Source organism: Manis pentadactyla, chromosome 4, assembly GCF_030020395.1.
Source record: "Manis pentadactyla isolate mManPen7 chromosome 4, mManPen7.hap1, whole genome shotgun sequence".
In the NCBI taxonomy this organism is placed as follows: Eukaryota; Metazoa; Chordata; class Mammalia; order Pholidota; family Manidae; genus Manis; species Manis pentadactyla.
Genome location: NC_080022.1, coordinates 110,232,453 through 110,304,541, shown reverse-complemented (window position 1 = coordinate 110,304,541; position 72,089 = coordinate 110,232,453). Strand labels below are relative to the sequence as shown.

The window sequence follows — 72,089 nt, the reverse complement described above, 5'->3', positions numbered from 1 at the left end:
TCATCAGACTTCTCAACAGAAACTTTACAGGCCAGAGGGAGTGGCATGATATATTTAATTCAATGAAACAGAAGGGCCTTGAACCAAGAACACTCTAGCCAGCAAGGTTATCATTTAAATTTGTAAGAGGAATTAAACAATTTTCAGATAAGAAAATCTGAGAGAAATTACATCTGACAAACCATCTCTACAGTGTATTTTGGAAGGGCTGCTATAGAAGGAAGTATTCCTAAGGCTAAATAACTGTCAGCAGGGGAAATAAAATGACAGCAATGTAGAATGATTCATTACTAAGCAAGTGCAAAATTGAATCAACTACCCACAAAGTCAATCAAGGGATGGACAGAGTACAGAATATGTTACCTAATATATAAAGAATGGAGAAGGAAGTAAAAGGAGGAGGAAAAAAAGAACCTTTAGATTATGTTTGTAATAGCATACTAAGTGAGTTATGTTAGACTCTCAGATAGTAAGGAAGTTAACCTTGAATCTTTGGTAACCACAAATCTAAAGCTTGCAATGGCAATAAGTACATAGCTATCGATAATCACTGTAAATGTAAATGGTTTGAATGCGCCAATCAAAAGACATAGACTCACTGAATGGATAAAAATACAAGAACCATCTATATGCTCCGTACAAGACACTCTCTTCAAACCCAAAGATATACATACACTATAAGTGAAGGAATGGAAAAAGATATTACATGCAACTAATAGGGAGAAAAAAGCAGGAGTTGCAGTACTTGTATCAGACAAAATAGACTTCAAAACAAAGAAGTAAGAAGAGACAAAGAAGGACATTACATAATGATAAAGGGGTCAGTCCAGCAAGAGGATAAAACCGTTATAAATATTTATTCACCCAACATAGGAGCACTCAAACATGTGCAACAAATACTAACATAATTAGAAGGAGAAATAGAATGCAATGCATACATTTTAGGATACCTCAACACAGCATTCACTCCAAAGGACAGATCAACCAGGCAGAAAATAAGTAAGGAGACACAGGCACTGAACAATGCATTAGAAGAGATGGACCTAATGAACATCTACAGAACACTCCACCCAAAAGCAACAGCATATACATTCTTCTCAAGTGCACATGGAATAATTTCAAGAATAGATCATATATGGGCCACAAAAAGAGCCTCAGTAGATTCAAAAGATTGATATTGTACCAACCAGCATCTCCGATCACAAACATATGAAACCAGAAATAACTTACACAAAACGAAAAAGCCCACAAAAATATGGAGGTTAAATAACATGCTTCTAACATAATCAATGGATTGATGACCAAATCAAAACAGAGATCAAGCAATATATGGGGACAAGTGACAACAATAATTCAACAGTGCAAAATATGTGGGATGCAGTGAAGGCCATGCTAAGAGGGAAGTATATTGTAATACAGGCCTACCTCAGGAAAGAAGAACAATCCCATGTAAGCAGCCTAAACTCACAATTAATGAAACTGGAAGTGGAAGAACAAGTGAGACCCAAAGTCAGTAGAAGGATGGACATAATAAAGATTAGAGCAGAAATAAATAAAATCGGGAAGAATAAAACAATAGAAAGAATCAGTGAAAGCAGGAGCTTGTTCTTCAATAAAATAAACAAAATAGATAAGCCCCTAGCCAGACTTATAAAAAAAAAGAAGAGAATCTGCACACATAAACAGAATCTGAAATGAGAAAGGAAAAATCACTATGGACATCACAGAAATACAAAGAATTATGAAAGAATACTATGAAAAATTATATGGTAACAAACTGGATAACCTAGAAGAAATGGACAACTTTCTAGAAAAATACAACCTTCCAGGGATGACCCAGGAAGAAACAGAAAATCTGAATAGACCAATCACCAGAAAGAAAATTGAACTGGTAATCAAAAACCTACCCAAGAAAAAAATTCCTGGAACAGATGTTTTCACTGCTGAATTTTATCAAATATTTAGTGAAGACCTATGTGGGATTAATATATAAATCAAGTATAGAAATCAGAAGTATAATCGTATATGACTTGATTATTTTTCCTGTAATTCCTGATAATTGATCAAGAACAGAACAAACAAGACCAAAACAGTTTCTGTGACCTAACTGCCCTTGCTACTGTTTCAGTACCATGTAGGACATCACACCTCAGGAGTCTGGAGACTGCCGAGGTTTAAGTTTAAAATTACTTAATGGTTGTCCATTAAGTTCCTCACACAGAATTCTAATGTTGTTAACATGTATTTGCTCAATAAATATTCAGGGTGCCCTCTCAGCACCACTCTTGGGCTGTTAAGACTCTAGTCCCCTGGCTGTCCCTTTCAGACCTTTGATATCTCATTGTGTCTCCTTCCTTATCTGTGGGTCAGAATCAGGGAGGGACTGACAGACCTGATAACCATCCTCCTTAAAGTTTTCCAAAAGGTAGAAGAGGAGAGAATACTCCCAAACTCATTCTATGAAGACAGCATCACTCTAGTACCAAAACCAGGCAAAGACACCAAAAAAAAGAAAATTACAGACCAATATCCATGATGAACATAGATGCAAAAATACTCAACAAAATATTAGCAAACAGAATGCAAAAATACATAAAAAATATCCAACATGATCAACTGCGATTCATCCCAGGGATGCAAGGATGGTACAATATTTGAAAATCCATCAACATTATCCAACACATCGACAAAAAGAAGGACAAAAACCACATGACCATCTCCATACATGAGGAAAAGGCATTCAACAAAATTCAACATCCATTCATGATAAAAACCCTCAACATAATGGGTGTAGAGGGAAAAATACCTCAACATAATAAAGACCATATATGGCAAACCCACAGCCAACATTATACTGAACAACGAGAAGCTGAAAGCTTTTCCTTTAAGATTGGGAACAAGACAAGGATGCCCACTCTCCACACTTTTATTCAACATAGTTCTGGAGGTCCTAGCCATGGCAATCAGAAAACACAAAGAAATAAAAGGCATACAGATTGGCAAGAAAAAGTTAAACTGTCCCTGTTTGCAGATGACATGATATTGTACATGAAAAACCCTAAAGAATCCACTTCAAAACTACTAGATCTAATATCTGAATTCAGCAACCTGTGGGATACAAAATTAATACACAGAAGTATGTTGCATTCCTATACACTAATGATGAACTAACAGAAAGAGAAATCGGGAAAACAATTCCATTCACAATTGCATCAAAAGATTAAAACACCTAGGAATAAACCTAACAAAGGAAGTGAAAGACCTATACTCTGAAAACTACAAGACACTCATGAGAGAAATTAGAGAAGATACCAATAAATGGAAGTACATCTAATAATCATGGATAGGAAGAATTAATATGGTCAAAATGGCCATCCTGCCTAAAGCAATCTACAGATTCAATGCAATTCCTATAAAAATACCAAGAGTATTCTTCAATGAACTAGAGCAAATAGTTCAAAAATCATATAGAACCATGAAAGACCCTGAGTAGCCAAAGCAGTCCTGAGAAGGTAGACTAAAGCTTGGGGGATTACACTCCCCAACTTCAAGCTCTACTACAAAGCCACAGTAGTCAAGACAATTTGGTACTGGCACAAGAACAGATACATAGACCAATGGAACAGACTAAAGAGCCCAGATATAAACCCAATATACAATGAAGGAGCCATGGACATACAGTGGGGAAATGACAGCCTGTTCAACAACTGGTGTTGGGAAAACTGGACAGCTACATGCAAGAGAATGAAACTGGATTATTGCCTAAACCCATCCACAAAAGTAAAATCAAAATGAATCAAAGACCTGAATGTAAGTCATGAAACCATAAACCTCTTAGAAGAAAACACAGGCAAAAATCTCTTGAATATAAACATGAGTGACTTTTTCCTGAATGCATCTCCTTGGGTAAGGGAAACAAAATAAAAAATGAACAAATGGGACTACATCATACTAAAAAGCTTCTGTACAGCATAGGACACCGTCAGCAGAACAAAAAGACATCCTACAGTATGAGAGAATATATTTGTAAATGACATATGCAACAAGGGGTTAACATCCAAAATATATAAAGAACTACATGCCTCAACACCCAAAAAGCAAATAACCTGATTAAAAGTGGTCAGAGAATATGAACAGATACTTCTCCAAAGAAGAAATTCAGATGGTCAACAGGCATGTGAAAAGATGCTCCACATAGGTAATTATCAGGGAAATGCAAATTAAAACCACAATGAGATATCACCTTACACCAGTTAGGATGGCCAACATCGAAAAGACTAGAAACCACAAATGTTGGTGAGGATGTGGAGAAAAGGTAGTCCTCCTTCCTACACTGCTGGTGGGAATGTAAATTAGATCAACCACTGTGGAAAGAAGTATGGATGTTCCTCAAAAAACTAAAAAAAGAAATACCATTTGACCCAGGAATTCCACTCCTAGGAATTTACCCTAAGAATGCAGGACCCCAGTTTCAAAAAGACATATGCACCCCTATGTTTATCACAGCACTATTTAAAATAGCCAAGAAATGGAAGCAACCTAAGTGTCTATCAGTAGATGAATGGATAAAGAAGATGTGGTACACATACACAATGGAATACTATTCAGCCATAAGAAGAAAACAGATCCTACCATTTACATCAACATGGATGGAGCTAAAGGGTATTATGCTCAGTGAAATAAGCCAGGTGGAGAAAAACAAGTATCAAATGATTTCACTCATCTGTGGAGTAAAAGAACAAAGCAAAAACTGAAGGAACAAAACAGCAGTAGACTCACAGAACCCAAGAATGGACTAACAGTTACTGAAGGAAAAGGGTCTGGTGGAGGTGGGTGGGAAGGGAGGGAGACAGGGAATAAATGGTATTATAATTAGCCCACATAATGTAGTGGGGGGCACGGGGAAGGCAGCATAGCACAGAGAAGACAAGTAGTGATGCTATAGCATCTTACTACACTGATGAACAGTGAGTGTAATGGGGTATGTGGTAGGGACTTGATAATGGAGGGAATCTAGTAACCACAATGCTGCTCATGTGATTGTGTATTAATTATACCAAAATAAACAAAATAAAGATATATAAAAGAAAGTGTATTCCACATTTGTTCCCTTCATATACTTTCTATATAGCAGTTTGCTGTCTTTTTAAAACTTAAACTAATACTTAATCTTTCTTGCTTGAAAGTCTTTAGTTATTCTCCATTAAATGTGTCTTAGCCTATTATAGTCTTAGAATGTGGGCCCCTGCCAATTCTTCATCCTCATCCTTTTCATTATTCCTCTTTGCCTCATATACTAAAAACCTTTCCTGACTTAGGTTCTCTTTCACATTTTTCCCCTTCTATCTGGAATGCTCTTTTATTCACAGAATGGTTCTTTTTCATCTTTAATTTCTTAGGCTGAAAGTTATCTACTAAAATAAATCTCTAAAAACACTACAAATCTATAATCCAAAATAGATTTCCTCTATTTAATCTTTCAGCACCTTACTCTCCGTTCACTGGATTTATCTTGTGTTAATTGTGTTTTTCATTGGTTATTTTCTTCTTTTTTTCTTTTTGTATATTCCTTTTGGTTTTTCTCCCATTTTCTTATTTGATTGGTTATTTAATTATACATATTCTCTACAGAATTTTAATCTCCAGAAGGAAGGGACATATATCTCTGTTCACTTCTGCATATGCAGGGCCTAGCTCAATATATGTAGAAAGAGTAACTAATAATAACTGAATTTGTAAATAATTCAATATTGTGGTGTTGAGAACAGAATACATATAGACAAAGCTTGAGGGTACACTGAAAAGAAAATATTTTAAAACATGCCATTTAAAAATATGCCAATTACCCATCCTTTAAAATTGTCTGAAACTGTACTTTGGACATTTGAAGTATTACACTGTAAACATTTTTTTTAAGTGATCTGAAATTAGCACCAATGATAGAATTTGATATGTAAAACCAAACCAAAAACAAGGCTATTTTTTGTAAGGCATAGAATTGTGTGATTGAAAGGCAATACATATCTTACTAATTCATCTGAGCCTCTTATTTAGCAGCTTTCAAGGCTCCTAATAGAACGTGAAGCCAGACACTCTCACACTCTTTGAAGATATATATGTGATAATGTAACATCATAAACTTACCTGGACTTCACTATTTTACTTTGGCTCTTTCTCCTCACTAAAGTAACCCTCCTATCACTGTAATTCATCCCTCATAATAGTCCCCCTAAATCTAATTCAGCAAGTCTTCAATGGGTATCTATTATAGACTGCGGATATTGTGGTGTTGAGAATAGAGCACATATTTCAAAGTAGCATTTATGCTTAAGGTATTATCTGTTTCAGAGATGTTACAATAAAATGGCAAACCATTTAGGTGCTAGTTTGTATGATACGGATTAACAGAATAAAGATGGGCTGCCAGAGCCAAGCAGGCTGCATCTTCAAAAGAGGTAACTAGAACTGACCAAATGAGAGAACACAGAAGGTGAATGATGCTGGGTGATGAAAGACTAATCAGAAGGCTCTCAGGGGAGATTGTCTTTTAACATACAGGTAAAGTGGGGCTGCTGACAGTACTATAGTGGAGACGGCCCACCAGCTCTCAAGAATTAAAAATTTTCTTGCCTCAGGTGGGAAAACACCCTTGTGAATGAAAAAACAATGGTAGTCATAGAATTTCTGTTTGACTAAGCAATGAATAAATTACTCAATAAGCAGCCTGTCTATAGAAAAAGCCTGGTTTCTTATCACATATCTTACATACAGAGATGCAAGCATTTGCATGGAAATGAACTGATTAGAGAAAGGGTAAAAGAGAAGTAACAGAAAAAGATGATGGAGCTGGTGAGAGACTGCAGAGAAAATATTCTATGATTTGTTTCATAATGTCCTATTTTACTGATGGCATATAGTGCCTTTGGTAATTTAACTCATGTTGCCACTTCACACCCATGTCATTTCAGATAAGGAGGAGAAAGTATGATTTTGAAAGGGTACTAACAACTGTTTGGTATCTATAAATCATTCATCACATGAAGTTTTAATAGAAAAGCTATATACATTACCATTTGAAAATAAGTAGATGTACTTAAGAATCTTAAAGCAGAGTCTACAATTGGGAATTTCTCTCATGTAGAATCTGAGTGGATTTGTGTGTATTTCATTCCTTATCATTTTTCATTTTTTGAAGTTTTCAATAAAAATTTTAAAGGACATGTATTTTTTTCTATCCAGTATACGTAATTGGAAGCAAAGCTATGTGCCTTTAGAGAATTACATTTTACATAGCAAAATTACTCTATGCCTTTCTCTTCTTTCCTTTTTATCCTTAAATACATATATATTTGTTACTGTATATCTAAGAAAATATTACCTAAGAGTTTTAATAAATGTTTTAAAAACAGACAAAATTTAAAGTGTTAGAATAAACAAACAAATCTGTTCTTACTGTAAGATACTTTGATTTTTAAAATTATGTTAATGTGCATTGTGAGTCCTTATGAATTAGTATATTATCAAGATATTTTTCAAACTTGTAGATTTCAGGATATTTTGGGGGAAAATTCTTTAAAAAGTAGTGCCCTGCAAAATATAAAACTGAATCTATTACATTAGAAAAATACGAATTAGAAACTAAAATATCTAGTTCTAATTATGGATGTGATCCCTGCTTTAACAGAGGGGTTTGATATAACCTTTAAATATTTTTAAAAGATTTAAGGTCCATAGCATATATAACAATGAGTAAGAACCAGTCTTTGGGGTCAAATGCATTTGAATTTCAAGTTGATCACTAATAAAGGTATGACTTTGTCCTCCAAGAATTTATTACCTTATCTCTAAAATGGGGCCAATAGCAAATCCTTCTAGGACATGTGAAGATTAAATGAGAAGCAGGTACTAGTACTGTAAACACTAGCTAGCAAAAACTTTATGCTGTTATTCTTATATTGAAATTTATTGTTCCACTTAAGAAAGTATGATTTGGTATATGTAAACTTAGGAAGTGTTAGCCACTGCCAACTAAAACTTGGTCCAAAAGAGTAGCACGGTCTGAAATTACTTGGGAAGTCTTCTGTTACATTGCTCATTGTAAAGAAGCATTTGCCAAAGTAAGGAGGAGGAGCCAAGATGGCGGCATGAGTAGGACAGCAGACATCTCCTCCCAAAACTATATATATTTTTGAAAATACAAAAAATACAACTATTCCTAAAAGACGGACCAGAAAATACAGTACAACAGCCAGACTACATCTACACCTGCGAGAACCCAGCGCCTCACAAAGGGGGTAAGATATAAACCACGGCCCAGCAGGACCCGAGTGCATCCCCAACCTCAGCTCTCTGGTGGGAGGAAAGGAGTTGGAGTGGGGAAGAGTGGGAGCCCAGGACTGCTAAATACCCAGCCCTAGTCATCCGCACCGGGAGTGCAGACATACTGCGTGGTGTGCTGGATACTAGGGAAACAGAACAGTAAAACCTGCAAGCAGGTTCCCACAGTTGGCATCACTGAGACAAAAGAAAAGCAAGTGCCTTTTGAAAGTATTAAAGGGAGAGGAGCCTCACAGCTGGATGGAAATGCCCCGGTACAGTCAGCCCAGCAACTGGGAATCCTGGGGAACTCTGGGTGCCCTAACCCTCTGGGCGGCAGCACAGCTCTGAGGCCCCTCACAGTGATAAACAGCCTCCCACCCATTCCCCCTCCAGTGTGGCCCCGCCATAGTGGAGTAGCAGCCTGAGACCGACCACACCCACAGCAGCCAGGCAGAGCCTCCTCCACAGCCGCACGGGCCAGACTCAGAGGCCCCATCAGCACACAGCTGCCCAGCACAAGGCACTAGGGGTCGCCATTCTCACAGGAAGGGAAGGCCATAGACAAGCAGGAAGGGACTTTGTTCTCCCAGCTGACACACACGCCAACTGCCAACGACTAACTCTATTGCCATGAAAAGGCAGAAGAATTTGATAAAGACAAGAATATTGCAGAGATCCCCTGAGAGGGAACCTGGGGAGATAGATTTAACCAATCTTCCTGAAAAAGAATTCAAAGTAAACATCATAACCACATTGATGTAGCTGCAGAGAAAAATGCAAGAGCTAATGGATAAAGTTGGGAGGGAGAATACAGAAATAAAACAATCTCTGGAAGGACTTAAAAGCAGAATGGATGAGGTGCAAGAGGCAGTTAATGGAACAGAAATCAGAGGAACAGGAATGCAGAGAAGGTGACACAGAGAGAGATAAAAGGATCACCAGGAATGAAAGAATATTAAGAGAACTGCATGACCAGCCCAAATGAACAATATTCGCATTATAGGGGTACCAGAAGAAGAAGGAGAGAAAAAGGGATAAAAAGTATCTTTGAAGAAATAATTGCTGAAAACTTCCCCAAACTAGGGGAGGAAATAGTCTCTAAGATGATGGAAGCCCACAGAACTCCCAACACAAGGGAGCCAAGGAGGACAACACCAAGACATATAATAATTAAAAATGACAAAGATCAAAGACAAGGACAGAGTATTAAAGGCAGCCAGAGAGAGAAAAAAGGTCACCTACAAAGGAAAACCCATTAAGCTATCAGTCCTGTCAACAGAAACCTTACAGGCCAGAAGAGAATGGGATGATATATTTAATGCAATGAAACAGAAGGGCCTTGAACCAAGAATACATTATCCAGCATGATTATCATTTAAATATGAAGGAGGGATTAAACAATTCCCAGACAAGCAAAAGTTGAGGGAATTTGCCTCCCACAAACCACCTCTACAGGGTATTCTAGAGGGACTGCTCTAGATGGAAGCACTCCTAAGGCTAAATAGATGTCACCAGAGAAAATAAAATCACAGCAAAGAAAACCGACCAACCAAATACTAACCAAAGGCAAAAAAAATAAAATCAGCTACCCACAAAAACAGTCAAAGGAAACACAAAAGAGCACAAAATAAAACACCTAACATATAAGGAATGGAGGAGGAGGAATAAGAAGGGAGAGAAATAAAAAATCATCAGACTGTGTTTATAATAGCTCAATAAGCGAGTTAAGTTAGTAAGATAGTAAAGAAGCTAACCTTGAACCTTTGGTAACCATGAATCTAATGCCTGCAATGGCAATAAGTACATATCTTTTAATAATCACTCTAAATGTAAATGGACTAAATGCACCAAACAAAAGACACAGAGTAATAGAATGGATAAAAAAGCAAGACCCATCTATATGCTGCTTACAACAGACTCACCTAAAACCTAAGGACATGCACAGATTAAAAGTCAAGGGATGGAAAAAGATATTTCATGCAAACAATAGGGAGAAAAAAGCAGGTGTTGCAGTCCTAGTATCAGACAAAATAGACTTCAAAACAAAGAAAGTAACAAGAGATAAAGGACATTACATAATGATAAAGGGGTCAGTGCAACAAGAGGATATAACCATTTTAAATAGATATGCACCCAATACAGAAGCACCAATATATGTGAAATAAATACTAACAATTAAAGGAGGAAATAGAATGTGATGTATTCATTTTAGGAGACTTCAACACACCATTCACTTCAAAGAACAGATCCACTAGACAGAAAATAAGTAAGGACACAGAGGCACTGAACAGCACACTAAAACAGATGGACCTAATAGACATCTATAGAATTCTACATCCAAAAGCAATAGGATACACAGTCTTCTCAAGTGCACATGGAACATTCTCCAGAATAGACCACATACTAGGCCACAAAAAGAGCCTTAGTAAGTTCAAGAAGACTGAAACTCTACCAACCAACTTCTCAGACCACAAAGGGATAAAACTAGAAATAAATTGTACAAAGAAAGCAAAAAGGCTCACAATCACATGGAGGCTTAATAGCATGCTCCTAAATAATCAATGGGCCAAGAACAAATCAAAATAGAGATCAAGCAATATATGGAAAGAAATGACAACAGCACAAAGCCCCAACTCCTGCGGGATGAAGCGAAAGCAGTTTTAAGAAGAAAGTATATAGCGATCCAGGCATATTTAAAGAAGGAAGAACAATCCTAAATTAATAGTCTAAAGTCACAATTATCAAAATTGGAAAAAGAAGAACAAAGAGGCCTAAAGTCAGCAGAAGGAGGAACATAATAAAGATCAGAGAAGAAATAAATAAAATTGAGAAGAATAAAACAATAGAAAAAAATCAATGGAACCAAGAGCTGGTTCTTTGAGAAAATAAACAAAATAGATAATCCCCTAGCCAGATTTATTAAAAGAAAAAGAGAATCAACAGAATCAGAAATGAGAAAGGAAAAATCACGACAGACCCCACAGAAATACAAAGAATTATTAGAGACTACTATGAAAATGTATATGCTAACAAGCTGGAAAACCTAAAAGAAATGGACAACTTTCTAGAAAAATACAACCTACCAAGACTGACCAAGGAAGAAACAGAAAATCGAAGCAGACCAATTACCAGCAATGAAATTGAAGTGGTAATTTAAAAACTGCCCAAGAGCAAAACCCCCAGTCCAGATGGATTTACCGCTGAATATTATCAGACATACAGAGAAGACATAATACCCATTCTCCTTAAAGGTTTCCAAAAAATAGAAGAGGAGGGAATACTCCCAAACTCATTCTATGAAGCCAGCATCACCCTAATACCAAAACCAGGCAAGGACACCACCACAAAAGAGAATTACAGACCAATATCCCTGATGAACATAGATGCAAAAATACTCAACAAAATATAAGCAAATCGAATTAAAAAATACATCAAGAGGATCATACACGATGACCAAGTGGGATTCATCCCAGGGATGCAAGGATGGTACAACATTCGAAAATCCATCAACATCATCCACCACATCAACAAAAAGAAAGACAAAAACCACATGATCATCTCCATAGATGCTGAAAAAGCATTCTAGAAAATTCAACATCCATTCATGATAAAAACTTTCAACAAAATGGGTATAGAGAACAAGTACCTCAACATAATAAAGGCCATATATGACAAACCCACAGCCAACATCATAGTGAACAGCGAGCTGAAAGCTTTTCTCTAAGATCGGGATGCCCACTCTCCCCACTGTTATTCTACATAGTACTGGAGGTGCTAGCCATGGCAATTAGACAAAACAAAGAAATACAAGGAATCCAGATTAGTAAAGAAGAAGTCAAACTGTCACTATTTGCAGATGACATGATATTGCACATAAAAATACCCTAAGGACTCCACATCAAAATTACTAGAACTAGTATTGGAATTCAGCAAAGTTGCAGGATACAAAACTAATACACAGAAATCTGTGGCTTTCCTATACACGAACAATGAACTAATAGAAGGAGAAGTCAGGAAAACAATCCCACTCACAATTGTATCAAGAAGAATAAAATACCTAGGAATAAACCTAACCAAGGAAGTGAAAAACCTACACCCTGAAAACTACAATATTCTCTTATGAGAAACTAAAGAGCACACTAACAAATGGAAACACATCCCATGCTCTTGGCTAGGAAGAATTAATATTGTCAAAATGGCCATCCTACCTAAAGCAATCTACAGATTCAATGCAATCCCTATCAAATTACCAACAGCATTCTTCAATGAACTGGAACAAATAGTTCTAAAATTCATATGGAACCACCTAAGACCCCGAATAGCCAAAGCAATCCTGAGAAGGAAGAGTAAAGTGGGGAGATCTCACTCCCCAACTTAAAGCTCTACTACAAAGCCATAGTAATCAAGACAGTTTGGTACTGGCACAAGATCAGACCCACAAACCAGTGGAACAGAATAGAGAGTCCAGACATTAACCCAAACATATATGGTCAATTAATATACAATAAAGGAGCCATGGACATACAATTGGGAAATGACAGCCTCTTCAACAGTTGGTGTTGGCAAAACTGGACAGCTACATGTAAGAGAATGAAACTGAATCATTGTCTAATCCCTTACACAAAAGTAAATTTGAAATGGATCAAAGACCTGAATGTAAGTCATGAAACCATAAAACTCTTAGAAAAAACATAGGCAAAAATCTCTTGGACATAAACATGAGCAATTTCTTCATGAACATATCTCCCCAGGCAAGGGAAACAAAAGCAAAAATGAATAAGTGGGACTATATTAAGCTGAAAAGCTTCTGTACAGCAAAGGACACCATCAATAGAACAAAAAGGTATCCTACAGTATGGGAGAATATATTCATAAATTACAGATCCGATAAAGGCTTGACATCCAAAATATATAAAGAGCTCACGCACCTCAACAAACAAAAAGCAAATAATCCAATTAAAAAATGGGCAGAGGAGCTGAACAGACACTTCTCCAAAGAAATTCAGATGACCAACAGACACATGAAAAGATGCTCCGTATCACTAGTCATCAGAGAAATGCAAATTAAAACCACAATGACATATCACCTCACACCAGTAAGGATCGCCACCATCCAAAAGACAAACAACAACAAATGTTGGCAAGATTGTGGAGAAAGGGGAACCCTCCTACACTGCTAGTGGGAATGTAAATTAGTTCAACCATTGTGGAAACCAGTATGGAGGTTCCTCAAAAAGCTCAAAATAGAAATACCATTTGACCCAGGAATTACACTTCTAGGAATTTAACCTAAGAATACAGCAGCCCAGTTTGAAAAAGAAGGATGCATCCCTATGTTTATCACAGCACTATTTACAATAGCCAAGAAATGGAAGCAATGTAAGTGTCCATCAGTAGATGAATGGATAAAGAAGATGTGGTACATATACACAATGGAATATTATACAGCCATATGAAGAAAACAATTCCTACCATTTGTGGCAGCATGGATGGAGCTGGGGGGTGTTGTGCTCGGTGGGCTGGGCCAGGCAGAGGGGGATGGGTGCCATGTGATTTCACTCACATGTGGAGTATAAGAACAAGAAAAAACTGAAGTAACGAAACAGCAGCCGAATCACAGAACCCAAGGATGGACTAACAGTTACCAAAGGGAAAGGGACTTGGGAGGATGGGTGGGAAGGGAGGGATAAAGGGGGAGAAGAAAGCGTGCATTATGATTAACATGTATAATGTTGGGGGGGCATGGGGAGGGCTGTGCAACACAGAGGAGATAAGTAGTGACTCTACAGCATCTTACTACGCTGATGGACACTGACTGTAATGGGGTTTGTGGGGGGGACTTGGTGAAGTGGGGACCCTAGTAAACATAATGTTCCTCATGTAATTGTAGATTAATGATACCAAAATGAAAATAATAAAAAATTTAAAAAAGAAGCTTTTGCTCCAAGAGATGGGGTTGGGTAAATTGCTGGAGTACCAAAAATATCTTGTTAATAAAACTGACTCATCCCTTGGGCAATACCAATCTACTGACCTTATGTTTAGTGGCCTTATAATACATTTCAATATTGAAAATTCATCAATAGAAACCTACCATGTTATTTATATGAAAATATCTCTGATATCATATCCTATCTGTAGTACTCTTCTATAATTAGTTACAAGGTTATCACACTCAGCTTGCCAGTAGGAGTACAAGAACTATTTTATTACAGTGTAAAAAAATCTCAAGTTAAATATACATATGAGAGAATAGGCACCCAAGTCCAGAGAAGACACATAGACTGGAAGGGCATCAAATAAAATATACCACAATAAAATAAAGTAAATTATGCACTATGCATACTTGTTCATCTTAATTGCTAGCTAGAGTCTTTCAAGTTAAAAGGACCAGAGGTACACTCATATCATCTCAGCAAATGGTGGACTATTTAAGGATACAAAGGAAAGACAAACTGGCATCTCCATAACTGCACAGTATGAAAAGCAGAACACTACTCATGATACAGTAGTAGTTCTCATAACCCGAGAGGAATTCAGGTATTTGTCTATCTGTAGAGACAATGGAGTTCATATTTCATATTCTAATATTCTGATATTTTTCTTTTGATACTTACAAACACAAATGATTATCTGTGACTCAATATACCCCAAAGAAAATATATTACTCGTTTGGCCATTCACATTCTTAGTACAGCATGCCCATTAAGCAAAACTGTAAGCAGTCAATTCCTTGATCACATAGTTAATAAGCACCTAATTTGCACCATTCACTCTTTCAGGAGCAGATTTTCAGTGGGTAAAAAATAGACATGACTGTTGCACCATGAAAAAGTCTAGTGGTTTAGACAGGCAGCTGAGCAGGCTGACAGCATTATGGGGCATAACTGCAACATGAACCATGGAAAAATCTAGGATTTGCTAGGCACTGAGTTAGCCTGAAATTTATCTTCAGTGTGGCCAGTAAAATCTAGGCCATATAACAGGGGTGGAGAGCAATCCCAAGAAACCCATTTTAGTGGCCAGAGCTGAAGTGTGGCACAGCCATCAGTGAGAAGGGAACGGGTCACCTGACCCTCCTCATTTCACAGGCATCTAATCCTACCTGGCCTTTATGAGTCTGAGACTTGGGTGGGCTGCCTTGAAGTACCTGTCTAGGGCTCTGCTGTCAGACTTGAGTGAGGGCTAAAAATTAACTTGCCATTTTTGCTTCTGTATTAGTGCTTGCCTCAGTAGTGGTAGACAGCCATATCCTGTTATTACAAAACTTTTATTGAAAGAATTATTTCAAACTGGTGCAAACTAGCGGACTCAGGAAGAAGCAACTGACCTAGAAACTAGTCTCAGGCAACCAAGTGAAACTAGGACAGTTAGCCAAAAGGAAGTTCAGAGAACATAAAAATACTGACCAAACTTTTGAAGCTACTGTTAGCAAATCTAAGGCTGGCAGCCCCTGTGTAGGTGGTCTTACTGCTAATAAATAACTTCTTTTTCTCCTGTACTCTGGTTGTGGTCTGGTGTGTCTGCGCTTTCCCAGTACAAGCAGTTGGTCCTGTGAAATTCAGGACAAAACTGAGTAGGATGGTGGTGATGCCTTGGTTGTGGCCACAGCCACTGCCAATACCTAACATGTGCAATTAGGTATTTGGAATGAGGTGAAGAAGAAATACCTACAAAAATAGGGTTTTTAAGTCTTTTTCTCTCTCCCTCCCACATGGGACTGTGTAGGGCATCACTGTGTGATAATAATTGGAATGTAATTTAGTACAGCCACTTCCCTAGTATTTGGCAGTTCCTCATATAAAATATACCTACTCTGTTACCTAGTAATATTCTACTTACTTCCTAAGAAAAGTGAATGCAGATATCCAAAGAGGCTTCTACAAAAACGTTCATAGCTGTGCTGTATTATACTTGGCAAAAACTGGATAAAGCCCAAATTCACTTCAACAGGAGAAGTGAGATGCAAACCCCTGTGTATTCATGTACTGGATCAATACTCCGCAGTAAAAGCAACCAAAGTAAGGATGAGGCAATCACATGGATACTCTCCCCAAACAGTATGTTTTGCAAAGATGTCTTTCAAAAATCTAATTTAGAACACTGAAAGCATATCTATGTTAATGAACCTGTCTGATACTCCTGTGTGGTTCCATTTGCATGAAGTATCAGAAGAGAAGAGTGGGTCTCTCTGAGATATTTTGATGGGCAACATCCTATATGGGTGGAAATATTGTATACATTCATCTGGCTGATAGTTACAAGGGCTTATACATTTATCACATTTCACTGTCTACTGTTTACATTTTTAGCTACAAAATAAAGTGAATTCTCTTTCAAAATAGAGAATCCTCAAAAAAAATTGTTTTAGCTCTTGGTTTTACTGAAGGAGGTATATGCACATCTCTATGCCCCAGTAAAATATTCTGGATTCTATAAAATCTGTGCAAAAGGTTCTGTTAAGTTAGACCTTTTCATATTTCCTAGACAATGCTAGAACTTTGGAACACCTTAAGTCCATTCACTCTCATCCTGATTTTTGAGTTATTGGCCTTAGAGAATATAAAATTATCGACCAAATATTTCAGCCTGTATTTTAAATCAGAGGCATTATCATTGCTCAGAAAATAACATTTACTTGATTTAACCACACATTTCATCTATCCACTGCTCCTCGTTCCTTATGTCATTTTCCACATTCCTTTGGGATCGTTTAAGCTCCGCCTGAAGAGTTATCTGGCTGGTCTCCTTTAGTTCGGCTCTGCTGCTTATCTCCGAAGGTCTTTACTCACTTTCCCTTGCAAGCTATTGGATCAGAGATTAGTGGTGCGTGGCGGGTGGGAAACTATATTAATGTAGCCCGTAAAAGTACCCTCTTTTTCATTGTTTTTGCTGAGAATTCAGCTCCCAGTCCTTGGACAACCTAATAGGAATTTTCCCCACCTGGGTGCTGCTCTGGGTTTTTCCACTTGCCTTTGGTGTTGGGCAGCTTTGAGCTTGTCCTCACCTGGCTTGAAGCTCCCAGATCTCCTTGCACGTGTGGTTTGACAGATCATCATCATGTTTTTCCCTTAATGGTCTCTAATATCTCTCAATATTGTTTCTTCCCCATTTTCCAGCTACTCCAACCTCTGAGGCTTTAATTACATGCATGTCAGGTCTCTGTGACATGACCCATATCTTCCTTACAACACTTTTTTGTTCATTTTTCTGCATTTCTGCTCTTTGTGCTTCAGTCCGGAGAATTTCTTTCTACCGGTTAATAGTTTATTTTGAAGTGGGTCCAAACTGTTATTAAACTGATCTACTGACTTTTAAAGTGCTATTATGTATTTTATTTTGGTGATTTTCACCTGAATTTTTAAATGGATTTTCTTTCTCTGGTGAACACTTAATCTTGCCACCTATTTTCCAAACAGCTAAAACATACTGCTGTAAATTCTTATCTGGGAACTTTAATATCTCAATCACCTGGGAATCAATTTCTATGGTTTGCTTATTTTTCTCTTACTGCTGGTGAATGCTTCAATGATGAACCAGGTGTGTGAAAAATGATGGCGAGTTGGGATGATGTTCTTCTCTGAAGAGTATTCACCCCGTCTGCCAGCAGGTAGCAGAGGGGCAGGCCACCTCAGTGGCATCCTTGACTAAGCTGATTTGCAGCTAGTTTGCTTTCACTGCTGTGCTGTTGACTGCCAGGGCTCCCACCTGAGCCCTTGGCATGTTTCCTTCGGCCCCTCCTCTTTGAGGAATCCTCAACTTCAATTTTTATCTTAGTCCCATGATACTGTTGAAAATCCCACTGTCTCAGCCACACCCTACTTGTCTTCATAGCCTCTTACCTGCACAGAGCGTGATTTGCAGATGTTAAGTGGAAATCCTTAACCAAGCATCCTGCTCCCACTTGTCAACCCACTCTAGGATCTTGGTCCCTCAAGTCTGTCTGCATACTTGCACAGCCCCACGTGTCTTTTCTTCTTCTCTGTGCAGGACTTTGAAGTTACTTAAAGTGGTGTTGTTTCTCTAACTCCTAGTAGCTCCCCTCGCACTAGCTCCTCAGTCTCTGGTTCCTTGTTATGAACTGGCAAATGCCCTGAGGGGACAACATAGAGAATTAGCTTCATTCCAGGGAGCATCCCTCCCTCCCTCCCTCTATTTCCCTCTCTCTCTCTCTCTCTCTCTCTCTCTCTTTCTCTCTGCTCTGTCTCTTTGTCTCTCTCTGGAGCTGGCCCTGTGGATCTAGAAACACTGATAATTCTCCAAAGAATCCAAACAGACTTCCTCTAGTTCAGATTTTATTTAGTTGTTTTCAGGACAAATGGTGCTTTCCTACAAATGCCCCATCATAACTGAAGAAGAAACCATCTACACATTCCAGATAAATTATGCTTTCCTCCCTTGTTTTCTTAAAACAACAAAATAAAAAAACCTGCTAAAAAAAGGGGTCACTGGAACATACTTGGACTTTTGTTATAGTAGTTGGTGTAAGTCCAAATGGATATTAAAAGCTCTTTCTAGAAGCATGTATCAAAGAAAGTCTACTGTGAGCTCAACAAATGTCATGCCTGTCCATTTTCCAATCATTTGAAGAATTCAGATCCAGTTTCCAGCTGCAGCACCTCCTCTCTCAGCTAGATCCCCATCGAAATCATCAGGTAACCAGTGTTCCTGACGCTGGTCACTAATATGCGGGAGAAGAGGCCAACCAGGCCACTTAACATGCCTAACTCATCCTGGAGAATCCCGAAAGTCAGCAGTGGTGCAATGAGAAGTGGAAACAGAAGACATAACAACAACAGCAATAACAGGTTTTTCAGAGCTTCACTGTGAGACCAGCATGGTCCCTCTGCACTTACTGCATAATAACTTAGTGCACCTAATACCCCTGAGCTGTTGCCACCACTTGCTGCAGATGAGAAAGCACCCTGAAGCGCTGAAAGGCTGAGCTGACTTTCCCACCTTTCCAAGGGTCCCGCCCACCCTGGTGAGGGTGAGAGCCCGCCCTCAGACCCAGGCAGTTTGCCTCCAGGGCCCTTGCTCTTGGCCATCGTGCTCTGTGGTAAACAGAGAAGACTTCCCCAGGATTGGCATCCCCTCCTTCTTGCTCAACCTCCAAGGTTTGGAAGAGAGAACAACGATGAAATATAAGGCTTACAAAACACTCAGAATTAATCAGTGAACTAATGAAGAGGAGGAGAAAGAGCAAACAAAGCCATTTAATTTTCCCCAGAAGCAGACTCCTTGGATCCAGGAATGATTCAGTCCACATCTCCCATTGAGAAGTGTTTATGGGCCTTGAGTCTTCTTCATGGTGTGAACAAGGGAGTTCCTGAGAAGGACTCCCAGAAAAAGACGACAGTGCCTTTTGTGTTCGAGGCGTAGAGGGGAGAGCTGAGCACTCCTGCCTTCTTGATTTAGGGCAAGAGGTAGCGCTCCTGGAGTGACTAGGGGAAGGAAGAATATCTCATAAAAGTGAGCCAAGTCGTGTTTTCATACGTTATTAATGAACATAGTCCTTTCATATTTAGCCGTATCCTTGTACCTGTATCATTATAGCCTGCTTCACATTTTTTACGTTGAAAATAATTGCCCCAAGCCAGGGTGTGTATAACTTTAAATAATGGGACAAAACAGGATGGTTACTATTACTAACAAGTTAATAAGCAGATCTCACCACTACATGTGATCTGCAATGTCCTGGAAAAGGACACTGCCTATCCAAAGACAGTAAGTACTACGGCAGGCAGAACTATGGTGACCCTGCATGGTTACTTTGAGGATAGTAGCCATCTGCTCAGCCCAGAAGGCAGGGAGACCAGAGCGGGGATGGGGGTGGGGTGGGGGTGAGTGTAAGTCCAGGGAGAGGAAATCCTGGAGCACAATACCTCTAGAAACCTAAATAAGTCAAAGGGAGAAATAAAGTTTAAAATCCGTTTATTGCTCACAAACTACAGTCAGGGGCCGTTTCTCTCTCTCCTGCTCCAGCAGAAGCCAAAAACCACCCTTCCCCTCACCTCTCTGGTACAGATAAGCCCTTCTTGCCCAGGCAATTAACCAGTGATATGGAGATAAACTTCTCTCCAACCCTGAGGAATGATGCAAATGCACTAAAGCCATACTTCTTTCCACCTCTGAACGCCTATTGATATGCAGATGTACTAAAGCCAGGTGAGATATTCTGGAAATGTTACAATTTTACCCACAGGCCACCCCTCCAGAATTCTCACCTTACAATTTACTCATTACCCCTTTTCCAACCAATCTAGTAGCATACAATAGAAACAGCAATAAAATCTAGATAATCCTCAAGCCAGAGGATTCAGCTTATGCAGAGTAAGTAAATGTACTTTACAGCACAGTCTCTCACTAAGTACAAAAATATGTTTCTACACATGTTTACTCATTCCTAACAACCATGCTAGATTGCTCACAAAACTTTTACCAAACATCAAAGTCAAGCCTCTCTTTAAGCATTATTTTTCTTGACTGCAGCAAGACAATCATGATAATTCTCAAGCCAGATGATTCAGCAATGTTCAAAGTACCATGCCGATAAAGTCCAAAGCTTGTCAGTTCCAGCCATCACGTGGCAACTGCAGCCAGGGGGCGCATCCAGGACACAAGGAGTGTAGAAGCAAATAACCATGATTGTGGGGACCCAATTTGCTGTTATTCCAGGAATACACAGGAGGCCAGCTTCCAGGCCTTTTCCCCAAGGTGCCACAAGAGGCAGCCATCACCAATCCATGTCTTGAAATGTCCAGGGCCACATCCATTTTATTCCTAATTGCTGCACCCATACTTGTGATGCTTGTCCAATGAAGTGGGTGCCTTGATCACTCTCAGTCATTGGCGACCAGCCATAGGCTTCAAAGAGATGCTCTAGGCCCCTCTTGGTGGTTTGCTGATCTGCACAACATGCAGGGCACTCATGGGATCAGCTGACTTCTTCAAAGGTCACTGGCAAGCCCCACTAATGGAATACAGCCCACATTCTCTTTTGCCACACATGCACCAAATGCTGCTGTAGCCATTGGGCCACATCAGAGGCAGGCTTTCCTTTTATCCAGCACACCTGGGCCAATCCATCTGCTTCATTATGCTCTGGGAATGCCAAAGGCAAATGGCCAGTCACATGGCATATGGTAGATGTTTGTGCCACACCCCTCCATGGTCTTTGGGTCCAGTCTCTCACCCACCATGCGATGGGATAGGTGGTTATTACCTTGGTTGGAGCTTCACCGGCGATTGGCTCCATAGCCAACAAGGCATGGTACACAGAAGCCAGTTGCTTTTCTATCAAGTTGACCCAGACCTCTGCTCCTTTCCATAGCAAGCCCCACTTCTCCCCATAATTTCTTGGGGTGGCCCTCCCAAAGGTCGCATCCATTATAACAGATTTCAGGTTCAGAGGAATCCTGCCGACTACAACAGAGATGAAATCCTGGGGCAAAATACCTCTAAAAACCAAAATCAGTCAAAGAGAGAAATAAAGTTTAAAATCTGTTTATTGCTCACAAACTACAGTCTGGGGCCGTTTCTCTCTTTCATGTCCCAGCAGAAGCCAAAAACCGGCCCTCCCCTCACCTCTCCTGTACAGATAAGCCTACTGTGCCCTAGGTAATTATCCATTGATATGGAGATGAACTTCTCTCCACCCCTGAGGAATGATGCAAATACACTAAAGCCATACTTCTTTCCACCTCTGAACGCCTATTGATATGCAGATGTACTAAAGCCAGATGAGATATTCTGGAAATGTTACAGTTTTACCCACAGTGGGGAAAGGGCGGAACACAGGCACTGGTCCAAAGAAGACCAACCAGAAACCACAGAACACTGATGGGGTAGTAAGGACATTCAAGTAGAAGTCTTACGTCATATGGACTGATCTAGGTTGATGAAGGAGAGCTGAGAACTTCTCCCCAGCTGTGGCAATGTTCCTCTCTCAAATATAAAATACTTGAACCAAGACCAAAGTCAACTTTCAGTGCCTTACTACTTAGAAAATTGGGGTTTTGGCGCAGTTGCACAGCACAAGCCACTAGAGGTCGCTGTTCTCCCAGGAGAGGAGGGCCACAAACCAACAAGAAAGGAAGTCCTTCGAGCCGTCACTCGTCCCAGTTCTGCAGACTATTCCTATCACCATGAAAAGGCAAAGCTACAGGCAGACAAAGATCACAGAGACAACACCAGAGAAGGAGACAGACCTAACCAGTTTTCCTGAAAAAGAATTCAAAATAAGAATCATAAACATGCTGACAGAGATGCAGAGAAATACGCAAGAGAAATGGGATGAAGTCCGGAAGGAGATCACAGATGCCAGAAAGGAGATTGCAGAAATGAAACAAACTCTGGAAGGGTTTATAAGCAGAATGGATAGAATGCAAGAGGCCATTGATGGAATTGAAATCAGAGAACAGGAACACATAGAAGCTGACATAGAGAGAGACAAAAGGATCTCCAGGAATGAAACAATATTAAGAGAACTGTGTGACCAATCCAAAAGGAACAATATCCGTATTATAGGGGTCCCAGAAGAAGAAGAGAGAGGAAAAGAGATGGAAAGTATCTTAGAAGAAATAATTGCTGAAAACTTCCCCACACTGGTGGAGGAAGTAATCGAACAGACCACAGAAATACACAGAACCCCCAACAGAAAGAATCCAAGAAGGACAACACCAAGACACATAATAATTAAAATGGCAAAGATCAAGGACAAGGAAAGAGTGTTAAAGGAAGCTAGAGAGAAAAAGGTCACCTATAAAGGGAAACCCATCAGGCTAACGTCAGATTTCTCAACAGAAACCCTACAGGCCAGAAGAGAATGGCATGATATATTTAATACAATGAAGCACAAGGGCCTTGAACCAAGGATACTGTATCCAGCACGACTGTCATTCAAATATGACGGTGGGATTAAACTTCCCAGACAAACAAAAGCTGAGGGAATTTGCTTTCCACAAACCACCTCTACAGAACATCTTACAGGGACTGCTCTAGATGGGAGCACTCCTAGAAAGAGCACAGCACAAAACACCCAACATATGAAGAATCGAGGAGGAGGAACAAGAAGGGAGAGAAGAAAAGAATCTCCAGTGTATATAACAGCTCAATAAGCGAGCTAAGTTAGGCAGTAAGATACTAAAGAGGCTAACCTTGAACCTTTGGTAACCACGAATTTAAAGCCTGCAATGGCAATAAGTACATATCTTTCAATAGTCACCCTAAATGTTAATGGGTTGAATGCACCAATCAAAAGACACAGAGTAACAGAATGGATAAAAAAGCAAGACCCATCTATATGCTGCTTACAAGAAACTCACTTCAAACCCAAAGACATGTACAGACTAGAAGTCAAGGGATGGAAAAACATATTTCAAGCAAACAACAGTGAGAAGAAAGCAGGGGTTGCAGTACTAATATCAGACAAAATAGACTTCAAAACAGAGAAAGTAACAAGAGATAAAGAAGGACACTACATAATGATAAAGGGCTCAGTCAAACAAGAGGATATAACCATTCTAAATATATATGCACCCAACACAGGAGCACCAGCATATGTGAAACAAATACTAACAGAACTAAAAGGGGATATAGACTGCAATGCATTCATTCTAGGAGACTTCAACACACCACTCACAGCAAAGGATAGATCCACTGGGCAGAAAATAAGTAAGGACATGGAAGCACTGAACAACACAGTAGAGCAGATGGACCTAATAGACATCTATAGAACTCTACATCCAAAAGCAGCAGGATATACATTCTTCTCAAGTTCACATGGAACATTCTCCAGAATAGACCACATTCTAGCCCACAAAAAGAGCCTCAGAAAATTCCAAAAGATTGAAATCCTACCAACCAACTTTTCAGTCCACAAAGGCATAAAACTAGAAATAAACTGTACAAAGAAAGCAAAGAGGCTCACAAACACATGGAGGCTTAACAACACGCTCCTAAATAATCAATGGATCAATGACCAAATCAAAATGGAGATCCAGCAATATATGGAAACAAATGACAACAACAACACTAAGCCCCAACTTCTGTGGGACACAGCAAAAGCAGTCTTAAGAGGAAAGTATATAGCAATCCAAGCATATTTAAAAAAGGAAGAGCAATCCCAAATGAATGGTCTAATGTCACAATTATCGAAATTGGAAAAAGAAGAACAGATGATGCCTAAGGTCAGCAGAAGGAGGGACATAATAAAGATCAGAGAAGAAATAAATAAAATTGAGAAGAATAAAACAATAGCAAAAATCACAAATAAATAGAAAATAAACAAAATAGATAAGCCTCTAGCCAGACTTATTAAGAAGAAAAGAGAGTCAACACAAATCAACAGTATCAGAAATGAGAAAGGAAAAATCACGACGGACCCCATGGAAATGCAAAGAATTATTGGAGAATACTATGAAAACCTATATGCTAACAAGCTGGGAAACCTAGGAGAAATGGACAACTTCCTAGAAAAATACAACCTTCCAAGATTGACCCAGGAAGAAACAGAAAATCTAAACAGACCAATTACCAGCAACGAAATTGAAGCGGTAATCAAAAAACTACCAAAGAACAAAACCCCCGGGCCAGATGGATTTACCTCGGAATTTTATCAGACATACAGGGAAGACATAATACCCATTCTCCTTAAAGTTTTCCAAAAAATAGAGGAGGAGGGGATACTCCCAAACTCATTCTATGAAGCTAACATCACCCAGTACCAAAACCAGGCAAAGACCCCACCAAAAAAGAAAACTACAGACCAATATCCCTGATGAACGTAGATGCAAAAATACTCAACAAAATATTAGAAAACCGAATTCAGAAATACATCAAAAGGATCATACACCATGACCAAGTGGGATTCATTACAGGGATGCAAGGATGGTACAACATTCGAAAGTCCATCAACATCATCCACCACATCAACAAAAAGAAAGACAAAAACCACATGATCATCTCCATAGATGCTGAAAAAGCATTTGACAAAGTTCAACATCCATTCATGTTAAAAACTCTCAGCAAAATGGGAATAGAGGGCAAGTACCTCAACATAATAAAGGCCATTTATGATAAACCCACAGCCAACATTATATTGAACAGCGAGAAGCTGAAAGCATTTCCTCGGAGATCGGGAACTAGACAGGGATGCCCACTCTCTCCACTGTTATTAAACATAGTACTGGAGGTCCTAGCCACGGCAATCAGACAAAATAAAGAAATACAAGGAATCCAGATTGGTAAAGAAGAAGTTAAACTGTCACTATTTGCAGATGACATGATACTGTACATAAAAAACCCTAAAGACTCCACCCCAAAACTACTAGAACTGATATCGGAATACAGCAAAGTTGCAGGATACAAAATCAACACACAGAAATCTGTGGCTTTCCTATATACCAACAATGAACCAACAGAAAGAGAAATCAGGAAAACAACTCCATTCACAATTGCATCAAAAAAAATAAAATACCTAGGAATAAACCTAACCAAAGAAGTGAAAGACTTATATTCTGAAAACTACAAGTCACTCTTAAAAGAAATTAAAGGGGACACTAACAGATGGAAACGCATCCCATGCTCATGGCTAGGAAGAATTAATATCGTCAAAATGGCCATCCTGCCCAAAGCAATATACAGATTTGATGCAATCCCTATGAAACTACCAGCAACATTCTTCAATGAACTGGAACAAATAATTCAAAAATTCATATGGAAACACCAAAGACCCCGAATAGCCAAAGCAATCCTGAGAAAGAAGAATAAAGTGGTGGGGATCTCACTCCCCAACTTCAAGCTCTACTATAAAGCCATAGTAATCAAGACAATTTGGTACTGGCACAAGAGCAGAGCCACATACCAATGGAACAGACTAGAGAATCCAGACATTAACCCAGACATATATGGTCAATTAATATTTGATAAAGGAGCCATGGACATACAATGGAGAAATGACAGTCTCTTCAACAGATGGTGCTGGCAAAACTGGACAGCTACATGTAGGAGAATGAAACTGGACCATTGTCTAACCCCATATACAAAAGTAAACTCAAAATGGATCAAAGACCTGGATGTAAGCCATGAAACCATTAATCTCTTGGAAGAAAACATAGGTGAAAACCTCTTAGACATAAACATGAGTGACCTCTTCTTGAACATATCTCCCCAGGCAAGGAAAACAACAGCAAAAATGAGTAAGTGGGACTATATTAAGCTGAAAAGCTTCTGTACAGCAAAAGACACCATCAATAGAACAAGAAGGATCCCTACAGTATGGGAGAATATATTTGAAAATGACACATCCGATAAAGGTTTGACATCCAGAATATATAAAGAGCTCACACGCCTCAACAAACAAAAAACAAATAACCCAATTAAAAAATGGGCAGAGGAACTGAACAGACAGTTCTCCAAAAAAGAAATACAGATGGCCAACAGACACATGAAAAGATGCTCCACATCGCTAATTATCAGAGAAATGCAAATTAAAACTACAATGAGGTATCACCTCACACCAGTAAGGATGGCTGCCATCCAAAAGACAAACAACAACAAATGTTGGCGAGGCTGTGGAGAAAGGGGAACCCTCTTACACTGCTGGTGGGAATGTAAGTTAGTTCAACCATTGTGGAAAGCAGTGTGGAGGTACATCAAAATGCTCAAAACAGACTTACCATTTGACCCAGGAATTCCACTCCTAGGAATTTACCCTAAGAACGCAGCAATCAAGTTTGAGAAAGACAGATGCACCCCTATGTTTATTGCAGCACTATTTACAATAGCCAAGAATTGGAAGCAACCTAAATGTCCATCAATAGATGAATGGATAAAGAAGATGTGGTACATATACACAATGGAATACTACTCAGCCATAAGAAAAGGGCAAATCCAATCATTTGCAGCAACATGGATGGAGCTGGAGGGTATTATGCTCAGTGAAACAAGCCAAGCGGAGAAAGAGACATACCAAATGATTTCACTTATCTGTGGAATATAAGAACAAAGGAAAAACTGAAGGAACAAAACAGCACCAGAATCACAGAACTCAAGAATGGACTAACAGGTACCAAAGGGAAAGGGACTGGGGAGGATGGGTGGGTAGGGAGGGATAAGGGGGATAGAAGTAGGAGGTGATTAAGATTAACATGCATGGGGGGGTAGGATAAAAGGGAGGGCTGTACAACACAGAGAAGGCAAGTAGTGATTCTACAACATTTTGCTATGCTGATGGACAGTGACTGTAAAGGGGTTTATAGGGGAGACCTGGTATAGGCGAGAGCCTAGTAAACATAATATTCATCATGTAAGTGTAGATTAGTGATACCAAAAACAAAGCAAAAAAAAAAAAAGCACAGTTCCTGTGTGGTAACCTCCAATGAGTTCTTCACTAGGATATAGAGGGCATATAAAAGTGCAGGCAAAGGGTCTGTTTGCGTCTATACAGAAGATCAAAGCCTAATTGGACTACCCCGAAAATGAACTAAGATACGATATGAAAGAGAACTTCCAACATCAGCACTCTCTGGAAGACTCATGCCAGAAGATGATCATCAAAAAACCCCAACAAAGATCCACGCACTGCTACAGCTGTAGATGCACTCATCCCACCAGTTCCTGGACTTGCCGTGGTAATGAGGAAGGAGATATCCAAGCTGGCCTGTGCATACAGTAAAACAACAAATTTGACTGGATCTATACTGCTGGAACTCAACCAGGAATTAGGAGAAGTGCAAATTGTAGCGCTCCAAAATCTTACAACTACAGACTATTTACTGTTAAAAGAACATAAGGGATGTGAACATTCCCCAGGAATGGGTTGTTTTAATTTGTCTGATTTCTCTCAGACTGTTCAAGTTCAGTTGGACAATATCCACCATATCATAGATAAGTTTTCACAAATGCCTAAGGTGCCTAACTGGTTTTCTTGGTTTCACTGGAGATGGCTGGTAATTACAGATATGCTTTGGTTATGTAACTATACTCCCATTATGTTAATGTGTGTGCGCAATTTAAGTAGTAGCTTAAAACCTATACATGCTGAAGTACACTACAAGAAGATATGTCAAAGAAATAATCAATCTTCCCATGTTTTCTTCCGCCTGCTACTTCTATAGCTTTTCTTCTTCCTTCCTAATTACAACCCTTAAATAGAATTCGTGCCTCATATCAAATTTACCGAGTATCATAATTCTTCCAAGTGGTAAAGATACCTCAAGACAAGTGCTGGGCATAGAAGCCACAGGGCATAAATATGCAAAGAAGTAAAAAGCTAACCTTTTCAAACAATAAGGCTTCCCTCTCACTTACCAACTTCACATTTCCCTGTATGGCCCCGGAAGATGACTGGTTAGCCAGAGACAGGTAAGATTCCTCAAGGGAGGAACAACCTAAGACAGGCACAGTCGCAGGGGGGCCATCAGGTGAGAAATTGGGGATCAACAGAGGTGAGCCTTAGAACCTCACCCCCCCCCGTTCTGAGAGAAATCTTCTGCATACATGGATGTTTTATTGCCCATGTCTAGCTTGGATTAACACATAGTCTACAGGCACACACCTGATCATCTACATTTGCTCTCTTACAACACTAAACTATGTTTTCTACCTTTATCTTGTATCTACCTACCACTTCAGCATTTTATTAAAAATAATAATAATAAAGGGAGAAATGTGGTATCCACATATAAATCAAGTATAAAAACCAAATGAGTATTCATATTTGAACTGACTGTTTATAGTTCATAATGCATGAGCAAAACCGAAAGTTTCTGTGATGACTGACCTTGTACTGTTCACTATGTCACTTATTCATTATGTAAGAATTTGTTCTACATGTAAGAACTTGTTTGTTATGCCTCAGAAGATTGGAGACTGACGAAAATTAGGCTTTGGGTGGATTAATGATTGTGCATTGAGCATTGACTCCCCTATACAGAATTTTATTGTCGTTAACAACCATTTGATCAATAAATATGAGAGATGCCCTCACAAAAAAAAAAAAGAAGAGAAAAAAAAAAAAAAAAGGACAGACTTCCAATGGTAAAATAAATAAGTAACCGGGATGTAATGTATAGCATAAGGAATATAGTCAAGATATTGTAACAGCTTGGTAGGGTGATAGCTGGAACCTAGAATTATGTATATAAATGTTTTATCACTGTGTTGTACACGTGAAACTAATGTAATGTAATACTGTGCGTCAACTACCCTTCAATAAAAAATAATTATTTTAAAAAAAAAATTGGGGTTTTGGAGTGTTTGATGGATCTCCTCAGTGTTGAGGTTTTCAGCACTGCAGTGCTCTGGATGGATGATTGAGGAGTTTCTGACAAAAAGCAGAGCAATACAGCAACTAGGAAATCCTTGGATACTGGCTTCCAGGCCCATCAAACACACCAAGGTTATTATAAAGACATTACAAGTGTCATATGAAAATAATAATATTAAGTACCTTATAGAGTTGTTGTGTAGATTAAATGAGATAATATAATAATACACCTAGCATAGCATGTCGCTTATGTTAAGTAAAGTCCTGACAGGCACCAACCAAGGTAAGCTTGTTTCCGTTAATTATGAAATAAAAACGAAAGTGTGTAGGCTTCTACTTCAAGCTTTTGTACTAACATTTGAATAAATTTTGTATTTGTGAATGTAACATCCATTCACAAGATAAGTTAGTATGAAAAATTAGAAAAATCTTAAAATGTAATTTGTAAAACATGCCCACAAGAGGGACTTGTTCACAGCAGCTTTGTCCTCAAACTGGAAACAATTCAACTATCTGAGGAGGTGATTGGATATAAAAGGATTTAATTGTAATATAGTCAAAGGACTACTATTACTCTTCAATAAGATGGAAAAAATTCCTGATACATGGCAGCAATGTGGGTGAATCTCGAAAACATCATGCTGAGTGATGAAAAGAGAACATACTGTGTGGTTCCATTCTTGTGAATTTCTAGAACAGGCAAAACTCCTCCATGGGTGACAGGAAACTAGGTCATTGAATGCCTGGGACTGGGAGTGTGGGGGGGAGGGTATTAACTGCAAAGGGGCACAAGAGGACACTTTGGAGTAACAGAAATGTCCTTTTCTTCTTGAACAGGATGGTAGTTACATGGATGCACCCATTTGTCAAGTATCTCCAAACTTGAAATGGATGCAGTATATTATTTTAAAAAACTACAGCTTTAGAAAATTTTGATTTTAAAAAGAAAATTCATTGCAAATTTAAATGTCTTATTTAATTAAATTATTATTGTAAGATAAATTCCAACTGAAATAAGCAGGCAATGAGAGGCAACAAAGTGCCAGGCAGTTTATTCGAACACAATCCCCGGGTGATGTTCCTCGGTCTGAAACACAGGATGGGGAAGTCACAGCCAGCAGGGCAGGCAGCAAGTTTTTAAATAAGGCAGGGGGAGGGAGAGCAAAGGTGTACAGTGGCATGAGGATTGGCTCACCTAGGGTACATGGGGGTCTCTCATTGGCCTTTAGCCAGGTACTGGAAAGTTACCACTAATCTTTTAGCTTGGGGGAAGGACTCTAGTTGGGAGTGTTATCTGACCAGGCTCTGGAATGTTGTCAGACGGGAACCTGTTGGTCTCTTCTCTCCTCGTTTGTTGAGGCCTGAGCTTGTCCATCAGGCTCACCCCTTCCCCTGGTGCCTCCAGCCTTACATTCCAGCCTTTTGGTCATAATGGATGATGACTTGATCTGGCTACTTCCGGCTGACAAGGGGCATTGTGGGAGGGGGGTTTAAGGCTGGTTGATGGCCAGAGGAGGCTCAGTCAGGAGGGGTGAGTACTTGTGCAGCAACAGTTGATTAACTTTTATGTGTGAAATTTCTGCCATGCACTGTTGAAGGAACTTGAAAACACATGGGGCAAATAAGAGTAAACCTCAAACTGTTATTAAGGGGCCTAGCAGAGGCATTAGCCAGGCCATTATGGGAGACTGAAGCCACCCATAAGGGCCGCCTTCAGGTACTTGTGTTTTGTGGAGGTCTTTTTGTAGTTCTTGAGTTTTTTTTACACTTTGTTCTATGACCCCAGACTCATTGATATAGTAGCAGCATTCTTCCTGCAAGAAAATACAGGTTCTGCCCTTTTCTTCAGTAAGCAGATCGAAGGCCCGCTGATTTTGAAGGGTGACCTGGGCAAGGGAAGTAAGTTGTCGCTGGAGGGAAATAAGGGAGCTCCAGGTTTCTCCCAAGGTTAGGCTCACTCTATCGTCTAATGCTACCAATTGACTTGCTAGACCCTGAGAGCTGACTAAGCTATGACCTAATGCTCCTGCCCCTGTGGCGGCCACAGCCACTGCAATAACTAGGCTCACTCCCACTAGCACAGGTAGAAAAACCGCCCTCTTCTGTCTAGTGTTTTGATATATAGACCATTCATCTAGTGCCTGTCTTACCTCAGGTTTGCTGTACAATGTTAGTTGGGGCACCAGCATCACCGAAAAGCAGAGTCCTACCATGGTGCTGTTGATGCATTGGGTAAGCGTATTATTGCACCAGAAGAACCTGCCCCCTTGAAGGGAGATTGGAGTGTCTACAGTTACCCATCATCAGCATTGGCTTCCCATTGACAATTCTGACATGGTGGAATGCTGGGTCAGGTAGCAGGTCAGTGGGGATGATGGTTTTTCACACCGTTTTCTGGTGGCCCCGGACCTATGTCGAGCCTCGGGCTTAAGGCTCGTTTTGCACATCGGTACCTTGCTTAAAGGGAGGACACAATCTTTTTGAGTTTACTGGTTGAGCCTGGAAAAAACTAATGGGAACTGCCGCCACTGGGGGGCATTGGAGGGAGGTGCAGAGGAAACAATCAGACACATTGCTGAGGGTATGTGAAGCATTAAGAAACCGCACTGTTTCTCTAATGACTCCTGACCAGGAAAGTGGTGCTCCTGCTGGTCATAGAGAGTGCGGGTAGGGGTCCGACTGAATCTTCTGTTTTAGTGCCTGTTCTGTTTTTAGAATATTACTTGATACCTGTGCCTGGGTGTTAAGAACTTCTGTGAGAGTGGGATTTACAGTGATCCATTCCCTCTTGATGCATATTGTGCCCTGTGGGGACAATTGGTAACTATTGTATAGCTTGCCCTGTACTCCTTTTTCCCAGTGTGGATCCCATGGGTCACTAATGGTAATGTATAACTTTACCATTAATTTTTTTTTTTGGTATTTACTAATGGTATTTACTAATGTATTTACTAATGGTAATGTATAATCTTGTGTTCTGAAGAACATGTTGTCAGAGACTCCTCTTGCTGTTTTTTCTACTGCGTGAACTCTACATGTCTAATTCAGGATGGCATCCCCCATACATGTTGGACTGGAAAATACATGTATGAGAGATTTGGTCATACAGAAAGCACAGTGTAGAGTTTGAGAAAGTGTTTAAGATGTCTGTGTGTACCAGTACTTGAATCAGTGCCTGACAACCTACACTGGGGCAACTTTGGGTGCCTACTTCTCGGTTGATTCCATAAAAAGTTAGTTGGAGCTTAAACTTCCATGCAGAATAACTCTGCCTGGAGACCACTGGGCTATTCATCTGGCTGGTTGTACTTGACATGACTAACCTGCAGCTTAAGAGGACCCACCTCACAAGACACCCACTCATCATGTCTGGGTACCCGTTTGAGCCTAGAAAGGTGACACCAGGAGGAATGCCCATGTAGTTGGACTGCTGAGGGCATAGTGAGGATAGCTGTATAAGGCCCTGTCCTGCAGGGTTGGAGAGATTTTGGCGGGAGTTCTCTTAGGCGTACCTCATCTCCTGGCTGAAGGATCGCTACATCTCCTGGGTTGTCAGATGACGTAGGTTGGGGTAGGAGCTGGTCTGCGTGTTCCTTAAGAAGATGTCTCAACAGTGTAAATTAAGGAAGGTAGGAGGCCAAAGGAGGAGAGGTAGTGGGCAGGCCTGTGTTTAGTAAGAAGGGCCTGCCATACATCAGTTCAAATGCACTTAGTCCAGCCAGTCCCTGGGGGGCAGCACGCTGCTGAGCGAGAGTGATGGGGAGATTAGACCATGAGAGCTATACCTCTAGAGACAGCTTAGTTAGTTGGCCTTTAAAGAGACCATTAGCCCTTTCGACCTTACCCGATGATTTGGGGTGGTAGGGTATATGGAGGTTTCAGGTGATATTGAGAGCCTCGGCTGTTAGCTGAGTGACCCAAGAGATGAAAGCAGGCCCGTTGTCCAACTGTAGCGAGGCAGGTAGGCCAAAGCAGGGGATGATATGCGCCACCAATGTCTGTGCTACTACCGAAGCTGTCTCTTGGTGGAAAAGACTTCAATCTACCCTGTAAAGGTGTCAACTAGAACTAGTAAATACCACAGCTTTTTATGCTTAGGCATGTGGGTGAAATCAACCTGCCAGTCCTGTCCGAGGATGGTTCCTCTCATCTGGTGGAGGGCCATCTGGATCTTCAGAGCACCTTGAGATGAGACATGATGACAAGTAGTGCAGGCTTGGTGCACCTGATCTATGGCCTTGCGGAGACCATAAGGGGCAAATATGGGGGAAACTGGTGTATGGCTTCAGGCCCAATGTGTAGAAACTGATGAATTTTGGATGTGACATCTCTGTCTTGGGCTTGGGGGAGGGCAATTCGTCTTCCAAGATATATCCATCCCTGATCTCCCAACATCCCCCCTTGATGTAGAAGCAGTCGCCATTCGCCATCGGGGTATTGGGGCAATAGAGAGGGGGAAAGAAACAGCACAGAGGGTTGCCCCAAGCTTGATGTTAATTTTTGGGCCTTGGCATCTGCCAATGCATTACCTCTGGTTACTGGATCGTTTCTAGTCTGATGTCCCTTACAGTGCACGATGGCCACTTCTTTGTGGTCTTGTAGGGCCTGTAGCAGGCGGCTGCTAGCCCTACCATTGCTGATCAGGGCTCCCTTAGTGATAAGGAAGCCCCTTTCTTTCCAAATCGCAGCATGAGTGTGTGTAATTAACAAGGCATATTTAGAGTCAGTATAAATTGTGGCCCACTTCCCGGCTGCCAGCTGTAACGCCCGGGTAAAAGCCACTAATTTGGCTTTCTGGAAGGTGGTCCCAGATGGGAGTAGGTTTGCTTCTGTCACCTGTGACAGAGTCACCACTACATAGGCTGCCCTTTGCACCCCATCACTCCCCTTCACCGAGCTTCCATCCATGAAAAAAGTCAAGTCAGGGTCTTTGAGGGGCATGTCCTGTAGGCCCTCTCTAGGTTTCCTAAGAGCCTCTACAACTTCTACACACGAATGAGTGGGCTGATCTGCCCGATCGCTGATGGGAAGCAAGGAGGCTAGGTTAAGAGGTGGAGAGGCTTGTAGGGTTACATAAGGATGTTCAATGAACAGAAGATGGAATTCATGTAGCCTTGAAGGACTCAAGGAGGCCAGGGATTTATGACACAGAAGATCCTGTAACTGGTGTGGGGAATACACAGTAATGGGCTGTTGGAGGGTTAATTTCAGGGCTTCTTGGGCCAGACTTCCCACAGCTGCCAGGTCTCAGAGGCAAGGTTGCCACCCCCTGGCGGTGGTATCTAACTGTTTGGAAAGGCACAGGGACGGTACCCCAGCCCCACTGGCCGTACCAGCACTCCGGTTGCCACTCCTGCCCTCTCTGCTCTATATAGGGTAAAGGGCTTAGTTAAGTCCCGGAGCATCAATGGAGGGTGGGGGTGAAAGCAACACATCCTGCAACTGATTGAAAGCAGAAGCCACCTCGGCGGGTGAAGTCAGCGGCCCAGTAGGAGTCTCTGTGGCAGCCGCATAAAGTGGTCTGGACAGAAGGGCAAAGTTAGGCACCCAGTGTCTGAAAAACCCCACCAATCCTAGAAAGGATAGTATCTCGGCTCCTGAAGTAGGTGGCAGGAGAGCTTTAATTGCAGCTGCTTGGTCTGCCATCAGGGCTTTAGTGGCCAGAGTTAGAGTTTGCCCAAGGTATGTAACCTGAGGTAGAGACAGCTGTGCTTTGGCAGGGGATGCCCTGTATCCCATGTCTGCCAGGAAATTAAGAAGGGATGTGGTGTCCAAGACCGAGGCCTCCTTTGAGGGGCTGCAAAGTAAAAGATCATCCATGTATTGGAGGAGAGTACTCTTGCCCATTGAATGTTGCAAGAGGTCCTCTGCCATGGCCTGTCCAAAAAGATGGGGGCTATCTCTAAAACCTTGAGGTAGAACTGTCCAGGTCAATTGTCTAGATCAACAGGTGTCAGGGTCTTCCCACATAAAGGCAAATAGCGGCTGCAAGTCTAAGTGGAGAGGTATAGTGAAAAAGGCATGTTTAAGGTTCAGTACAGTAAAATGAGAGGTACCGGAAGGGACCTGAGACAGAAGAGTATATGGGTTAGGCACTACTGGGTGTAAGGGAATAACAGCCTCGTTAATTATTTGGAGGTCTTGAACGAGGCGATACACTCCAGAAGACTTCTTTACTGGCAAGATGGGAGTATTGCATGGAGAGTTAGTCGGTACTAAAAGCCCCTGTGAGAGTAGACGATTAACAATAGGCTGTAGTCCCTTCGATAAGCCTGTGAAATAGGAAATTGAGGCTGAGGGGGAAGCGGGATGGGTCTTTAAGGCATATTAAAACTGGGGTGTGGTGGGTTGCCACCACAGGGGTGGCAATGTCCCACACGACCAGAGTGACAGCAGTCCAGGAAGTCAGGAGACTCAGGTTACCATCGTCTAACTCTACTTTGCCAACCAAAGCTATGAGGGAGTTTCTGGCATCCTGTAAGCATTTAAAAGGTGGGAGAGAAATAGAGGCTCCTAACTTATAGAGCAGATCCTGTCCTAACAGAGGGGTAGGACAGGAAGGCATGACTAGAAAGGAATGGGTAAATGGGATTCCTTGAACGGTGCAGGGCACCGCGCCTGTCTCTAAAGGCTTGGAGACGGTTCCCATGACCCCAACTATGGAGACCTAGGCAGGGTTCAAAGGCCCTTTAAAGGAGGAAAGAACAGACTATATAGCCCCCATATCCACCAAGAAGGAGATGGGCTTACCCGCTACCCACAGCTTGGCCCTGGGCTCAGCGAGGGTGATTGGGGTGCCCGAGTCCAGGCGTCATCAGTCTTTGAGGATGCCCAGCAGGTCTGAACGGTAGTCCTTCGAGGGTGTGCGCCCCCCGAGGGGCTCTGCTGCCGGAGGAGGACCACCCCTGAGTGGACAGTCTACTTTCCAATGACCTTGCTTACCACAGCTGGGGCATGGTCTGTTCGGTCTGCATGGTTGGTTGGGGCATTTCTGTGCCCAATGCCCTTTTTTGCTGTTACCAAAAACAAGGGCCTGGAGATTTGAGTCGGTCTTCAGGGACACCCCGACGATCTCCATGAGCCGGCGGCAGAGCAGCTGTTATGGTGTGAGTCTCATCTGCCATTTGGGCAGCTGACCTCCTCTTGCTCTCATCCTCTCGGGCATGAAAAACTTTAAATGCCATATCTACCAGGTCTCCTAGAAGGATCTGGGGACCATCCTCAGCCTTTTTAAGCTTGCGCCTGATGTCAGGTGCTGACTGAGTTATAAAATGCATGGCTAGGAGTTATAAAACACTGAGGCCAGGTCAATTTTAGTAAAAGCTCCTAGAGTTTCTTTTAGGTGCTTGAGGAATTCTGATGGGTTTTCATGAGGCTTCTGGGCAATCTCTCTAAGCTTATCATAATTGATAGCCTTTTGGGCGGTTGAGTTCTTACCTGCCAATAAGTAGCGAACCATGTGATCCCGGCATGCCTCACCCTCAGGAGTATTATAATCCCACATGGGTTCCTGTAGAGGAACAGCTTCCCTGCCCACAGTTTCCCGTTCATCTGTGGCATGGGCTTCATTGGCACAATGCTGTTCTGCTGCCATGACATGGTCATATTCCTCTGGGGTTAGAGTGGATTGGAGGACTACATGCACATCGTGCCAAGTGAGCTTGTAAGCTCGAGTGAAATATTTCAACTGCTTAGCGAACATTACAGGATTGGAGGAAAAGGACCCCAATCGCTGTTCTACTTGGGATAAGTCTGCCAGAGAAAAAGGAACATGAACCTGCACTTCCCCTTCAGCCCCCACTACCTCCCTGAGAGAAGCCATCATGTGTGCTTGAGACTACTGTGACTTAGTGCGGGTTACGGGAGGGCTAGACCATTTGGGCACCAGCCGTGGTGAGATGGTGGTGGGTTCGAAGGAGGAGACAGAGGGGGCGACCTTGATAGTGGGGGATACAACTTGGGAATCGATGCAGAGCTTGAAGGCAGGGGACTGGGGTATGGGGGAGTTTTATCTGTTTTATCCGAAGTGGAGTCGGCACCTGTGGAGCAAGATGTCGGCGCGACTGGAAGAGAAGGAGAACAAGATGGCGGAGAAACTGGAAGAGAAGGAGAACAAGATGGAGGATACATTGAGGAAGGGAACTGGCCCCCGCTGTGGGCCTGGAGGAGCGGGAAGGGGGATAGCCAAGATCCTCCGCCAAGTCCGTCAGAGAAGAGCCTCCCAGTAATAGGAGGGTTAGAGATCGGCAGTGTTTGATGGAGGCCTGGGCTAACAAAACTTGGGAAGGAGTACACTTAACACACAAATCTGGGTGGGTGCACAGAGTCCAAAAAGCCTGCACATATGGGATTTCACCCTACTTTCCTCTCTGATGGCAATAATTAGTTAAGTTGGTGAGGAGGCCAAAATTGAAAATTCCCTCAGGGGTCCAGCGAGATTGGTTGTCCAAGGGATACTGAGGCCAGGCCTGAGAGCAAAGGAAGACCAGCTTCCATTTGTGAACTTCCTGGGACAAATATAGAGTAGCCAAATTAGAAATGAGACACTGCAACAGGGTCTGGGCCTCTGCTTTTGAAGGCTGGTTCCCCATGTCTGCGTCACCCCCCAACTAATCCCGCTGAGAGGAGCGCCCAGCTTCCCAAGCGTGCCAAGTCAGGGGAGATGTCCTGGGAGCCTGGGTGAGGGACATCTCCCACACCACAGGGCCAGGGATGGGCCGAATGCCTGCAGAGGGTGGGCTGAATGCCCAGGGGCCAGATGCCCCCCTGGACGTAGCTACGATTTCTAACGGACCAGGTGAAACAGAGTTAGGAAGGGAAACAGACCGGGGGAAACTGAGGGAGTCACCAGAAAATAGTCCATGCAGAGGAGAGCTGGCTCAGGTCCCGGGTTGGGGAAGGAGGGGATGGGGCCACCGGTGGCCGGTAGGGGCCCCGTGCTCATGCTCCTTCCTGGGATTTCAGCACCAAATGTAAGATAAATTCCAACCGAAATAAGCAGGCGATGAGAGGCAACAAAGGGCCAGGGAGTTTATTTGAATGGAATTCCCGGGTGATGTTCCTCAGTCTGAAACACAGGCTGGGGAAGTCACACCCAGCAGGGCAGGCAGCAAGTTTTTAAAGAAGGCAGAGGGAGGGAGAGCACAGGTGTACAGTGGTGCGAGGATTGGCTCGCCTAGGGTAAGTGGGGTCTCTCATTGGCCTTTAGCCAGGTACTGGAAAGCTACCACTAATCTTTTAGCTTGGGGGAAGGGTTCTACTTGGGAGTGTTACCCGATCAGGCTCTGGAATGTTGTCAGACCGGAACCTGTTGGTCTCTTCTCTCCTCGTTTGGTGAGGCCTGAGCTTGTCCATCAGGCTCACCCCTTCCCCTGGTGCCTCCAGCCTTACAATTAGTGCTAGCTTTCAAGAAAGAAAATTCTATTTCTTGTGAACAATTTGATTAGAAGTTCAACCATGCCTAGGTCACGGGGAAGGCACTAAAGCACAGAAAAGACAATTAATGACTTTATAACGTCTTATTACATTGATAGACAGTGACCGCAATGGAGGGGGTGAGGATGTGATAACATGGGTGAATGCTAGAACCACTGTGTTGTTTATGTGAAACTGTAATATCATATATGAATGATACTCCATTTTTGAAGAAGTTCAACCATGCCTTCAGTTTTGTTTTTGTCACTTTTCCTTCAGTTAAATTCATTAGTTAAATAGAATACTTTTAAATAAAGACAGAACCTATGAGCTCAATTTTATAAAAGCATATAATCCTTCTTTCTGTAAATATACCAAAAAGGACTCCAACAATATTTACCTAATGTTAACAAGTTATTTTTGAATTTAAGGTGTTTCAAATTTTATATATTTGTATTTTCTGCATCATTTGAGTTTGGTATAATAAGGTATAATTTTTGTAAAAAAATTACATTAACTTAAAGAAAAGATTTGAAGAAAAATATGTAAAGATGTAAACAGTTAACTTCAGGTGGTGGGAATATGGAGGACTGATTCTTCTCCTCCTCATGTATTTTATATATGCTGGAATTTAAAAGCTGAATGACCTGCAACTGAAAGAACAGAATAGATCCGGAAAAGGTATCGGGTAGGTGAGAGGCAAATGTAAAGGGGAAGAGAAAAGCCTACTTCTGGCAGGAAATTTAAGTTGGAGATTTTGGGGGAGCAGCTGTTGGCATAACAAGGATGTTTGGGAGGCAGGTGGGTCATGAGGATATTCAGCACAGTTTTATACCTGTTACATGATTGCTCCGTGGTGTTTTTTCAAAAGAAAGATACAGATTTTAAATGTCAAGCATTTTTACCATTTGTGTTCCTTTCTCATTAGGAGCGGTATAAACACATGGCTCTGAGCATATCTTCTGGAGCCAGTCTGACTTTGGTAAAAATTCCTGCTTTCAAATCCCACTCACTAGTTGAGTGACTGAACAGTTTACTTAACCTTCCCATGTCTCAGTTTTCTCATAGGTAAAATGGGAATGAGGGTATGATATAGGCCTATTGAGGATTAAATGAGTAAACAGTGGTAAAATTTGTAGACTATGCTTGGTACATGGCAATCTGCATATAATCACTGGGTGATAGTCCTTGTATTTGGGGCACAACACTGCAGAAACACTGGATGTGATAAAAACTGATTTTATTTAAGTTATAGCACTGATACTTTTCAGTGGCTGTGGATCCTCCAAGGGAGAGCGAAGTAATCCTCTGACTGGCAGTAATCTGGGCTGGGAGAATCTGGGGGGTTTATTAGAACATTTATTTGGTCCACTCATTAGAAAAGGATAAGGATTCATTTCCTTGTTTCAAAAATGCCCTAATAAAAAAATTTAGTTTTACAACCAAAGACATCTCTAAACATGAAACAGACCCCAGAATCTCTAGAGTCATACATGTGACTACACAAATATTTAAATTCAAAATACAAAGAACAACTTGTAAAAAGATCACAGGTTGAAAGAAATTAGTTTTTTACTTAGCATATATTCTCCTCAAAGTTCCTTTCCCAGTTTTCCACACCAGGCCCTGCCAAGGAAAGAGGAGTGGGTGTCTATTTCCCACCCGCCCTCCGTTCAAGGGAGCCCCCCGCAAGGCTCCAGACTGGCTCGCACTCACTTGCAAACCAACACGACCCACCTCGCCCCTCTTAACCGCACAGGGAAAGGGCAGTTCATCAGACCAGGTGCCGGGCAAGCAGCTCTGCGACTTGGGGAGGCACCGGGTTCCCGGGCGGGTCAGGAAAGGGTGGGAGCGCTCCCGGGAGAGGAGCTGCGGTCGCCCAAAGGCAGCGAAGAAAACCGCAGCCGCGGTGGGTGGCCCAGCAGCGCCTCTGCCTTCCGCACCCCAGGTCCTCCCTCCTTCTTTGTCGTCCTCCGCGCTTTCCTGTCCCCTTCCCTCCCGGGACTATTTTCTTCCGCTCGCCCAGCCCCGCACCTCTCCCTTGTTCGTGTTCTCCGAAGTGAGCCTCCAAAAAGGCCCCTGTGTTTGTCAGGCCTTTGTAACAGCTGAAAGTTCCAAAAGATAAAAGACAAAGAAGCGCCCCTTAGCACCTGGAGGACATTCTCACCAACTACGCGGGCCGTCCTCCTCCTCACCCAGTTTCCTACCGAGCGAAAGAGAACCGGCGTCCCCACGGGTCAGAGCTAAGGCGTCTTCTCGGGGGAGCGGAGTCGGGGCGGCACGGAGCGGGAGCCGCGAGGGTCCGGGACCCGGAGCTGCTCCGCGTCGCGTCGCCTTGGTCCCCGGAGGAGCCTGACCCCGCGCCCGTCAGGGACCGCTGGTCTCCACGACCTGCCCGGAGGCTAGGGTCCCCGGTGCGGCTTCCTGCTGTCTGCCGAAGTGGGGGGCGAAAGGATGACCCTCCCTGGAGCCGAGTCCCGAAGTCAGGGTAACAGCGCGTTAGTGGCCAATGGAGACGCGGGAGCCAGAGGTTCTGAATAAAATGGGAACAGGTCAGAACAGAACAAATCCAGATTCTGAATGAACGAGCCCACCGAAAACTACAGCAGAGCGCTTCTGATGGACGTGTGCAGCCGTCCACCCCAGAGTACCCGAGCCGCCTCACGGCTCCGCGCGCTCGCCTTTCACTCAGCAGGCGATGGGACGTGCGGGATGAGGAGCCCTCGCGGTGCGGGCGCTCCTGGCCGCAGCCGCTGCCCTTTACTTTACCCCGAGGCTCGGGGCGCCCCGCCGGGGGAACGGCCCTGGCCTGCTCACCCCGCTACGGCCGCAGCGTCGCCGTGGATCGCGGCCCGCGGAGCACCCGGTTTCTGGGTCCCCGACTCCGGGAAGGCGGCTGCGAGGCGCCCACGGCCGCCGCGATCAGCAGGGCTGCGGGGACCGAGAGCAGGCCCCGGGGGTGGGCGGAGTAAAAAGTTCGCTCTTACTCCAGCTAAAGAGGGACAGGTCCCACCGAGATTTGAACTCGGATCGCTGGATTCAGAGTCCAGAGTGCTCACCATTACACCATGGAACCCACGTAAGGACGTCCGCCTCCGCTGGGCCTCACTGCGGCTGCGCAAGTACTCGTTGGGCGCCCGCACTTCCGCCAAGAATCTCAGGGCGTTTCTTCCACCGATCCCACAAGACTTGAGTACACTTGACTCGCTTTTTTCTCCGCCCCTTTCCTTTCATTGCCCTCTCTCGTTTCACTTCCACCTCGGAAAGTCAGGTAAAGTCCACTCTGGGCTTAGGGCCAGGAGAGAGCCCAGAAACCACTTGTTCTGCCTCAGTTTACCAGAGTATTCTGCCCTGTGGTGAAATTTCTGCAAATAGTAGTGCTATTTTCCTCTTCGTTGCCTTCACACTCTTCCCACTGCTCGGAGAGGGCAGATGATTGTCAGGGGAGGACTTGGTACTTTCCAGCTCCCTCGGCCCTGTAGCGTCCATCACTCTTCAAAGCCACTGCCGTCTCGCACGCTGCAGTGACGATAGGGGTGTCAGCCGTGGGGTGGGGTTGGGAGGCAGGGGGACATTCCTTTTCTTCTTCCTACACTTCCCGTTTTTTTGTTGTTTTGGTAACTTTTTCTTACTACAAATATAGATTTGTTAGATTTACAATACAAAGTAACCTGCTCTCTGTCAACTAGAGATTAGATTTTTAATGGCTTTACATAAATGGAACAACACATTATGTACCTCTTTATTTGGCTCATTCCACTCAGCATGATTATTTTGAGATTAATTCATTTCATTGCATGTATCAATATGACAAATAAATACATGTAAAATGTATCCTTTTAATTGCTAGAGTTTCACTGTACAGCTGGCTATACCGTAATTTGTTCATCTCTTCACTTACTGATGGGCATTTGGGTTGTTTTCAGTTTTTAGCTATTAAAATAAAGCTACTATAAATGTTCTTGCTCAAGTCTTTGTGTGGACATATGCTTTCTTTTCTTCATCCTGGTTTTAATATTCATTTCCTAATGATTAATGATATTGAGTGTCTTTACATGTGCTTATGTGACACACGTGTATCTACTTTGTGAAGTGTACAGGTGTATCTCGCAGAGTTCAGTTCCAGACTACTCGAACAAGGCAAATATGCCAATAAAGAGACTCAAGTGAACTTTTTGGTTTCCCAGTGCCTATAAAGGTTATGTTTACACTACACTGTAGTCCTTTCAGTGTGCAATAGCATCACGTCTTTAAACAAAACGTATATCCCTAAATTTACATATGCTTTCTTGCTAAAACAAAATGTGACTGATCATATGCGCTTTAGAGGGGTTGTGATCGTTTTGCTGGTGGAGGGTCTTTCTAGATGGTGCTGACTGATCAGGGTGGTGGCTGCCGAAGGTTGGGATGGCTGTGGCAATTTTTTAAAAATAACACAACAATGAAGTTTGCCGCATAGATTGACTCTTTCTTTCACCAACGATTCCACTGTACCATGTGATGCTGTGTGATAGCATTTTCTCCACAGCAGAACTGCTTTCAAAATTGGAGTCAATCTGCTCAAACCCTGCTGCTGCTTTATCAGCTAAGTTCATGTAACATTCTCAGTCCTTTGTGGTCATTTCAGCAATCTTCACAGCATCTTCAACCAGGGGTACTTTCCTTCTCAAGAAACCACTTTTTATGTTCATCCAAAAGAAGCAACTCCCTGTCAAAGTTTTACCGTGAGGTTGCAGCGATTCAGTGACATCTTCAGGTTCCACTTCTAATTCTCGTTCTCTTGCTATTTCCATCACCACATGTCCAATTACTTCCTCCACTGAAGTCCTGAACCCCACAAAGTCATCCAGGATGGTTGGACTCAATATCTTCCAAACTCCTGTTAATGTTGACATTTTGACCTCTTCCCATAAATCATAAATGTTTTTACTGGCATCAAGAATGGTGAATCCTTTCCAAAGTCACGTTGGTTAAGCAACACAGCATTAGAGTCTTATATATATTAATTTATTGCATGTTAAAATCCCTGTTCAATTTCTAGGGGCCTTATTCTGATGACTGCTGTATCTCATGATAATAGCAGTTTCTGTGTGTATGTGTGCATGCTGCATGTGTATAATTTTTTATTGAAGGCTAGATGCTATATGTAAAAAGAACAACTGAGAATTACATTAACAGTATTTATACCTACAATAACCATGCCTATTTTTCCTGTCAGGTTATTAGTATGGGTCTTTGAGTCAATCAAGCAAGGGGTGGAGCTGACTTTGGATTTTATTGTTGCTCTCAGCAGCCAGCGTGATCCCCAGGCCTTTAGTTCCTTCAGCAGCACATTACTTTTACTGTGTGTTTAGTGTGAGACCTGGACTGCTGTAGGGTTTTTCCCTCAGTGTTTCTGCTCCATTCTCAGCTTTTCATATGCCTACACCGTAGACGGGTCTCTTGCTGCACTCTTGCCTCTCCTCTGGCAGTAGATTTGACTGCTTCTGTTTGTTTCTTAGTCCAAGGCTCATGGTGGAAGGGGGAGGTTCCAGTCCCTCTGTTCTAGCCCCAGACTCAGACAGGCACTGTGTACCAAACCTGAGGCCATGCATGCCTCATCCCTGTGTGTCTGTCACCTCCCTCTTGCAATAGTGGAACTCTGCCCTTCAATACTGGGGAGACTTGGGTAAGAACAAGTCTCTTGCCCCTTTCCAGCAGTAGACAGTTTTTGCTTCTGACGAGCCCCAGCTGCAGCCAACCCATATCTGGCACCACGGACTGGCAGGGTTTCTTGCTCCAACATCGACGGTAGATGGCATTTGCTTCATATGAGAGAAGCGACCAGGTTTTGTACCTCTACTGACGTGGTGGCCGGTCATGGTCTGCATACCTGCATACTGAGGCAACCTCGAGAGAATCTCTTGCCCAGACCACGTTTTCCTCTTTCTTTTTCTTTTCTTTCTTTCTTTCTTTCTTTCTTTCTTTCTTTCTTTCTTTCTTTCTTTCTTTCTTTCTTTCTTTCTTTCTTTCTTTCTTTCTTTTCTTTCTTTCTTTCTTTCTTCTTTCTTTCTTTCTTTCTTTCTTTCTTTCTTTCTTTCTTTCTTTCTTTCCTTTCTTTCTTTCTTTCTTTCTTTCTTTCTTCTTTCTTTCTTTCTTTCTTTCTTTCTTTCTTTCTTTCTTCTTTCTTTCTTTCTTTCTTTTCTTTCTTTCTTTCTTTTCTTTCTTTCTTTTCTTTCTTTCTCTCTTTCTCTCTCTCTCTCTTTCTCTCTCTCTTTCTCTCTCTCTTTCTCTCTCTCTTTCTCTCTTTCTCTCTTTCTCTCTTTCTCTCTTTCTTTCCCTTGGGGAGGCCTGAGTAAAGACAGGAAATGGGCAAAAACCTGCTTTGATTCTGGTCTTCTCAGAAATTGTGAACTGTTGTGATAACCCACACTTGGCCTTTAAGAAATGGTTAAAATGTCAGTTATTTTCCCCTTCAAAACTTTTATAGCTTACAGTCTTTCCCTTCCATTACCTGCCAGAGATGAAATGGTTCATGTGTGTGTCCCTCCTTGGAAGGTTTTATCCTGTCGACTTGAGTGTACTCAGTGGCCTTGCAACCTCAGCTCTCTGGGGAGGCCCAAAATGGGTATGATTTTGTAGATCATCCAGCTTTATCTTGTTGTTAGAGTGGGAAAAACTTTCTCTCATAATTTCTATATCTTAGACACACGGGGAATTACTTCCTTTTTGTGAAACCCTTCTCTTCTACTTCTGGACTTATTTCCCTTAGGACAGACACTTCATAAATTCCTTCAGAGGATGACAAGCTCTATGAGGCCACTAGGTGGGGATGATGAGCACCTTAGCGATCCCTGTGAAGTAACACAGGTCCCTACACTAAGTGCCCATCAGAAACCTTGGTACAAGCCAGTTGAAACTTAGAATTATCATCCATAGTTCTAGCTGAGTCTTTGTAATGGGGCTCTTTCTCCTTAATTACTATGCTAATCTTTGTACTGTTTGGAGATTGCAGTTATGTTTGGTCATATTTTCCAGAAGCAGTTAAGAGATTTTCTGGGCTTCCCATCTGTGGTCAAATGTGAAGATGACACTCTGGGCATGGAAAAAAGACAAAGAAACAGAATATTACATCTTCATCATCCTTAGAATAGTGTATTCAATGAAAATGGGAATGGGTAACTTAAATCCTTGTTTATCTAAGCACATAATGGAGAAAACTGGGAAAACTGGTGTAGTTGTTTAAATGGATACTCAGATTGCATCTGATGATGCCTAACTTGAGGACTCACTCTTGCTAGGGGAGGCCAGTCTTTTGGATCTATTCAGAGCTTCAAGAGATTGGATCACGCCTACTCACACTATGAAGGGCAGCCTGCTTTGCCCAAAGTTCACTGATTTTAATGTTAATCTCATCCAAAAAACAACTTCGCAGAAACATCCAGAAAAATGTTTGATAAAATATCTGGGCACCATGGCCTAGCCAACTTGACACATAAAGTTGACCATCACAAGCCCACCCCTTGTCACCTTGACAACTATATGCATCTCCTTTAATCATACTTAATTTCCACACAAAGATGATAACAAGTTCATACTTCTGCCTAACATGGTACAAGTATCCTGCACACAACCAAAAAGCACCAACTCTTTCCTCAAAAGAGTATGTGTAGTTTGCGAGTGATGCTTACGCTTCTTCATAATGTCACATAACTTAATATTATGCTGTATAAAAATAGAAATACCACTTGACCCAGGAATTCCACTCTTAGGAATTTACCCTAAGAATGCAGGATCCCAGTTTGAAAAAGACATATGCACCCCTATGTTTATTGCAGCACTATTTACAATAGCCAAGAAATGGAAGCAACCTAAGTGTCTATCAGTAGATGAATGGATAAAGAAGATGTGGTACATATACACAGTGGAGTATTATTCAGCCATAAGAAGAAAACAAATCCTATCATTTGCAAAAACATGGATGGAGCTAGAGGGTATTATGCTTAGTGAAATAAGCCAGGCAGAGAAAGATAAATACCAAATGATTTCACTCATCTGTGGAGCATAAGAACAAAGCAAAAACTGAAGGAACAAAACAGCAGCAGACTCACAGAACCCAAGAATGGACTAACAGTTGCCAAAGGGAAAGGGACTGTGAGGGAGCAGGGATTGGTAGGAAGGGAGGGAGAAGAGGAATAAGGGGCATTATGATTAGCCCACATAATGTAGTGGGGGGCATGGAGAAGGCAGTATAACACATAGAAGACGAGTAGTGATTCTACAGCATCTTACTATGCTGATGAACAGTGACTAATGGGGTATGTGGTGGGGACTTGAGAATGGGGGAATCTAATAATCACAATGTTGCTCATGTAATTGTATATTAATGATACCAAAAAATATTAATTCACCTTAAATTGTATTTAAGAATCTGGAATTTCACAGTAAAGTAAAAAAAATTAACAAAGCTAATGGAATTTAAAAAATACTATGCTGTAAAGTATTGTTAATACTGAAATACTATCATAGGAAGCCAATACATCTTATGTGATATGATGAGGGGATAAGAGAGGATAGAAAACAAAAATATTTTACACACACACACACGTATACTTTATAAAATGTGGAGGACGTTTTCATGACTATTACAATCTTTGCTTCTGTAACTGGTCACACGGTTGTACTGGGTACTTATAACTATCTTCTTCCATCTACGCATTCTATATTTCCTTTGCCTTCAGCAAGCACGTCAGCTGATTGTGGTTCTTTACCTATCCAGATGACCCAAACCTTCATTCCTGACGCGTCTGGGCCCTTGGTATTGGATTGGGTTGTAGTTTTCCATTGGCTTTGACCATAAGGCATGATAACACTAAAAGACACCCTAAGGGATCGCCTGTGTTCCAGACATACTCCTCCTTACTTCCCAATTTCTCCTTGTAGTCAGGATCAGTCACCCACACCAACACAGTAACTTTGATTTAGATGCATGAGGGACTAGAAGGGGTCAGGTGGCAGTCTTAATTTCCAGTTCAGTGGAATCATTGTATCTCCTGGTAGACACTTTCCTCCTTTTGGAACTAAGACCTCTAGGCCATTAAAACATAAGGTTCCAGGGACAAGAAGCAAACGTTTTGCTAGTGGGTCACTAGAGGTAATAGTGAGTGGTGTCACTCCTACTTCCACCCTTTGATTCCTGAACCCATGAATCCTGGCTATGGGAGAAACAGCAGCACATACTGGATGCTGATTCAGAGTATGTGCAGCCTCCTGGAGAATCTTGCCCAGCTCTGACATATTGCAGCCCAGGTGGCACTGTAACTGAGTCTTCAAAAGGCCCTTCTGCTGGTATCTCAAGCCAGCTGCTTCAGGATGGCAGGGAACATGGTAAGACTAGTGAATTCCATGAGCACGGGCTCATTGCTCTACTTGATATTCTGTGAAGTGAGTTCCTTGATCAGAAGGGTATTAGTCTGCTTGTGCTGCCATAACAAAATACCATAGACTGGTGGGCTTAAACAACAAAAATTTATTTTCTCATAGTTTGGAGGCTAGAAGCCCAGATCAATGTGTGGCACAGGGTTCTTAAGCCTCTCTTCATGACCTACTAAAGGATACCTTTCTTTGTGTTCACACACGGCCTTTCCTCTTTGTGCAGAGAGTGCTCTGTTGTCTCTTATAAGGACACTAGTCCGACTGCATTCGAGCCCTACATGACCTCATACAACTGTGTTACTCCTTAAAGGCTCTATCTCCAAATATAGTCATCATATGAATTTTGGCAGTGGAGTGGGGGATACACAATTCAGTTCATAACCAGAAGCAACGCTGTGTGGAATATCATAAGGGTGGGTTAGGCATTCTGTAAGTCCATGGAAGGTATTTTTGGCAGAAGCATTGTGTGTAAGAAAGGGAAATCTATATTCAGAGTAAGTGTGTATTCCAGTAAGAACAAAGCACTGCCCCTTCCAGCATGGAAGGGATCTGATGTAATCAGCCTGCCACCAGGCCAAAGACTCTGGGGAATGGTGCCATACTGGGTGGGGACTCACTGTTGGCTGCCTGCAGATTGGGAAGTCAGCTGCAACCAGCTGCTAGCTTCCCATCAGCCTTGGTGCGTGGATGTCCATGTTGCTAAGCCTATAAATAACTTCCATCCCTCCCTGGTAGCCATAGAATGGCTCACCCTACCCACATGATCCTCCTCTCCAAGGTCACTTTTTAGTGAGTATTCATATGGGGCACAGACATCTCCATATTTTCAACTCATTGAGAGATCTACCCACATACGCCTTCCCCAGACTTCCTTGTCACCAGTTCTCTAGTCATGTTCTTTCCCAGTAAAATGAACAACCAGGTCCGTTACACAAAGTTGTGCCCTCTGGGGGACTTCCCTTCACCACTTCCCTTCAGGAATGTCCCAGAAAACACTGTGGTAATGCAACTGTCCCCTTTCAGGGCATATCATGCAGAACCACCTGTGAACCAGGCCCCAGTCTTCCCTTTCTGTCACTTGTAGGGAACTCCCCATGAGGCCACATGTACAGGCTGTGAAAAACAAGGTGGAGTAGCGGGAGTGGGGATATGTCCCTTCTTCATGTAACTTGCACCTTCAGGGTGTACATGGGCCCAATCTCGTATATATCACTTCTATTTTGTGATGCAGTGAGTAAATCTCATTATACCTGTTAGTCTGACAAAAATATTTGAAGGTCACCAGACTTGCTTCTTAAGTGCCTGAGTAGGAGAATCCAGTAGTGATATTTTGCATGTCTCTATTTCCACATCATGCCATGGACTATCAGTATTTTCTTTGCTACTGGAAATAAAGTAATTAATGCCTTTAGTCTAATCAGATTAGAGAGCCAGTTCTAGAAATCCCAGAACCAGTTAAAAGATATTATTAAGATTCTGTGCTTCTAGAACAACTCCCAGTGTCCAACTCTGTATTCATTAGGGTTCTCCACAGAAAATTAAACCAGCAGGACATGTGTACTTGTCTGTGTGTGTGCATCTGTGTTTGTGTGTGTAATACAGTAAGGAAATGACTTATGCAATTGCGGAGGCTTAATGAGTCCAAAGTCTGATGGGGTAGCATGGCAGGCCAGAGAATCAGGGAAGAGTTGCAGTTCAAATCCGAAGGCTGTTTGCTGGGAACAAGTCCTTGCTTGAAGGATTTTCAATCTTTGTTCTATTAAAGCCTCCAAATGATTGGATGATGCCCACCCATACTACAGAGGATAATCTGCCTTATTCAAAGTCCACTGATTTAAATATCTCATCTAAAAACACCTTAACAGAAATATCCAGAATAATGTTTGACCACATATCTGGGCACCATGGCCCAGCCAAATTGAAACACAAAATTAACCATCATATAACCATCAAGTAACAGCATATAATATTCAAACTGCACAAAATCAAAGATAAAGAACATTTTGAAAGAAGCTTGGTGAAAAACCACCTTCTCTATTGAAGAACAAGAAGCAATATTACAACAAAGTTCTCTTCAAAAACCACACAAGCAAGAAGAAAGTGAAGAGAAATATATATACAGTGTTTGGCATGGCCTTGTTATAGTAGATTTTCAGTAACTCCATCATGTTATCATCACTATTACCTGAAGAGGTAGATACTATTCTAAATACCATTATAGATGAGGAAACTCAGGCCCAGAGGATATAAACAACTTGAATTTGCGCCCCAGAAGTCTTCCCTAAAGTTGCATGCTCTTAATCACCGCACCATATTACCTTTGCCCTAAGACCTTGGGTGATACCTTTCTTCTCTGGCTTCAACAAATTTGTCCTACAATTGTATTGTGACATAATGAATGATGTAGAAAAGATATTCCCACACCCCAAACCTTATCTTTTGACTTCTTTAACAGATAGGCTTTCATTTTTACTATTTTCTTCATGTCGAGTTTGACAACCAGTTTTATCCCCCATTGATTTATTGAAAAATAAATGTAGAAATTTGAAGCAAACTCAAGCTCACTGTCAGCAAGAATCCTCCTCAAACATGCCTGCTCCTCTCACGCCCTAACTCCCATGTTCCCTTCAGTCACTACAGCTCCATCCCTCCCCTCCATTATGAACAGGTTCAGGATTGTTTTGTGGACTTCCAAGTGGGACAGCTGACTGTGGAGAGCAAAGGGCCAGCCCCTACCTACACTGACTTGCCCTACTACGTGCCGCTGGAGGTCTCCTTCACTTGGCCTCATTCTCATTTTGGCCAAGTCTCAAAGCCCAGATCCCAGACCTGCCTGCTCTCTGCAAAGTTCATACTTGGGGAGAGATAGAAAAGGTGCTGCAGACTCTCCTCTTTTCTGGCAATACTCTTACTCTCACTAGAGCGTGAGTTGTGGCTTCTTTGAATTTATGTGGGTGAAGAATGTTGCTCTGGACATCAGGACTTTCCTCTGTGTCTGCTATTGATGTTCTTATCTCCAGATATCTGTGCTGGACTTAGGAACAGACAGCTGCAAGCCCCTCTGAGGTAGGCAAGGTGTGCTATTACTTCTTTCTCCCCGAGTGCAGCTGACACAGTGCTTTGCAACTGGGTGCTCAGTAACAGTTTCAGTTGAATCCTCAGATACTTAAACCAATGATGTTACATGTTTGTAGAATCTGACATGTTCCTGAGAGAGATAAGACAGTTTAATACCCGAACCGGAATTTCAACCTCCATTCCTCCCTACAATCTCACTGCAAACTTTACTCCTTCGTGCCTCAGCATTTCCATCCTCTGCAAATTGAGGGTAAAATACCCACTCCTACCTTTCCAGGACTATAGTCAGGATGAGATTTATTTTGATGGAGGAGAGAGAAGAAGAAAGTCTGGAGAGCATTTAGTCTCTCGAAAGGGAAGATGGACCATCGTTTATCACTTTGGTGACAGTGACCCAGAGGACTTACTGTATTTCAGCAGCTGGTTGGCCAGGGAGTCAGCTGTAGCTTTGGATGTGAGGAATTTCTCTGTGAGATCTCGGAGGTCCTGTTTGCCTTTTTCCAGCTGAGAGCGCGAGTACCGGTTGGTTTCCTGCATGCTCATTTCTGTCCTAAGACCAGAGAAAGTGGTGAGAGGTAGCGCCATGCTGAGCCTTGTGGAGGAAGAAGTAGAGCCAGGATCTGGGTAGAGGAAACCCAAACAAACAATATATTACAAACAAGGGAGTGGATCATGGTAGTGGTTGCACTGCCTGGTAAATTACTGAAAATCATCAAAATATATACAATTATAATAGGTGAGTTGTTTTTTTTTGAGAGGGCATCTCTCATATTTATTGATCAAATGGTTGTTAATGACAATAGAATTCTGTATAGGGGAGTCAATGCTCAATTCACAATCATTAATCCACCCCAAGCCTAATTCTCGTCAGTCTCCAATCTTCTGAAGCATAACGAACAAGTTCTTACATGGTGAACAAATTCTTACATAGTGAATAAGTTCTTACATGGTGAACAGTACAAGGGCAGTCATCACAGAAACTTTCGGTTTTGATCACGCATTATGAACTATAGACAATCAGGTCAAATATGAATATTCGTTTGATTTTTATACTTGATTTATATGTGGATCCCACATTTCTCCCTTTATTATTATTATTATTTTATTTTTTTTATTTTTTTTATTTTTAATAAAATGCTGAAGTGGTAGGTAGATGTAAGATAAAGGTAGAAAACTTAGTTTAGTGTTGTAAGAGAGCAAATGTAGATGATCAGGTGTGTGCCTGTAGACTATGTGTTAATCTAAGCTAGACAAGGGCAATAAAACATTAATAGGTGAGTTTTACAGTGTGTGAATTATACCTCAATAATGTTTCTTTAAGTGAAAAAAAAGATGGATTTAATAGGTCTAAAGAATGCAGTTGTAACTCATAACTTCCTTTTGGGCTAAACATTGTCAGCATTCCACAACTCTGAGACCATTAACACAAAAATAAGACACAAGATGCCAACGTTCAGAGCCAAAGTCACTACCTGAAGCTCATGCTCTGGTGAGAACACCAGAGGGAGGACCCAGTACACCAGGTAACAGGCAGGAGTCACAACAGCAGATTTGGAAGCAGGGGTGCAGGATGGTGCATGGAATCTTAGAAGCTGCTGCCTTCCAGTTGCCTAGGCCATGCTGATACACAAGGCCACCTAGTCTATTCTGAAGGCCACCACTGATGGGGACCACCCCTCAGCAGCCACTCTCAGTATTTAGGTACCCATGCACTGATACCACAGACCTATCTCTTTTTAAACATTAAGCACGTTTTTCCTTGCTTATTCTTGCAACTGCATAGAAAACATCAAGGAATCAATATTTTCCCAAATCCTTTCATTGTCTTAAGCACTGTCACGAAGTCACCTTTCCTTCATGAAAATTTTTAAACTTTTAGATGGTCTTGGTTGTTCTTTGGTTCTGTAGTTTTTTCCAAAGCATTTTAATATTGTAAGAGAAGAATCCTGAATACAATAGCAACTCAATGTCTGAGTGATTAATTTTTATAAGAATTTCTGTTTTAACAGAAACGGTCTTAATTTTCTTCTTGCTGCAGCCCAGTGTTATGCCAGCTGCTTTTCCCTCACTGGGGAAACATGTTGGCTTTTCATTAAACCTGTAGTCGCAGTTGAAATCCCCACCTCCAAGTTGAAAGGGCAAGCTCCCAGATTCTATTTCAGCCAATTCGGACCCGGATCCTACCTCAGCCAATCGGGACCCGGATCCTATTTCACCCAATCGGAGCTTGGTCTCTCTCCTCTCCAGTCAGCAAGAAGCTCACACACCACCCTTAGACCCTGCCAATTGACCAGAGCCACGATGATCACCCCACCAACTGCCCTAGAACCCCATAAAACCTTTGTGGTATTGAAACTCACTCTCTTTCTCTGGCATCTTGCCACTGCGTTAGTGTAGATGAGAGATTGAGCTCGAGCTAGCTCAAATAAAGGCTCTTTGCTTTTGCATCGGTGTTGGCTCCTTGGTGGTCTTCTGGGATTTGCGACTTTGGGCACAACATTTGGGGGCTCGTCCGGGATCCCAGAGACCCCCAGGACTCCTGACCCAGAGGGCCCTGTGCAGGCTGGTGAGTGCACTCAGTTATCTGTCCTTGTCTACCTGTGTCTCACTCTGTCTTTATCTGTGTCTCACTGTTTTTGTTTGCGAACAAGCTTGTATAAGCCTGTAGGAGCTCCAATCTGTATCTGGGTCTGCATTGACTTAGGTGGACGTGCTGGCGGGTCACCGACCAGGGGTCTTGGGAGATGTCCCTTGCCCCCATCTGGAGGACGAGGTCCTCATCTGTGAGGAAAGTCAGCTTCCGCAGCAGTCTGACAGTCCCTCAACTTACTTTCAGTTTTGCCTCCGTGGCAGCGGCAGATTCTTCTCTGTAGGCGCCTGTTTGTTGTTTGTCATGTTTGTCTTAGTCTTGTCGACAGAAGAAATGGAACAGACGCAGACAACACCCTTGTCTCTCATGACAGACCATTTTTCTCAGACGTTACGGAGAGAGCTCACAATTTGAACACGGATGTCAGGAAGGGAAAATTTCATGTTTTCTGCACCTCCAAGAGGCCGTCCTTTAATGTTGGCTGGCTGCTGGAGGGAACATTTAATCCAACCACTCTCTTACAGGTTAAAGATATTAGGGGGAGAGCTAACAACATCAGTATGGAAGTCCAGAAGGGTCAGTGGCAGACTTTTTGTTCTAGTGAGTAGCCAGTTTTCAAGTCGGATGGCTGCCAGAGGGAACCTTATCATTATGTCTCAGTCTGTATGTTTGTGTGTCTAAGTGTGTAAATGAAAATATCTTTCTACCTCCGGATGGTATTAATGAAATTGATTTAAAGACAAGCGCTTGTGAAAATTGGGCATTCCAAAACTTCCAGAAAATCTGATAAAAAATGTTAAACATTAATGCTAATTTGGGTTTGGCTGAGGCATGCATGTCCTTGTAGTTATCAGCTGCCTAAGTTTACCTAAGGTCATTTAAGTCGATGTTATCTGCTAAATCTTTTAAGAATAAAATGCTTAAAGGTTTGGCTTTGTCTAATACTCAGTAAAGGTCTTGTAAGTAATCTAGCATAGTTGTTATGAATGAGTGAACTAAATGAGTGTGGCAAGTGAACACCTTTTTAATTGTGTGTTACAGTGTGTATACCTACCTGCAGCCTGAGAATCTTTGTAGTAACCTAAAATCTTAAAATTTTGCTAAGTTGATATACTTTATGTTTAGTGAGAGATTGTGCTGTAAAGCTCATAGTTACAGAAATTATAAAATGTTCATAAATTTGTCAATCTAAAGAATGCTAGTGTAACAGTTTACAATAGCCTGCTTCTCAGTGTTCACTAGAAATTAAGGTAACTAATGGTTTTAAGTTCTAATTAAAACTACTTAAAGTAATACGGAAAACATTTCTGCATGCTAAAGAATGTGTCTTTTGATAATAGAAAGTAACTTTGTTCTAAAGTACAGCTGTTTATTTAGAGGGAGAACTCTAAATATAACAAGAAGGTTGTAGGAAGTTTAGGAAGAATTTAATATGGTCATACTATATAAAATTAAAGCAAATGAGTCTCGGTATCAAGTACACAGCAAAATTAGAATTTTGTTTTCAGTTAAAAAGACAAAGTTTTCTTAAACTGTTAGTCTGCTCTTAATGATGAAAGATTGCAAAAGGCTTTCTAATTGTTTTATCAAAGAAGTTTCTCATGCTTAAAGTCTCAATGAGTTGTCTGAGTATTTAAGAAAATGACATCTTAATATTAAAAAGACTAAAAGCTAAAGTTTGCTAACAACTGTGTAAACTTCTTTATTTGCCTTTGAGGTATTTTGTCATTCTGGTTAAATGGATAAGTATTGCTTCATAGCAACCTATAATACTATTTAAGCAAGTGCCAAATAAACTTTCTTCTGACAACTTCCCAAAATCAAATTCAAAAAGGTACTTTTACCTCTAGTTAAATCTGATATTTTCCAGAGGGCCCCTGGAACATGTCAGAGGAATTTTTTTCTCATTGGAAGAAAGTATTTGACTAATTTGGCTTATTTATCTGATATATACTTACCTGCTTAATTACCTGGAAAGCACTGTCAAAGGGAATGATGCTAAACTTTGTTACTGAATGTTTTTTTGTTACAGAAATATCCGAATTTCCTTATGTCTACTGTCTTGCAGTAAGCTCTCATCAGATCTTTAACCATTGTCATTTGTAAGTCTTTTGCCATTTAAAGTCACTGTTTTATTACTCCTACACTAGTAAAGAACTAGATTTCAGCAGAACAGGTATTGGTTACATAGGATTAAGTGAACTAAGGAAGATGGTTTTGTGACTTTTTGTTTCAGATGTTGCTGATAAAGTGTATTAAGCTTTTTCTCTTAAGCTGACAACAGTTTCATGAATGACAATGCCTTTATAAGCAGAATTGAAACATTTATCTTTCTCTCTACCTGGCCCCTTAAGAATTTAAAAGCTTTCAGTATTTTTATGTTTCATGGCAGTATGTTTATTTGCATAAGTTCAATAGGAACCTGCATTCCTTGTAAGAGGACCAATTAAAAACACAGGTTTTACTACCAAGGCTTTGACTGGAATGTCATACCTGAGAGACATGTGCATAAACTCAGATATGGACAGCTTTAAGGAACTAAGGTTGACTTTATAAAGCCAACAAAGCCCCTTGGAAGAACTGGCCTGGTACTGTTAGGGTCCAGGACTCCGGGGTTTCCCCAGAGAGCAAACCACATGGACACGGAGATGTAAATCCAAGCAAAGTCTTTACTCAGCCAGCTAGCTGGGGCCGACAGCACCTCCCCTGACACGCAGGCCGAGTCCGAGCTGCCGACCCCTAGGCAACTTTAGGTAGGGATTATAGAGGGTTTTCACAGCCGTTGCACCGAAGCCCGTGCATTTCTACAACCAATAATTTAAAAACACATTCTATATATTCTATATTTTAACCAATGGAGTTGAAACGAGAACGCCCTGGTTACCTAACTGCTTCCCGTAATCTCTAGCTCACAAAGCATGTCTACGTGATTTATCATGGGTTATGTCCCGAGGCTACTGCCCACCTCTGGTTATCTAACTTAGGGCAGGCGTGTTAGCTTCTGGCAGTTTCTACGAAAACTGGGTGGCTCTTGCTCTAGGGTTTAGCTAGGTTTTATTAGTTCTTTTTCCTGACTTTTGCTGCTCTTTGCACTTCTTTACAGTCCCTTGCCTACAGGGTTCCCAGCAGCCTTACCAGGTGAGTAAGGAAGGTCACTTCCTGGCAGGTTCAGGAACCTCAAATGTCTCGGGGACCTTGAGAAGAGAAGAATTCACCCAAATCTACAGGTACTGCAGGCAAAACCTGATGGCACGTCTGGCTTGGCTGTCTGGCCTCAAGAGGCCTTTAAAAGTTCAATCTGAAATTCCTTACAAAAAGTTCCAGCAAGGCACGTTTAAAAGAGCCTATGTAATCAATTGCTCTTCTTGCTGCACTTATGCAAATAATCAAGCCAACTGTTAATTGTTTTCTTAATCTGGCTAATTCTAAAAAAATAAGGGTGATTTTAGAGAAAAGTGTTGTTTCAATAATGCTGTCTTATCTATAGTAAATCCTAATATCCAGAATTCTAGTTTCCCCATAATACCTATGATTCTCAATTAGAGTCTTCATATTTCTAGTTCTCATATTCAGCCATGCATTCTTAATCTCGTCAAGTTTGTCCTTCCAGAATAGAAAATCCAGCTCCAGATGTTGCTACTTAACCTAATAACACAATTTGTTTTATCTTGCCTAGAAACCACAAAACTGCAAATAGGAATAGAAATGAAACCCAGAATAGAAGCACCAACTTTCTGAGGCCCTCTCAACTGACCAGTGATGGAGACCTAGCTGCACCCTTTACTGCGCCCCCTTCTCAGCATGAAGCAACCGGAGCAGTCATCGCCCCCTTTTCCCTAGCAGCAGCTAGGGTCTCTATCTGTAGAGGGGAGAATGAGACAGGGACCATAGGCTTAGACAGAATAAGGTGAGAGCCTCTGGAGGGGGCAGGGCAGGATATTTGCAATCAGAGCAACATAACTACATGCTGGAAACCCCCCCCCTACTAAAACTATGTTGAACATTAAGCTCTAGAATCATTCTTCAGTGAGATTAGTTAATGTTCCCTAGATAAAGAAGAGTAACACATGTTTTATTATGCTAATCATTTGTAATCGTGTATAAGATTCACTTTAGCATACTAAAAGGCCCAGGCCTGTGTGCTGTCTTTCCTCCTTCAGATCTGACTAGGTAATTTTGCAAACTGAGCAATTGACTTAGCATGCAGACCCAGCTGTAGACGGCATAGTAAAAGGCAGGATTCTTTAGCAAATAGACAATATCTCAGCCCACCTTAGAGGCTGGGCATGCAGTCTTTTGATGTGCGCCCGAACCAAGGCACCAGTGTCCCAGAGAGAAATCAAGGCAGGAAAGTATATTTAATATTCAAGGACCCCTTGCCATCCTACTCCTTTTACTAACCCTTGGGCCCTGTATCATCAACAGGCTGGTCCAGATTGTCAGAGACCTCGTGGGGTCCATCCAACTGATAGTCCTCGTGCTCAATACAAGCCCCTAGTAATCTTGTTACTCCTGCTTACCTTTAGACCTCAATAAAATGATAACTTTAATTAAAGATAGAATTAATACAGTCCAACTAATGGTGCTAAGACAACAGTATTAGCCTTTATCTCCTTACAACTGCAAAACCTTATTAGACCCATGATTGGGTCCCTTCTTAGGATCCAGAGAAAGGGGGGAATGAAAGGGCAAGCTCCCAGATTCTATTTCAGCCAATTGGGACCCGGATCCTACCTCAGTCAATCAGGACCCGGATCCTATTTCACCCAATCGGAGCTTGGTCTCTCTCCTCTCCAGTCAGCAAGGAGCTCACACACCACCCTTAGACTCTGCCAATTGACCAGAGCCACGACCATCACCTCACCAACTGCCCTAGAACCCCATAAAACCTTTGTGGTATTGAAACTCGCTCTCTTTCTCTGGCATCTTCTCACTGCTTTGGTGTAGATGAGAGATTGAGCTCGAGCTAGCTCGAATAAAGGCTCTTTGCTTTTGCATCGGTGTTGGCTCCTTGGTGGTCTTCTGGGATTCGCAACTTTGGGCACAACACAAGTCACCCCCTCCTCTCTGCATGGGTGTTTTAATCTCTGTGTACATATTTTTGCTCGTCACTTACGAATTTCACAATTTGTAAGTCATTGGAAAACTTTTGAATGTATCTTTGAATATCTGTAGTGGACACCTGATTTGGGATGACTTTTGAATTAATGCTATTTGCTTAATAGGGGAAAGGTGCTCCTGGCCCAGGGCAATTCCCTTATGAAACAGATGAAACTAGAATAAGTCAAGGGAAAGGGTGGATTGGGAGAAACCATTTTTTATTGCTCACAACTTGCTGGAGTTCACTAGCTAGGCCGGCCCAAACCATCACCTTAGGGGGCCACTCATACCCTGCAGCTGCCCCCTGCTCTCCTTCCCACCCGCCCCTTCCAGAAGGAGCTCCATTGGTGGGTCCTTGGTGGCTGGCAGACGCCAGACCACTTACATACCAGGAACAGAGGGGAGGAGAGAATGGCTGTTACCTCTCCACCCCTTGTCCCTGAGGCTGTGGGAGGCTACAGAGGTAATACCTATTGATATGTTAATGTAAGGCCAGGCAAGAGAGTCTGGAAATTCTGCAATTTACCCCACGCTATTCTTTATGTTCAGAGCAGTGATTGATAGCTTGTGTTGACCCAGAGCTGCAGACCTGTAGTTGTAGTCTCAGACAGAGCATGGTAAAAAAATCAGGGTCCTGGGGCTATGGTGGTTGGTGGGGATTCACAGCATTCCTGTGCTATGGGATTTAGTAATATAAAGTCAGGCAGGAGAGAAAGTGATCCCCTGACATCTCCTTACTTCCTATGAACCAATTCCTCCCTGGTTGTGTGAACCTGGTGCTAGGGAAACTTCCCTAGAATATCTATCTCTTCCCTTCAGCTGCCTCACTTTTCCAGGCTAGTGGCCTATACTTGTGTGACCACGGCCACCTCTATATGTGCCACTGAACATTCATGGCAATGTGAAAGAAAGAGGCCCAAACTACCCACCCCACCTGCCAACCTGCAACGAGACTGTGTGATACTACTGGTATGTGAGATGTCTCAAAATTTTGTATGAGTTCCATCCTTTCAAGTGTATTGAGGCTTATTTTATGGTTCAGTGTGTGTTCTACCCAAAGACGTTCTATGTGTACTTGACAGAAACTGTGTGCTGCTCTTGTTGCATGGAGTGTTTTATAGATGTCTGTTAGTGCATGTTGGTTAAGGTTTCTGTTTCCTTGCTGATATTCTGCCTGGTTGGTCCATCCATTGTTGAAAGTATGGTATTGAAGTCTCTAACTGTTATTGTCAAATTGTCTATTTCTCCCTTCAAATCTGTCAGGTTTTGCTTCCTGTGTTCTGGGACTCTGTTAGATGCAAATGTGTCTATTATGCCTTCCTGATGGATTAAACCTTTTATCATTATAAAATATCCCTCTTTATCACTGGTAACATGTTTGCCTGCCTATTTTGTCTGGTATTAGTACAGCCACTCCAGCAACTTTCTTATGGTCGCTGTTGGCATGATTACATTACATTATATGGCAAAAGGGATTTTGCAGAAGTAATTAAGTTGACCTTAAGGTTTTTAGAGATTATGGAGGTGGACTGACCTAATCACATGAACCCCTTAAAACTGGGTCTAGAGGTCAGAGAACGAGGAACTCAGAGAGATCCAAAGACAGAGAGATTCAATGAGGAAGAAACTCTTCATTGCTGATTTTCAAGATAGAAGGAGCCACGGGCAAAGGAGCAGAGTCAGCAGTCCTACAGCTTCATAATTACTGCTCTCTACAAACATAAACTGACAATTTATCTTACAAACATAAACTGGAGATTTTAAAAAATGATTTATAATATGTGCTGTACGGATTCAGACAGATTCTCACTGCCTCTAAAGCTCCTTTTCTTCTGATTGGTCTTTGCACGTTATTATTCTGTCTAGACTTGGGGAGACAACGGCTAGTGATTCATGAGGCCTTCTCCCCTCCCTTGTGTGGGCTATGGCTGCCTGGATCACAGGCAGCTGGTGTCATTGGGAACCACAGGCTCCTGGTTTTTGTAGACTGTGACCTTCACCCACCTGGAAGGGATGCCTCACAGTTTCTTGTCAGCACAATATGGATTATTGCAAACAAGCCTTGCCTTTCTTCGGACCCCTAAAGGCTATGGCCTCTAGCATCTCTACCACTTTTTGGGTATTGGCCCACCCCAGAGTTACTGTCCTTCCTGGAGTTTCAGTTACTTTGTCCCTGCTGCATAGTAAAAACCTACCAGGTGACCAGCTCAAGGCCCAGCATGCAACTCAGGGTTAAACTGTGACTTGATGATACTTTGTTTAGACCAGCCAGAGGGTTAGGTGAATGTGCCAAGGATATTTCTCAATGTTCCACACTACAGCAATACACCAGAACTTACCTCCGGCCTTGGGAGATACAACCTGGAGGAGTGGTTGTCACACCTGAGGCCAAGCGCTAATCCATCCGGCATCACAAGCTGGCCCCCAAAGCTGCCAAGCTACTGTTTAGACTAACTCATGAGTATGTTCTATTCTAAAATCACTGCCAGGTTCCCCACAATTTCCTCAGTTGACAGCTATGTAGCAAACAGTCCAGCAGAGGTAGTAAAAAGGATTATTCTAATCTTGCATGCACAATAAAGATTCCCACAGATGCTTTACAGAGGAAGTAAATGAACTGTGGTAGGGTGAATGGCAAACACACACACTGACCAGGAATCAAAACTGGGTACTCCATGTGAAACCACAGATACTGACATTGAAGCACCAGTGTTCTGAATTCAAGGTTGCTTGCACAGCTCATAATGCCCCCAATAGCCCTGGTTCTGCAACCACCATACCTGGACTCAGTGGCACCACAGCTCTCACCTACATGGAGAGCCCTTCTGCTTTTGGAGCTTGGTCTGGAAAGTGCCAACTGCAAGAGAACTGCAGCTGAGATCCAACTCCTCCTCAAGGCTATAGATTCCCCGCTGAAGTCTGGGACCCAAAACTGTCCCTGTATAATAATCCCCAGGTTCCATGCCAACTTTGAGACTTGACTAGTAAGAATTCCCCTAAGACCAAGTTCCATGACATTTCCTCCAGGGAGCTTCCTTAGAGGGCTCTTTAGAGGCTGGTATCCACTGGGGCCAGAGAACTGATTTGAATAAATTCAGAAGCCAGAACATCAAGCGCACTGTGTGGTCACTTGCTGTGGTACCTGCTTCCTAATTTCTGAGCACTGGCAGAGGCTCTTGGTTCTAATCTGAATCTGTGTTTCAAAACTAACACAAGTACAGTTCCCACAGCCTCAGTTGAACACTACCCCGGGGTGCTGGGCCCTGTAAATCTTCTCCCATCACCCCCCAGGGTCTGGGTTCCAATCCTGGTCAATGGAGGGTTTTCCTTGCACATTTAGTGTCCAGTGCTCACTCTCTGCTGGATTATCTATTGTAGTGACCCAACAGGATGGTTTATTGCAGGGTTTAGGCCTCTGGAGACAAGGAGTAAAAAGAAAAAAAGGGATTGGGTTAATTCCGGAGAGGAAGATTACTGAGGTCTAAAGAGATTTTTTTTCAGAACTCTGTCTTTAAAATGCCATGCTGTGGGTATGGCAGGTTGTTTTGAATAATTAAAACCAAAACCATTGCTATTTCTATCCTTCCTCCTGGCAGATATCTGGAATTTAAAGAGTCACCAGGTCACTGATTCACATGCTGGACCGTGGGCCAATCACTGAGTAGCGTCTCACTATGCAGTGAGGATCAAGAAACGCAAGTCCAGGAAGGAGAGAAGCCATGGGGCCACAGACACCATGGTGGTTGAGGAGGCATTAGCAGCCCAAGGAAAGCGAAGGCCTGTGTGGAGGAGTCAGTGTGGGCACAAGGGAAGCTGCAGAGACAGGGCTTCAGAACTTACTGTGGACATAGGCCCTAGACTTCGCTGATCTTGGGAAAACTAAGGACAAGCAGAGGGCAGCACATACAGGAAAATTATTCTTGCCCCTGTTCATTTTGCTCTGCTTAGGTAAGAGTTTTGGTTAAGGGCCCATTTTTAATGCCTATGGGTAAGCAGCATTAGGAGGTGTCCATGACAATCATTGGCTCTGAAAGTTGAAAGAGGAGACTTTGGAAAAGGGGAGCCCTTGAAGTCCCTCATTTGCCCATCCCTGTTTTCATTAGCTCTTGTCCTCTGTAAAGCTTGTGTGGGTCCCAGGTATCACATCGCAGCTACCACACTGGTGGATTGAATGAGTGCTGCTCGTATTCCTCTCTGGAAGGGGCAAGAAATGGCTAATCCAGGGTCATGAGAGTGAGATGCAAGAGCAGAACTTAATATGCTTTCTCCATCTTGTTCTGTTTCTGAATATCAACCTTTCACACCCACCAGTTCAAAAGAGCCATCAGTCTCTATGGAGGTCGGTAATGTCTCCACATGACCTGGAAGCCATGCTTTCCTCTGGCTTCTGTGATTCTTCCAGAGGAAGCAGGCTTTTGGGGAAGCCAGTCAGCAGCCCAGACTTGTTCAACATCTTGGGTTATGTCAAGTTTCCTAGCTGTCAGTAAATATCACTTAATGCTCAGGGTCTGTTTGTTTGTTTCCTGAATACTTCCCACAGTGAGTTCTCCACCCTTCTGCTCACATTTCTTCTGATTGCTCTCTAAACTGACTTCACACTTGTCAGCTTCTCTTCCCTCGTCTATTGTGTTGGATATTCTGTTTTTCAGATTTTATGTCTTTCTCTTCCTTGATTTTCACTGTCCTTTACTGGAAACTAATGTCCCTAATACACCTTAACATGTGCTTGACAGTTTGTTTGTGTATAAAAGTCTATCTGAAAAGTAGTTTTCCTTGACTTTTTTTCTTGCTTTAATTTTGCTTTAAGAGCTTCAGTGACATTCTGAGATTTAATCTAGTGTCTGGAGTCTTCTTTTTTTCTCTAGAAGTCCTTAGAGTGTCTTTTCTTCATGTCTGGTGTCTGGCATTCTGACATTCCAGGATGGTGTGCCTTCCTGTGGCTCTTCACTCCTTCTTTGGGCTAGGCAATCAATCCAGCCTTTCAGTAAGGCAATGTTTGTCCTTAGAATACAGCATATTTTCTAACAATGATAATTGGATAATTTCCTCTCCTTTATTTTCTCAAGAAGTATAAGAAATGATTTGTTATACTTTGGATTTGTTATACTTTGGATATTTTGGATGTTATTTATTTTTGGATGTTAACCCCTTATCAGATGACTCATTTATGAATATGTTCTTCCATACTGTAGGGTGCCTTTTAGTTCTGTTGATGGTATCCTTTGCTGTTCAGAAGCTTTTTAGTTTGTTGTAGTCCCACCTTTTTTGTTTGTTTGCTTCCCTTGCCTGAGGAGATGTGTCCAGGAAAAAGTTGCTCATGCTTATATTCACAATATAAGTTGGTCACAGGGACAGTAGTACAGCACAGAGAATACAGTTAATGATTCTGTAATATCCTTACTAAGTTGATGGATAGTGACCACACTAGAGGGGATGAACATTTAATAATATGGGTAACTGTTGAACCACTCTGTTGTATATTTGAAATGAGCATAAGATTGTATATCAATGATACTTTAATAATAAATAAAGAATGTCACTCCCTTCAAATAAACCTGTAACAACAATAAGAAAATGGCTTCTATTGACCAGTGGCATATTATGCCCTCTTCACAGGAAACCATGTTTTTTCAAAACAGATGTTTTATTTTATGGAAAGTATGACCAGATATCAAATTACAAAATATATACACACAAGGTTATACTCGTGCTCTGATAGGATACCAAAGAGAGAACCCGATAGAGAAGTTCACTTATATCCACCCCAAGTCTATGATTTTCCAATGGGTAAATAAAGGAATGTTGGCTAATCCCAAAAGCCTGCTAAAAGAAAGCATAATATTATATTTTGGAGAAAATTTTCACACAGAAAAAATTGGAGATTATTTTTCTCACACTCTTGAGTCTTTGGGATTTTCCACAATTAATATACTTGTGCAGGCATTGGAGTGCATTCCTACTTTTCAAGAGTCGTTGAAGAAATCTATGTCATTTGCAGGTGTCATCTTTCAGTGCAAATTATGCTTATAGAATCAGTTGTCATTGCCTTCCTTGGCAGTGAAAAAGACCCTAACTGTTGCCTTTAAGGACTGACACCAGTAGATGAGCATAGTGTGATTATTCTGACTCTGAAACCTCTACATATTAATAGGATTTTCAGGAGACAAAATGTCAAATTGAGTCACTCAGCACCTCTGACTCTTAAAAGTCAGCTTGGTTGGATGTAATCCTCTGAGTCTTCTTGATTGTGGGTAGGGGGTGGAGTTGGAAAACTTGTCCTAGATTTTTTAAAATTAATTAAAACCTTATCTGTATATCTGTGATTTTAACCTTATCCTGGATATTCCATGTATAATAGATTTTCTCATAGAAGCTACAAGTACTTTAATTTTTTATGTTCCTTACAACTGGGCTCCCAGTTTTTTATAGATATATATTCATTTTTTACTTTTATATAGTAAGTATTTTGATTAATAAGTCTCACCCATTGTGTACTTTAAAATGGAAGACATGATCAATTTTATGTTATGTGTTTTTTATCACAACTAAATAAAAGCAGGCTCACCCACAGTTTGCTCATGAGTGTTGGTTAGGAAAAAATTACTCAATGACCCTTGTTTTGAGGCATTGTAAGGAAGGCTTTGTTTAGGCGGGCCATGGCTAATACAGGGTCCACTGCAATGGGGTCTTGCACTGGGAGAGAGAGATTAGACTCAGCTCAGAATTCAGCAAGGAAAAGTGGCAATTTAAAAACCTAGGAGCAGGTAAGGGTTAGTGATTGGAAAATTGCTAACAGGAAACATCAGGAGTAAGGGGAGATTGTGACTCACCCAACCTAAGGGATTCTTGCTGAAGGCAGGCCCAAGTGATCAGACATCCTGCAGGGTGGTGGGAGACAAGGAACCTGATCAGATATCATGGGGGAGTGGGGAGATTCTGGTTAAAATGACTTAGCAGGATTCTTGTTAAAATTGGACAATTCAGAGACACATTCAGAAGTCTGAAAATCAGGATCTAGTTGAGATGAGAGTTCAGCATGGCTTGACTAGTATTTGGTCCAGGAGAGACTTTTTGTCAACCACTAGAACTTTCATGTATCATTGGTGTGGCTGTAAAATGATACAACCATTTTGGGAAACATTGTACCAGTTTCTCATAAAATTACATACACTTTCCCCCCTTTGGTTCCATCAAATCCTTATCAAAAGAAATGGAAAATTGTAGGAAGAATGTTCATAGAAGCTTTATTCACAGCAACCCAAACTGGAAAGAACCCAACTCCTCATTACCAGAAGAATAGTAAAGAAATTATGAAACATCTATCCAATGGAAATGTAATTAAGCAAATCCCTCAAAATATGATATATTCAATAACATGGATAAAATTCAAAGATATTATGCAGAGAGAAACCAGTCGACATAAAAGCACATATACTCTGTGATTACATCTACAGGGATGTTCAGAAGAAGCAAAACTAATTTAAAGTGAAATAAATAAGGGCAGTGATTGTTAGAATAGTCAGATGATAACTACAATAATATTCATGATTCTTTAATTATTGATCCAGTGATTACTAAATCCCTGCACATCTGACAACAATAAAGTAGAATGCTCTTATTAATCCCATTTTACAGAAAAAGTGGGAAACATAAAGTTTACTTTATTTGCCCAAGGCCGCACAAGGGTAGAACCGTTTTTACAAGGCAGAGCTCATGCTGTTGAGCACAGATTAGTTAAGTCGTCTCAGCTTTCTGTGTATCAGGATTCCTCAGCGAAGAGCCCGAAGGAGAGGGAGGCAAGAGAGGTATCTACGGTGGGGGGAGAGAAGCACAAATTCTGCCTGACTTTCCCTGCCCTTCTCTCTCTCTCTCTCTCTCCTCTCACCCTCCCGCCCCTTCCTCCCGCACACCAGCTTTTTCCCTCCTTTCCCATTCTGTTCTATAACAAAGACAATTCTCGTCTCTCCCGACCGGCCCGTGTCCCTGCACCAGCCTCCCGGGAGATCTCATTGCCCTTGTGCAAACCCCACCTTCCCCGCGCTGGTTTTGGCGCCCCTTGGCGTTTCCCGCCCTGGTCTCGCTCCCAGGGGTCAACCCCACAGGCTGCAGGCGGGCGTCCTGGGCGCGCGGGGAGCTCAGACGCGCAGTGCCCCGCAGCCATTCCCGCTGCCCACCGCGCAGGATGCCGCGCAGTCTATTAACCGGGGTGGGGTGGAGGAGGGAGGAAGCTTTTTAAGGACTTCCCACTGTGAACACCGTTTCATTATTTCCATTCTCAGGGCTCTTGAAGGGTTTGAAAGCTGTAGACGACGATGTATTGGTTAACAAGTCCTAACCGAGAGTCCTGGTACCCAAGAGCGCCCGTCACCGCGACGCCTGCGCTCCTGGAGCTCCTGGGCTGGACACCGGAATCCGAAGCAGCGCTCGGACCCCGCGGGCCTCTTGGAAGGGAGGGCAAGCTCTCCCTCACTGGGTGAACGGGGGCCTGGGATGAGCCTTCGCCGGAGCCCCCTAGTTCACGTTTCCCTCGGGCCGCTCGGCTCAGGTCCGGGGGCGGAGGCGTGGATCGGGCGAGGCGGGGCGGGCCGTCCGGCTGCCGTTCTAGTTTTGGAATCACCAAAAGCATCAGTTTCAAACGCGACAAACACGATTCCTCGCTCTCCTCTCTCCGTTTGTCGAGGCCTCGGACGTTGCCGACTTTTCCTACAGAGCGAGCAGCACTGTAGGAATCCCGGCGTGGGGAGGGGGTGGGTGGGTTAGGAGGTGCCTCTTCCTTAAACTCTGTATTCTGAACTTGATATACTTGGACCAGTAAGTTAAACTTCACGTGCCTCAAGTTTTTCAACTGTAATATGAGGCCAATAATTAGTAATTGTTCTATTAACAATGTTGTGATCAGTGAAATTATAATTATCCTCGGCAGTTTTTGACAAGGCATTTCTTCCAGTTTGTGTATTACTTACTTAACCTTTTTGAAGTTAAACTGGTTTCATGGTGTTATGATTACGAATATGTGCAACCATCACTCCTGTACACACATCTTGGCAACTTGTGTAGGTACTTCTATACTGTAGAGAACTGGAAGTGCAACTGATACACTATAGTGTTTGAATGCTTCCTATTTAGTAAATACTGCGAATCTGCCTTCCACATAAGTGGTAGGAAATTATATTCCAATTTATTTTCCAACTTATCAATGTCCCTTCCTTCACACACTTGCCAACTCAACAATCTTTCTATACATCCATGATTAGAATTAGAATTACATGGTACACTAATAAGGAGAACGGTGCCCTCCTGATTTAACTAAGGAGGAGGGACAACAGAGGGACAATGTGGACTTAGCGGAGAGAGATTCTATTGCAAATGCTGGACAGCTAAACTTCCAAGATATTTTTTTAAAGTTCTCCAATAACTGTAATTGTTTTCTAGTGACCTAGGCACTGGGTAGAGAGGACTGGCCAGAATTATGTCTCTCTGCCAAGCATCTTATCCAGAGAAAAATATGATCCCAGATGTCTTTTCCTCCACCCTTTTCCATTTCTTTATAAATTTTGGTTATGCTTTTCATTTGATGTTTTAAAATATGTAATACCTATTCTCCCTCCTATAAAATAGGGAATTAGTATGCAAATAACTATCTCTATGTTATTCCTTGACACTTATTTCTTTCTTGTTTCCTTTTGTTGGCTATGTTCATATAAATGAACCCGTTGGAGACGCACATCATTGGAGCCAATAGAACCCTGCCCCTGTCGGATTCCTCCTGCAGGCCTCGACCCTAGAGCTACTGGCTCAAGCTCCCCTGCTTTTCCTGTTCAATCTCAAGAGCAGAAATCGAGCTCTTTGGCTTTTGCATACTAAGTGTGGTTATTGAACATGTCTTTTCTCTCTCTCTCTCTTATTTGTGCATCACTATTTTCTCCCATCACTGTGGGATTCTGGTTATAATTATAGCAAGTGAACATTTAGGGATAATCACTATTGGGTAGTGGTCAACAGGGGTCCATTCCCTGTTAGGTTGTAGATGCCAGCTAATCTAGACTATAAGTCTTTTTTGACTGCTGCTTATCCTCAAGATTCTGGTATTGCCTTGTATTTGAGACTGCAGCAATGAGAAGGTGTTCTCATCATGTCTTTGTAATATTTGGTAAAAACTCTGAGAGTCCAATAGTTGTCAATATCTACAAAAGTGGGTTATCTGTAAAAGGGATGATCTTAATACACAATGGGCTCCCCACAGAATTCTTGGCTTTAGTAAGTCACTATACCTAAAAGGGATCTTAGTACAGGAAGAAAATATAATTTTTAGCATGCACTAGGTAACTTTCTTTGATTGGTATACACAACTTTCTAAGTAGCTGAAAAAATTGTAATGTCTTTTAAGGATTGTTTAAATCAGACCACAGAAAGTAGAGGAAGGACACATCATACCAAAAAGCAATTAAATTAGCAACATGAGCTTTTCTGACAACCACACAACTTAAGAATTAATATTTTCCAGAACTGTAAGCAAGTTCAGCCCCTAATAAAAATGGATGAAAAGCAGTGACTTCATGCACAGATACACACCCTAGGAAAAAAAGTGTCCTATGAGATTTAAATTGTGTCATGCAATTACTCCGATTTTCAGCAATAAGCGTCCTCCAAGTACCTGACCTAAGGATGCTTAATTATTTCATTTTGTTTCTCCCACTGGTAAGCACTGGTAATAGCTATAATTGCCTCTGCTTCCACCTCAGACCATGCCGCCAGTTTGATGGAATTCTTCCCTTTTGTAAATACATTTTTCTCAGAAAAAAATCAATGAAGTTTCTGTTCCTCTGGAGGGACTATGCAAATGAAGACTAAAAATTTAAAGGTGTTACTGCCCCAATTAGTTTAAAGACAGTAATAATCCCTTTTATAATTTTCATATTGATTTAAAACTAGAAAATTAAAAGTTTAAAAAGTATATTTTACTACTTATGCTTCTAATGTGATACTTCATTAAGGAAAAATTTTGTTGCTGAGTTTGTGGTATGGAAAAATAAAAGGTTTACCTGTAGACTAAATTAATGATCTTGCTTTCTTGCTACTGAAAGAAATAAGGAAATGGAATTGATAAGAGACAGGACTCTTAATATTTTGGAACAATTTACTTTACATAATTGATATATAATGGCATCAAAAGAGTTTATATCTTGTTTTTCTATCAAAGTGACTAAGAAAAATTATAATGGTATAGTAATTTTGGTCTAAAATTTACAGTATATTTTCTTTTTTTTTGTAGATAATTATTTTTTATTGAAGGGTAGTTGACACACAGTATTAAATTACATTAGTTTCAGGTGTACAACATAGTGATTCAACATTTATATACATGATAATTCTAGGTACCAGCTATCACCATACCAAGTTGTTACAATATTTCGACTATATTCCTTATGCTATACATTACATCCTGGTTACTTATTTATTTTACAATTGGAAGTGTGTACTTTTTTTTTTTTTTTTGTGAGGGCATCTCTCATATTTATTGATCAAATGGTTGTTAACAACAATAAAATTCTGTATAGGGGAGTCAATGCTCAATGCACAATCATTAATCCACCCCAAGCCTAATTTTCATCAGTCTCCAATCTTCTGAGGCATAACAAACAAGTTCTTACATGGAGAACAAATTCTTACATAGTGAATAAGTTACATGGTGAACAGTACAAGGGCAGTCATCACAGAAACTTTCGGTTTTGCTCATGAATTATGAACTATAAACAGTCAGTTCAAATATGAATACTCATTTGATTTTTATACTTGATTTATATGTGGATACCACATTTCTCTCTTTATTATTATTATTTTTAATGAAATGCTGAAGTGGTAGGTAGATACAAGATAAAGGTAGAAAACATAGTTTAGTGTTCTAAGAGAGCAAATGTAGATGATCAGGTGTGTGCCTGTAGACTATGTGTTAATCCAAGCTAGACAAGGGCAATAAAACATCCATGGATGCAGAAGATTTCTCTCAGAACGGGGGGGGTGGGTGAGGTTCTAAGCCTCACCTCTGTTGATCCCCAATTTCTCACCTGATGACCCCCCTGCGACTGTGCCTGTCTTAGGTTGTTCCTCCCTTGAGGAATCTTATCTGTCTCTGGCTAACCAGTCATCTTCCGGGGCCATACAGGGAAATGTAAAGTTGGTAAGTGAGAGAGAAGCCTTACTGTTTGAAATGGTTAGCTTTTTACTTCTTTGCATATTTATGCCCTGTAGCTTCTATGCTCAGCATTTGTCTTGAGGTATCTTTGCCACTTGGAAGAATTATGATACTCGGTAAATTTGATATGAGGTACTACAGTATATTTTCTTTCAGATATTCTCATAATGTAAAAAATAATGGTAGCATACTGTTCTCGTATGTATATGCCTTGGGTTTATTTTGACTTGAAAATCCAAATTAAGTTGGACTTTGTGAATTTCCTCTACAGGTTCTTTCTTGTTTCCTTTTGTTGGCTATGTTCATATAAATGAACCCATTGGAGACGCACATCATTGGAGCCAATAGAACCCTGCCCCTGTCGGATTCCTCCTGCAGGCCTCGACCCTAGAGCTACTGGCTCAAGCTCCCCTGCTTTTCCTGTTCAATCTCAAGAGCAGAAATCGAGCTCTTTGGCTTTTGCATACTAAGTGTGGTTATTGAACATGTCTTTTCTGATTAGCAAACATTTCTGCCAATAAATATTGGTATTTATAAAAAGTTAAAGTTACTTGTTCAAGAAAATTAAACTTCCTAGATAATATCTTTCAAGGGGGGACAAACCCACAGTCAATATCATACTTAACAGTGAGAAGATGAAAACCTTGCCACTAAGGTCAGGAACAAGACAAGGATGCCCACTCTCCCTGCTTCTATTCAGCAGAGTACTG

General features: G+C 41.8%; 1 protein-coding gene and 1 non-coding gene across 2 annotated transcripts; both read right to left on the bottom strand.

Annotated features, from left to right (window-relative positions):
• Positions 1 to 40,568: 40,568 nt before the first annotated feature.
• Positions 40,569 to 52,081, bottom strand: LOC118919961 (uncharacterized). Its single transcript, XM_057499476.1, has 5 exons — positions 51,904 to 52,081; positions 42,463 to 42,523; positions 42,064 to 42,172; positions 41,212 to 41,537; positions 40,569 to 41,109 (listed from the first exon to the last, which is right to left on the bottom strand). Exons 1-5 carry the CDS (start codon positions 52,079 to 52,081, stop codon positions 40,779 to 40,781), a joined length of 1,005 nt encoding a protein of 334 aa, XP_057355459.1. The 3' UTR covers positions 40,569 to 40,778.
• Positions 42,009 to 42,080, bottom strand: TRNAQ-CUG (transfer RNA glutamine (anticodon CUG)). The gene has a single exon. It is a non-coding gene; the product is annotated as a tRNA-Gln (tRNA).
• Positions 52,082 to 72,089: the final 20,008 nt, after the last annotated feature.

Coding starts and splice junctions, on each gene's coding strand:
- LOC118919961 (XM_057499476.1), bottom strand. CDS start 52,081: ATGGCGCTACCTCTCACCACTTTCTCTGGTCTTAGGACAGAAATGAGC. Junction 42,173..42,462: donor AGGGCCGAGGGAGCTGGAAA/GTACCAAGTCCT, acceptor GATCGGTGGAAG/AAACGCCCTGAGATTCTTGG. Junction 41,110..41,211: donor CGCCGGTTCTCTTTCGCTCG/GTAGGAAACTGG, acceptor TGGAACTTTCAG/CTGTTACAAAGGCCTGACAA.